General features: G+C 36.3%; 4 protein-coding genes across 4 annotated transcripts; 1 reads left to right on the top strand and 3 right to left on the bottom strand.

The window, feature by feature from the left end:
- Nucleotides 1-10806: 10806 nt before the first annotated feature.
- Nucleotides 10807-12829, bottom strand: LOC125201560 (chloroplast envelope quinone oxidoreductase homolog). Its single transcript, XM_048099725.2, has 4 exons — nt 12681-12829; nt 12145-12286; nt 11929-12020; nt 10807-11763 (listed from the first exon to the last, which is right to left on the bottom strand). Exons 1-4 carry the CDS (start codon nt 12744-12746, stop codon nt 11074-11076), a joined length of 990 nt encoding a protein of 329 aa, XP_047955682.2. The 5' UTR covers nt 12747-12829; the 3' UTR covers nt 10807-11073.
- A 22446-nt stretch (nt 12830-35275) lies between these two features.
- On the bottom strand, nt 35276-37735 carry LOC148932429 (chloroplast envelope quinone oxidoreductase homolog). The gene is made up of 4 exons (XM_089063834.1): nt 37553-37735; nt 36630-36771; nt 36373-36464; nt 35276-36171 (listed from the first exon to the last, which is right to left on the bottom strand). The coding sequence occupies exons 1-4, from the start codon at nt 37616-37618 to the stop codon at nt 35482-35484; spliced, it is 990 nt and encodes a 329-aa protein (XP_088919960.1). The 5' UTR covers nt 37619-37735; the 3' UTR covers nt 35276-35481.
- A 1519-nt stretch (nt 37736-39254) lies between these two features.
- On the top strand, nt 39255-40559 carry LOC148932428 (uncharacterized). The gene is made up of 2 exons (XM_089065097.1): nt 39255-39553; nt 40067-40559. Exons 1-2 carry the CDS (start codon nt 39255-39257, stop codon nt 40557-40559), a joined length of 792 nt encoding a protein of 263 aa, XP_088921223.1.
- A 686-nt stretch (nt 40560-41245) lies between these two features.
- Nucleotides 41246-42553, bottom strand: LOC125220308 (uncharacterized). The gene is made up of 3 exons (XM_089065096.1): nt 42458-42553; nt 41999-42127; nt 41246-41743 (listed from the first exon to the last, which is right to left on the bottom strand). The coding sequence occupies exons 1-3, from the start codon at nt 42551-42553 to the stop codon at nt 41246-41248; spliced, it is 723 nt and encodes a 240-aa protein (XP_088921222.1).
- Nucleotides 42554-72089: the final 29536 nt, after the last annotated feature.

Genomic DNA, 72089 nt, shown 5'->3' with positions numbered 1-72089 from the left:
AACAAAAATTAAATAATACTATATGTCTACAGTTAGTGCTGACAATTTTTGGCAAGACACGATAACACGACACGAACCCACACGAAATTAATGGGTATGTGTCAAAGCTTATTGGGTTCGTATCCTTATCGCGTCGACACGATAAGGACACGAAAACTTCGTGTAGTGTCGTGTCGTGTTCGTGTTACACGTTAAGAAATAATATTAATATATTATAATATTATAATAATTTTATTTATTTTAAAATTTTAAAATTTAAAATTTAATGTTTAAAATTTAATATTAGAAATAATATTTATTTATTATATTATTATTATTATTATTATTATTATTATTATTATTATTATTATTATTATTATTATTATAGTGTCGTGTCGTGTCATATAAATGTTGTTAGCGTGTCGTGTCATATATGTGTTGTTATCGTGTCGTGTTGACCCGAAGTGGTTTGTGTCGTTAATGTGTTCGTGTCGTGTTCGTGTTTGAGGATAGCGGGTCGTGTTCGTGTTCGTGTTTGGAGTTTTCTTAACGGGTCGTGTTCGTGCTTGTTGTTATCGTGTCGTGTCGTTATCGTGTCGACACGATAACGACACAACATGCACGATTTGCCACCCCTACTGCAGGAGTACATTATGATGACCTCATAGTTAAAATGACAATCTTGATAAGCAATCTGTAATACATGGGTAAACAACTTGGCATATGACTCCAAACAATCCGAGATACAAAATCAGAACACTATGGTGACACCATAGTTAAAATGACAATCTAGGCAATCAAACTGGTATACCAAACAACTCGGCATATGTTTTCAAGCAATCCGCGTTACGAAATCAGAGATAATCAAGCAATCTGCGATATATAGGCAAACAAGCATGTCACATGGCAGGTTAAGATTAAATCTGCTTTTAAATCTAAAAGTCTCTCATTAATGATGGATTGTCATTTTAGTATAATCCTATATATATACACATGCTTAGCATATTTGACACATTAGCTGAATCTTAAGTGATAAACTAATGTTTCAAAAATTCCTAATATCTTGTTTTCAGAACAAAACAAAGTTTGTCCTATGTTGATATTTGAAAATATTATAGTGTACATGTGACTTAATTTAGTACTCCCTCCGTCCCATAAAAGTTGAGACAAAACTTTTGAACACGAAGATAAGAATTTATATTAAATATGTAGGAGAGATTAAAAATAATAGGAAATATAAAAGAGAGTAAAGTAAATGATGGAATAAAATAATAGTGATAAGATATTTTGTCTTTTGTTAAAAAAGGAAATGACTCAATTTTATTGGAACGGACTAAAAATGAATACAACTCAACTTTTATGGGACGGAGGGAGTACTCCATATGATTGAGGGAATGCGAATCTAAAAGTAATGCTAGCTGTCGCTCTCTCAACCAGACAGCTGGGTATTCATAGCACAGAGATGTTTCTTTCTATTTAAGGTAGGGTGCTTGCCTACTCTGCGGTCATAATTTGTCTTTTAGCTGAAAATTAAATGAGTTCAATTATTAATTAATTCGTCTTAAAAGTATCAAAACTCTTAAGACAACTCTACCCTCTCCCTTAGTTTATAATGTAAGTGTTTTTATTATTTTTAGAAGACATTTTTGCTTTTTATTCAAATTTTTATTTAAAATAATATTACTCGACATCTACTATAATCTTCAGAAATATTTTATCATTACTATTATTATTTTTATTTTTATAAATCAAGTATGACAGAAAAGTTATCATAAATTAATAATTTAGTTATAACTTAATATTAAGTTTCAATACTATGTTGTCGTAATTTTTCATAATCAAATAATCGTATATCATAGTACAGTATAATATATTATTATTAGATTATAATGCACCTTAGTGTTTAATTAATACATAAATTATTAACTTGTGTATTATGATATAGTGGAGAATATATAATCCTAATTAGTATGTAGACTACACTAATTATTACTACTATATATACACGAAGTATGTCACAGTAAACTTATTAATTACTAGTATATGTTTTAATGTGTCACGATTATTAGTATTACATTCAGTTGAGTAATCGGGGTTGCCAATTAATTTTCCATTTAATTATGTAACAAAAATTTATAAATCGAATAACAATTTGCTTTAATAAATCAGTGAAATAATTGAATAAAATAAACCTACGTTATATTAATATACACTATTCACTTCGTGTCCTAAAAATAGAAATTCTTTTCCTTTTAGTTCGTTACCTAAAAATAAAAACTTTTAATTTTAGGAAATGGACCTCACAATCCACTAACACTAGAACGCATAATTATATCAGTTCGCAATTACATTAATATTTGTTGGCATCACAAAACATATCAATCATAACTCAATACCAATTCGCTGATTCATGAATATTCGTTTTATCTTGACTCAATATCAGTTACTGACTACATATCATATATTAATATGTTTTATGATGCCAACCGATATTATTGTATCAAATAACTGTTATGATTTTCAGTTTTTAAAGTTTTTATTTTTAAAAAGTTCTCACTAAAACCGCTTTCTATGGTACTCCCTCCGTTTTCTAAAATAAACTTTTGCACTATCGTTATGATTTTTAAATTAATCTATGATCAATTGGAAGTTGGAACTATGTAATGGCTATGTATATTGATAAAATCTTATGAAATTTACTTATTTATACTTCCTCCATTTCCTAAAAATAGGAACTTTTTGAAACGGTATGAGTTTTAATGTAAAATTAGTAAAATAAAAGAGAGATAGAAACAAAAGTATGTTAGTAAAAATGGGTCCCACTTTATCAGAGAGAAATAAATTTCCATAAATAGAAAGTTTCTATTGTAAGGGGATGGTTCAAAGGAAAAGGAGTTTCTATTTTTAGAGAATGAGAAGTATTATATATGAACACAAATATATGTAACAAAATGCTATGCTATAAATTGATACAAATGTAATGAACTTAATATCAGTTGGTACAATCAGAAAGACCTAAACCGTCCAAGTGATATCTAAAATAAGTTAATATATTCAATTAATTGGTCAATTTGATAAAATACTGAATATAAAATAAATTGAAACAATCATTTTTAATTTATCAATCAAATTTGAATGTAAACTTAATTGAGAATTCTAACTATTCCACTGAATCTCAATCAAATTTTATATTTAGTTATATTAAATTTTTTTATTGAATTCCAATATTTTAATCAACTATAAAATCAATGGATAACTCTAATTATTGCATTATATCTATAATCAATTAAAATTTCTAATTAATAGTATAAGATAAATCGGCATGTCATGACGTATTATGTTATTAGTATAAAAACTAGTGTGCTAATAAAATCAATTACTATAAGATTATAATTGAAAATTGAAAAATTATTAAATATACATTATATAGTGTACATAAAAATAAGTTGAATATTACTATTAAGTAAGCATATTATAGTGTACATAAAAATAAAAATAAATGACTCGAAAATCACGATATCAAAATCGACGAGATTGAGACGGTGTAGGAGAATTTTTGTTTGACAAAGTGGGTGAAGGCATGAACCTCGGTATATTCCTTTTTTTTCCTTAATTAATTTGATTTCATGTTATCAATTTTTATTAATATATGAATTAAATTCAAACTTAAAAATAATACTCCCATCTTTATAACAAATAGCAAAGGGTAATAGTGTAAACAAACTGAATCATTAAATAGCATAATTAAGTAGTTATTGTTTTAATGCTATATATTGACCTAAATACCCCTTACGACTAGCCATAATGCTATATATTGACCTAAATACCCTTTTTGTGGCTAGTCATAACGTGACCACATAGCATTATCCTTAAAAAATTACTGAAATACAGACCTTTCATTATCATGGGTTGTTTTAATTTTTAGTTTGGGAACACTTTTTATTAAATATTGTAAACCACTATCAAATTACTCTTGTAACATACTACAAATTATAAGCATTTTTTATTGGTGATTTAATACCCTTAACTAAATACCCTTAACTAAAATTGTAGATGTTAATTATTAAGTTAGGACACAATTAGGTTTTCTATTCCCCATTAAAAATGAAATCATATTTATATATGTTTGATATTATATTTTCGGAAAAAAATATTTTATCGAAGACTATATAATGATAGTTTTATAATAAAAATATGATTGGAAATGAATTAGTGGAATGTGGAGACTACTAAAAAAATGGTAAAAATAAAAAATGACAAATTTTTAAGGATAGACAAAAATAAAAATAAATTATTAATTTTCAGGGACGGAGAGAGTGCTATAATTTCTGTGCCCATCGTTTAATAGGAGTAGTATTTTTTACTATTTGTTAAATCATCATTCTTTGAATACTAAAAGCCATTCTTTTTTAATGATTTCTATATCATAATTAAAATCTATTACTATTGTGTGTTACAGTACATTTTATTATCTCATTTATACCTACGGCATAGAAGAGATGAGGGAAGAAGAGTTGTGCAGACTGCAGATCTGGAAGAAGATACCAATTGTATTGAACTAAATTAGCGATTAAGCACATGCAATAAAATCCATAATTCTTCCACACAACAAGCAATTAAGTAAATCGCGTAATGCAGGTAACGGCGGCGACGGAACCCGGCTGGGGTCCCAAATTAGCCACTAACCAAAACATCAATCAGTACTCCCTCCGCGAGTTTGCGGTAGTTGAGTCATTTCATTTTCTGCACTCGTTTTAGAAAAAATGATAATAAATATTTTAAGTTGAGAAAAAGTAAAGCAAGAGAAAATAATGTAGATAAGACTTTTATCTAGCTTATTCTATCATTTATTTTACACGTTCATAGGAGTGCGTCTATGTTTTTGCTTTACGAATATGATATTTTTTGGGCATTTCTAATAATATCAAGTCTTACCTATTTTAGCATTTTTTATTTCTGGGATTTTAGCCCCGATTAGGAAAGCGCCGGAGAAACTTTCTAGTTATGAATCGGGTATAGAACCAATGGGCAACGCTTGGTTACAATTTAACGAAGAGAGTATTATTCAACATACAAGAATCAGAAACTTAGCATCTCGGGTAACAGGTCGGCGGAGGTGGTTTTGATGGAGGCTCACTTTCTACAACATATGCCGATAGTGATGGTAAGCGGCTGGCAGCCAACATGTCGATGGGGATGTAGCCCAATGACCTCTTGTGAAGCATGAAACGGCTGGATACGGCGTTTCCTCCCGGGGATCTGGCGATGGGGTGGTTGTTGCCCAATGACCCCCTGGGCAGCATGAGGCCGTCGTTGCCCAATGACCGCCTGGGGAGCATGAGGCCGTCTCCACCGGGGATGTAGTTGCGGCTGGAGACAGCGTTTTCTCCCGGGGATCGGATGAAGCTGCTGCTGGCGGTGGAGTCGCCGATCCTGGGGATGTATACGGGATTGTTCATGGGGGGCGAGGAATGGATGCGGCCATTTAGAATGGGACGCACTGCAGCCGCCTTGGTGAATAGGGATGAGACGAGGATGATGAGAGAGAGGAGGAAGAAGAAGGATGAGGAAGAGGAAGAGGATGAGGAAGAGGAAGAGGATGAGGAGCTACTACAACTCATTCTCACCGATTTTAGAGTAGCGGCTTGAGTACAATGAGTACACAGATATGGCCTCTTTATATGATACAATAACCACCCACACCAGATTAATATCCTTTGCCACATGTCACTTTTCTTTTCCCGGAACAATTTAATGAATTTCATTTCATTTATTTTATCTCTCATTTTTTAATCGCAAGTGTTTTTGCTAAATGACCACCCAGAGAGCAGTACTCCTCGTCGCTTTTTTTTTCTTCTTCTTTTTTTTGTCTTTAAGCTTCTTGCCGTTTCTCTATGAGTCTGTTCCAAAAAAAAAAAAACTAAATTTATTACACTCTAATTTAATTACCCACATGAACTACACTAAATCACAATATGATAATCAAATCGTCTTATGATGAAAAATTATACATAAATTATACTAGTACACGCTACTTTTTTATAATAATTTAAGAAAAGATTAACTGTTCAAATTAAATATCTATAAATTATAGAAAAATATATTTTTTTATTAAACATTATATGACTATTTCCAACTGATCATGTGTGGATATTTTAATAACAATTTCATATCATTCGTTCCTATTTTTTTTTATAAAATACTAATATAGTTAAAAATTAAACTAATTTATACTATTAATTATAAATAATTCAAGTTAATGTTTAATGGAATTATCCTTGACTAAAGAGGCCATCTGTGTACTCAAATTGGAGACTTGAGTATCAAAAGTACTCATCTCAGTCTCCAGAGCAACTATTAAAGTACTAGTAAGATCGTGAATTACTAAAAATTAATGAAAATAGAAAGTTATTGAATATTAATTCTCAATTTCAAATTAAAAAAAAAAAATCAAGTCCTATTGCGATTTTCAAAATTTAAGTTATATTTACAATTACTTAAGAACTCAAGCTAGCATATTACTCCCTCTATGCCACTGAATATGACTCACTTTTCTTTTTTATTTGTCCATACCAAGATGACTTATTACTAAAAATGGAAACACATTTATATCTACTTTATTTCTTCTCTCTTACTTTACTCTCTCCATTTAACATACAAAATAAAATTGTATAAAATCTCGTGCCGCCCAAGGAAAGAGTCATCTTCCTTGGGACTGAGGATTATTAATCAGTACTCCTATGGAGTTCTAATTGGATTGTACCAATTTCTCTTAGGCTCTCTTTGGGAACATGGAATTCTGCCATGCTTAATTTGATTCCAGAAAATGAGTTGTCTACGTTATTGGTGATTTGAAATTAGAACTACACAATATAATTTAGTACTCCGTAGAATACATTCTTTTACAGTAAAAAAAAAACTAAACTCAATTTAGAGTCATGCTATTAGGTATTCTGTATCCCCATAAATGAATATGAGTATTTTGGGGGTAGGAGGTTAGGAACTTTGGACTCCTAGAATACAGACAATGGGCCATTTTCCTCTCTTCTTGGAGTAGCAGCTGGACTGTTAATTGGTTTTCATGGGATGCAACTTTATTTAATTAATTTGTTCACAGTGACAGCCAATGTTGGCATTGGAAAAATATCATATACATTAATTTTGAATTAATTATATAAAAATCAGTTATAAAATTAATTTATTAATTAAACTAATAATCCATCCGTCCACCATTTAAAGAGTTATTTTGTTATTTTGAATTATCCACGATATAAAAAACCATTTCCTTTTTTCCACTATTGGTATGTGGATCCATCCACTAATTTTTACACTGACAATTTATTACTATAAATCTAATATTAAAAGTGGGTCTCATGTTCCACTTACTTTCTCTATTTATTTTTCTTTATGAAATTGAACAATTTCTCAAAATCCAAACCAAGATGACTTTTTAAATGATGGACAAAGAGAATACATTTAGATGCTACGTAGTGAAGTATTTAAAGGGTAGTGTGTATAGTCCAAGAAATAGGCCATACAAATTTGAATAAAAGTAGTTTATCACTTGATTGTATTAGGAGTAAAGAAAAGTATAGTGTGGAATTCTCCTATTTCCTCTATTCATTTTTGCTAATTCGGTATACAAAGTACTGGTCAATTTTTATTTCTAAGCAATATACTTTATTACCTTTAAGCACTATATTAACGGTGATCGTTACCTAATTCATCTCCTAATACATACATGTATGAGTGATGGACCCACCATTATTTATTATATATGTGTGTATGTATTAGGAGATAGATTAGGATTTGCCGTAGGTGATCCTCTCCAATAAGCGGAATAGGAGAATCAAATTAATCATGCGGTGGACCCTTCCTTTTCACTCTTATCACCCGAAATTGTTGACCCGTCACTTTCAGTTGCTCACCTTTACAAGTCACAACAAAACAAAACTTGTCGAAGAAACAACATTTACTATTAACGTTTTTACGTCTAACTTTTTATATTTTGTGGTTATTACAATACTTGAATGTATATTTATTTGTTACTGTATATTTACAATTTTATTTTGCAAAATATTTAGTTCCTTGATAATATTACTATTACTTCTCTCTCACATAAAAATAGAGATTTTAAAATTACACAAATTTTAATACTTATTGAATTAATAAAATAGAAGAAAAATAGAAATAAAAGATAATTAAAATATTATTAATAGATGATGAGGCATATATCAAAGAAAAACTTATTAAAAATAGAAGTGGAGTATTTTTTTAAAGCGGATCAAAATGGGAAGAGAAGATTATATATTTTATAAGAAGTGAGAAGTATAATTAATTTTTTAGATTATTTAGTCCAAATATTAATATTTATCAATGCCAAAATGTATCACTTTAATATTTACAAATTTACTGGTACTACAACATGAAAAAGTCTTGGTTTTGAACTTTGACTATCAATATCAAGTCTTGAAATCTAAATAATACTTCTACCATCCGATAAAATTTACAAATTTACTAGTACTGCAAACATGAAAAAGTACAGGTTTTGAACTTTGAATATCAATATCAAGTCTTGAAATCTAAATCTTACTTCTACCATCCGAAAATTAATGTCACATATTGGTTATTCTTCCTAAATTCAAAATAAATAATTACTGTCTCTAATTTTGTATCCAATAATTGTTTTAGTGTCTTTCTGTTTTAGATACTTTTAAGTCACTTAAAACGATTATAAACTCTACCAAGTGACACAATTTAATCTCATCAAAACATTATGATCAATATTAAAATTTAATTTAATTAAGCCATCAATTTGTGATAAATAACAGATAATATTTCCCATAAGTTTGTGATTTATATGTATTCCATTTTCATTTGCATTATTGATTCATATCTGTATCAAGCAATACATTAGTCAACATTATGAATGAAGTTTTGAACAATTCGTAAAAAACAGGCTAGTTAATCTTAGTTATATTACAATAAAAAGGAGAGCAGTTGCACAAATTATCCTTTTAATTTTATGCGTACCATATGATTTTAAATTTATAATTGTTCCATCTTTTTTTCGTTGATCGATAGGGAGGAGGAGGAGGAGGAGGAGGAGGAGGAGGAGGAGGAGGAGGAGGAGGAGGAGGAGGAGGAAGAAGAAGAAGAAGAAGAAGAAGAAGATTAATTGTCTATATATGCACGAAATTTGTTCAAATTAATTTTGATTTATTGTATAATTTTTAAAAAAATGAATAGTAAATTAGAGTTTAAGAAAATCTCAATTGTCTCATTTCATCAAATTTATGCTACTATGTTTCATTTTTAAGTTCAAAATCACTTCATTTAGTTGTCTACATCATCAATACACATTTACGTCACAATTCATTAACAATATCAAAATTTTGCACGCGTGCACTAATTTATCATCGAATTCTCTGCAAAAAAGTAATCATGGAATAATTGAGAAATTTTTAAAACTTGGTGATGTACCATTTAAATTTTGAAAAGTGTGGGACAACTAAAATTCTACCAAACTTCGCGATTCGCGATTTTGTAGGCAATTAACACCTTTTCGTATAAATTTGTGGTTATTTAATTTTCCATATTAAAATTTAAAATGAAGTTATTTCTCATTTTACATCAAATTACATATGTATACTACTTTTCTATTTTATTTTCTTTACTCACAAAAAAATTAACCTATAGATAGATTTGTATAAATTCCCATTAATTTGGATATTACATGGTAAAAGAATCGATCATGATGTATTTCAAAATGAAATTTAGTCAAAAGATTTCTTCCACCTAAGTCGTAAATAACACGAACTAAATCCGGTACCATCATTTATATGATCACAAAAATAGCATTGTGAGAGCCCTTTTGATAAATCCTTTATCTTCCCCTTTAATCCTTTTGTTATTTTTGTTTGTGTGTGGGGTTAATTTAGGAGTGGGTAAAAATAACGCATTTATTGTATCAAAAAAATATATAAAAATTACTTAATTTTTGATATACCATAATTTTCAGTATGGTATATATCGTACCGTATGAATATTCTTATACCACGTGTACCAAAATATACATAACATACGGTAGATACCGATTTGTTCGATCATATTAGTATATACAATTACGTTTGGTATCGATGTACCACAATATATACCGATATCAATACAGGGGAGTGTTATATTGCTAACTCAATGCTTAATTGTTAAATACAACTCAATAATAGTCATTAGATATTCAAATTAAAGGCCTAGATTATCAACCACGAAATGTCAATACGATCAACAAAAAACGTCAATAAGACCATATGATTAATTCCAAAAAATATCAATAGGGGGGTATTAATGTCAAGTTAGTTATAACTAACTTTTAAAAGAAATCTCAAAACTTTAAATTCATATAACATATATCAAATTAAAGATAATTTTATAAGGATTCCAACGATATACTACATGCATATGTTCCGACGTCAAAATTTGAAAAAAAAAATCTAGAATTTTCGTATTTTTCGTACATAGGTTAATGTCAATGCAACTAAGATAATATGTCAATATAAAGCATATACAATGTCAATCCTAAATTGTGTTGGCATTCTCAAAGCATTGTGTTAATATTTTCGAAACACTATATTGACATTTTCATCCAAAACCCTGATTTGGAGTTTTTTTTTTATCTTTTTCGATTTAATTAATAAAAACGAAAATTACATGTGGCAAATTGTAGACCACACGTTTTCTAAAATCATATGGCCTTAAATTAGTTGTAGTTAACAATTAAATGATAAATTAGCAATTGATCACTTCCCTATCATTAATATACACTATATATGACGATTTTAATTGATATTTTTGATATACATGTATAAGAAACAGTACAATAGAACGATATATCTTACCAAAATTCAGTACACAAGTATATCGAATTTTGGTACAATATATCATAAAATCAGTATGGTAACAATATTTGGTACGATAACAATATGATATTTTCTCATACCGATATTTTCGGACTGTATGACACTTTTGGTATGAGATCAACAAGCTAAAATAAGTGTACACATTTGTCAAATACACAGATCCTTTGTAATTTTACTTCTATGGTTCTACAACGATTTTCCCGGTGGCGTGGCCATCGATGCTCTTCGTCCACGCATCTCCGGCTTTGCTAAGCGGGGTTTTCGAGTCGACGATGGTCTTGAGCTTCCGTTGTCTAACTAAATCAACAAGAAATTGCAGGTTCTCTCCTTTGGGGTTGAGGAGTATCGGTACCAGCTGCTTCTTAGAGAATGTGAGTTTCTTCATAGCAAAAGTGAGCACTGAACTAAGTCCCGGGGTGACGTCGATCACCTTTCCATTCGAGCTCAGGTTTGGCTCGAATACGGACCAAGGAATGGACGTTGCGCAGTGGACCACTGCATCGTACTTCTTCCCCGAGGGGCTAGTGAGAGCAGCCCCCTCCGGAGTCTTGTAGTCAAGAACCTCGTCTGCTCCGAGGCTCTTCACTAGGTCAATGTTACGGGCACCACAGGTGGCTGTTACGTGCGCGTTCCCCAGCTTCGCAAGCTGGATGGCGTAATGACCAACTCCGCCTGAGGCGGCTGTGACGAGAATGTTCTTCTGGGACCCACTTCCATCGAGTTTAAGCCCGGCCGACTGTGTGAGAGCCTGGTGAGCAGTGAGGCCTGCTATGGGAAGGCCTGCACCTTCAGCAGCTGATACTTCGGGAGGCCTCTGAACCGTCAGGTTTTCCTTAGCCACTCCATATTCGGCCAGACCGCCTGCATCCTGTTTCATTGAGATTTATGACTAGATCATGAAAGTAAATCATACAAGAGATACGAAACACGGACTCGAGACGCCTCTATTGACGTTTTAGACATCCACTGTTTTCAGTAAAGAGCAGTTAATCGTTTATTTTCACTATATCTCCGATATCAGCAACAAACTTACAAAGAAATTCAGCAACGCGACAACTTTGTCACCCGGTTTGAAGTTTGTCACTCCGGGTCCAACCTCTATTACCTCTCCAGCAACATCAGTGGCTGCTCAGTAAAACAGAAATAGGTTAAGAAAACTATCACTACTGAAAGTAATTAACGATGTGTTTCCAGCTTCGTAAAATCACTATCCACAAGATCTCAAGAATTCATAACTACGGAGGCCTACCGGGAATGTGAGGGAACTTCGGAGGAAGAAAAGGCCGAAGCATGCCTTTCTGAGTTTTCCAATCAGCAGGATTTAAGGTTATAGCTTCAAACTTTAGCAGTACTTCACCCTTGCTCGGAGTGGGAATCGGAACTTCAACATGCTGCAAGGAGGTAAACTATATCTATGAGTGGATGAATTATAACTAAAATCCAACCTCAAACTACACTTCAACAAACAACATTGTGTGTTATGCACAAATAGCTATCAACAGGCATGCTCGAGAACAAGTCCAAGGTACCACGAAACTAAAAATTGCTTCATGTTAATTTCTATCTCTAACAAGGATTTGCTTCAATCGCATTCCAAGCTGTAACGATGCAGAGCTAATTTATTTCTCCAAGCATGAAATCACGCACAAATGATTACAGAAAGAAGAGTATAGATTGGCAGTTTAACGGAGGTAAAGCTCTTTTCTCAAAATTCGAATTCCAATTGAGTAATCATGAATCCAAGGCACCACAAAAGTAAAAAAGTAAGCAGGGAGTGAAATTCACCTTTAAACCGGCTGCTCCACCGCCATAGCTTTCGAACTGAACCGCATGCATTACCTTCCCAGCCATTACCAAATCACACAACTGCTATTGTTCCTTTACTGTTGGGAAAGAGAGATGGAGGCCTAAACCCTTTTATAGAGCGAAAGGTGAGAAAATGGTGAGACTTTCTTTTCTTTTCTTTATCTAAAATGAAGAATATCATTTGTTTGTTAAAGTTTATATTACCAATACATTACTTTTTAAAAGATAAAAATTATAAATAATAAATTTAGTTTTCGCGCGATTATAAGAAATAAGAGTACACTTAATTAATTTATAATTATAAAAAAAATTAAGTTATAATTTAAATTATGTTCTTTTGAATTAACTCAGTTATTTATTTCAATTAAGACTATTTAAAAAAAGAAATTTAAATTATATAGACACACAATCAAAGCTATACCCAACAAATTTATGATTGAAGTAAAATAATATATTCGGTCAAATATTATACCCATTTCTTCCGTTATTAATTATCACACTTTGATTTAGCACAAATTTTAAAAATCTAATTTGATTTGAGTTGAAAAAATTAGTAGAATACGAGTTCTTAATTAAAACATAATCCCTTAATTAGACGAAGGGGGCCGAGCCGCCCATGCTAAGAAAAGGGATACGGACAGAATTCCCTCATAATTATCACAATAAAATTACATAACATAACTATCACTAATTATTCAAACATGATCCATTAAACATGAATTAAGCTATATAATAACACTCATAATTAGACTAAGGGGGCCGGACCTCCATGCTAATTTAGGAGCCGATCCCAAGAACCTCTTAAGTATAATTTATTAATTAAATTTACCAAACTAACTTAAATAACACTCTTTAATTAGAGCTAAGGTGGTCAAGCCAACCATGCTAAGAAAGTAGTGGGGTGCTAAAGCCCCACCCAACAAAATATGGGTATTGAGCTATTTATAGGCAACTTCAATTATTCTAGAAATTCCATTTTTCTTAATTCTTTATTAATCTCTAGAATACTCTAGTCTTATATGTACATAATAAAATAATTACTCACATGTTTGTAAATTTTCGTACCATGTTTCTTCTAGAAGGAATATTTTAATTTTATTTATAAGGTATGGCTAATTTGTCCTTCTACTTATTAATATTTACAAAATTGTCATAATCCATCTTATACGATTTTATTTCTAATCTTCATATATAATATTATTGTATTACCAACATGTTTTACATTCTAGTTAAATTACTTTCAAAAGCAATACTTATCGTTTATTCAATCGTTTTTCTAACTCGTTCTATTTAATTACTAAAAATTCTTTTTATAATTCATATTTATTTTAACTCTCATTTTATTTTATTTATTTATTTTTATTTTTTAACTCCATGATCTTATAAAATCATATTAAATCATACTAATTAAATTCATGCAATATTCCCAATAATTTCGCCTAAATCGCTGAATTTCGTGTCGGAAAATAATTTCCGACTAAGCCCAATTTTGGGATGTTACATTCTTCCCTCCTTGAAAGAAATTTCGTCCCGAAATTTTCAACAGATAGGTTTAATCACAGACATTCTTATCTTTTATATTTAGTCAGTGTTTCATAATCTTATATGTTACCTCATGCTATACATTTTACTTACTTGATCTAATCCAGAACCGCCTAAATCCGACATTACAAGTAATCCGGGTTTCACTTATTTATATTATTTATTTCCCACGCTTAAAATATAAATGTCCATTAATTAATTGAAGTCTGCAATGGACTTAATTAATTAACATCTTATTAATTCAAAGAGTGGAATCAGCAAGAAACACTTATTTATTATTCATTGAATAATTAAATTCCAACTAGCCAGTTTTCCGAATAATAAAACCTTGTTCGAGCTCCTCTTGAGGACATTATCAAACGAGACTCACCTCCCGCGCGATTCAACATAATATCAATCCTAGCACCGCTAGATATTAATCACCACAACCCAATATATCAGGATTATTTGGTTGCGAAAATCCCGCACCATTTGATAAGTCAAAGTAGTGCATAATCAATACCGCATGCTCAATGCTAACGTATGTAGATTAAGAAATAGTATTTTATCAAGACCTAGTCTTTCAGTAGATAGCATAAAGACACGTCATGCTGTTAGATCCATTCAGTGCTATACCACACCAACGTCATCTTATTTCAGAAAGGCTTAGAAATAATCGGACTGACATTGCAACCTTTCATGATATGTGGCCAAAGCCTATCTAGGTTGTGAAATTCTTCTTTCTCCTAAGGTAAACACATATTCAGAGAATGACTTCCTCGATCACTGATTAGTCATAGAACTAAGTCAGTGTAACCCCAAGGACATTACATGAATGACTGGTAAACTAGAATATAGCAATTAGTCTTTCTCAAGCACTATTGTATACTCTTTACCTCAATCAAAGTCCTTTGTCATGGTTAATATGATATACGCTTGTCATGCATAAGCACAACTAATATCAAACTTAGTACACATTATAGCATACATGAGACAACTATCTTCGAAACTAGTCTCATAATTCTTGATCTCTCTAAGCGTCAAACGACACTTAACTAGAGACAAGACAATTCCATCTTGAAAGGTATAAACCTTTTCATGGAATTTCTAATGCTAAAATGTTCCAAGCAATGTGTAGATATAGGATTCCTAAGAGAATCTCAACATTCTTTCTAGCATCTTAAAAGGATTTAGATGCTAAGAATGTAATTAGTTTATCTTAAATCCTTTATCTTAAACTGGGCAGACAACCAGTTTCCTACGCCAGATGCCAATCTTAGTTGTTTGCAACTTTTGTAGATTTCATTGTCTAGCCATTTGAGATCCACATTTACACTTGCAAAGATACTTTCTCCCACTAACTGACACAACCTGTAGGTTGTATGGAAAGTCTTGTAAAATATGTTATCTTTCTTAGATTGTAATATGGAATCTATCACCTTTTCAAAGATGATTATCCAAATTAACCAATACTACATTGTAGTTAAAAGGATTATGTTCAAGTTAATCTAAGATTGAGTCTTACAACACTCTTAGACCCTTGAACTTGTTGTGTTCCACATGAACGCTCTCACTACGACATGATTCTTTTACAATCTTATGTACTGAAGTTGATTTTATTAGTGCAATAGTTTCTAATGGTATGACTTCTTGGTAATGTGGAAAATCCGATATCTCTCTCTTTATTTTGAGAGTTATCACGTTGTTAGGCTTGTAGTTCCTCTCTTGATCTTCATACAAGAATTCTATCTTTGAAGGTTACAGAACTTATAACCTTACATCATTTGGGACAACCTTAAAACATGCCTCAGTACTCAACTCCAATTTCTTGGACACTTTTCCAACACGTGTTGGAACAACATTACACCTTGAGATGTTCTTGAAGGGGTTGGCAGCGGAAGCGCACTCATATATCGATTACATAATAATCATGATCTATTTAGCAGATTATTTAGACAAATTCTATTAGCACAATTATCACATGTATCATGCTCATAACTCAAATAAATCATGCTTTAAATTAATTAAAACCTAAAACATGCTTTTCTACGGTTTAGCTATTTTACCTTAATGATTCTTCAAAGAATCGAAAATAGCTAGCGCTTTCTCCACGTGAAGATCTTCAGTACTAAACCACGGATCTTCTGTCTGGTTCCCGGACTGTAAACTGATATCAGGGTGGGATGATCTCACCAGTATACTAGGACTTAAATAAAGAAGACGGAAAACCTATCCCTCGGAGGAGAGAAAATCGCCCCTTGTCTTTGTAGAGAGGGGGACGAAAATTATGAAGAAAAACAAGTGTGTTTTATGTCTCCTTTATTCTCCTATTTATATTAAGTCACAAATTGGGCCAAGACAGGGATCTGTGGGAGGTTTTGGATATGGGCTCCTCCAATTAGCTTTTTACTAATTAAATTAAACCCAATTTAATATAAGCTTATAATTGGAATATTACGAGTAGCCACTACAGAAGTACTATTGCACTCCCCATCCAAATTCGAAATTATAAGTACTCTAGGTTTCTATTGCTTGATATTTACTTCCCGCGCTTAAGATAGAAGCATCCATTAATTAATTATTGTCTGTTATGGACTTAATTAATTAATTTCCTATTTATTCCAAGAGTGGACTCAACAAAAAAATCTTATTTATTATTCATAGAGTAATCAAACTCCAACTAGCTAGGTTCCGAATAATAAAACATTATTTCAAGCTCCTCTTGAGGATATTATCAAACGAGACTCACCTCGTGCACGATTCAACATAATAGCAATCCTAGCACCGCTAGATATTAATCACAACTACCCAATAATCCAGGCTTATTGGGGTATGAAAAACCCGCAACATTTGGTAAGTCAAAGTAGTTCATAATCAATACCGTATGCTCAATGCTAACGTACATTGATTAAGAAACAATAATTTACAAGACCTCGTCTTTCAGTAGATAGCATAAATATATGTCTCGCTGTTAGATCCAATTCAGTGCTATATCACACCAACGATATCTTATTTCAGTAAGACTTAGAAATAATCGGACTGAGATTGCAACCTTTCACGATAGGTAGTCTAAGCCTATCTAGGTTGCGAAATTCTTCTTTTTCTTTGTTCAGAACTGACTGTGTTACCTTAAAGTGAACGACTCCCACAACCGGTATACTAAAATAAAGACTTAGACTTTGTTAAGTTACTTATACATTTAAACATGTAATAAACATCCGTTAAATGTAAAACATAACAACATTATGACAAAAATAATCTGTTTATTCCTTTGGAAAATAAAATAAGAGTTTTAACAGGATTCAATCACTTGAAAGGTGATTTCTAGTATACAACTCTAACAATCTCCTACTTATACTCAAAACAGCTTTCGAGCGAGTTGAGGTCTCGAGCGAGTCGAACTCCCATTCCTTCAACATGGCGCTCGAACGGTTTCACCGCCAATGCCTTTGTAAAGGGATCTATCAGGTTGTTTTCTGACGCAATCTTGACCACTTGTATGTCTCCTCTCTACACTATATCTCTAATGATATGATACTTCATCTCTATGTGTTTGCTCGCTTTGTGAGCTCTTGGTTCCTTCGAATTCGCCACAGCACCAGAATTGTCACAATAAATGGTGATGCTCTTGGGCAGATTCGTGACCACACCTAAGTCCATAAGAAAGTTCTTGAGCCATACAGCCTCCTTTGCAGCCTCCGAAGCGGCCACATATTCGGCTTCCATGGTAGAGTATGCAATGCATTTCTGCTTTACACTCTTCCAAATTACGGCTCCACCTCCTAAGGTAAACACATAACCAGAAGTAGATTTCCCCGAGTCTTGATCAGCTTGAAAGTCTGAATCATTATATCCCAAAGGACAAAGCTCGCCTGCTTTGTAAACTAGAACATAGTCCTTAGTCCGTTTAAAGTACTTGAGTATGTTCTTTACTGCAGTCCAATGTCCTTGGCCCGGATTCGTCTAATATCTTGCTACCATGCCAACAGCAAAGCAAATATCAGGCCTTGTACAAAGCATAGCATACATGAGACTACCAACTGCCGAAGCATATGGTATCTTTCTCATCTCTGCTATCTCAGATGCTGTCTTAGGACACATATCTTGAGATAAATGGATGCCATGTCTAAAAGGTAAGAAACCTTTCTTGGCATCTTGCATTTTAAAACAACTAAGTACAGTGTCGATGTAAGGTTCTTGAGATAAGCACAACATCCTTTTCTCATGGTCCCTTAGGACCTTGATACCTAGAATGTGTCTCGCGTCTCCCATATCCTTCATCTCAAACTAGTTTGACAACCACGTTCGTACTGATGACATCTTTTTATTGTTTCCAATTAGAAGAATGTCATCTACATATAAAACTAAGAACACCACATTCCCTTTCTCAACCTTCTTGTACACGCAGCTCTCGTTAGGGCACTTTTCGAATCCAAACTTATGAACAGTTTGATCGAAGCACTGATTCCATGATCTAGATGCTTGCTTGAGGCCATAAATGGCCTTCTTAAGCTTCCATACCATGTGCTCTTTGCCCTTAATGGCATAACCCTCGGGTTGTTCCATGTAGATGGTCTCCTCAAGACTACCGTTCAAGAACGCATTCTTAACGTCCATCTGCCACACACCCCAATCCATGTAAGTTGCTATAGACAATAGAATCCGGATCGATTTGAGCATGGCCACCGGGGAGAAGGTCTCGTCGTAATCGACACCTTCCTTTTGGGTGTACCCCTTAGCCACTAGTCTTGCCTTAAAGACTTTCACTCGTCCATCGGGTCCACGTTTACGTTTGTATATCCACTTGCTCCCAATGGCAGTACAGTCTTCGGGTAGGAAAGATAAATCGTAGACGTCTTTGTCTATCATAGATTGTAGTTTCGAATCCATTGCACTTACCCATTGGCAATGATCGACATCCGCCTGCGCCGCTGTAAAATTCCAGGGATCTAATATTGTTGTCCGAGGAGTGATCCATAGATTCTCCCAAATCAATGTAACTATCGGGCTCCTGGAGACCCTACCACTGCGGCGCGACACTACAACATTAGGTGTAGAAGTTGAAGGTTCGGGAATTGGTTGTACAGTTGGTACTTGTTATTGGTTAATGGAACTTGTGACTGAAGTGAGCTCTTCTAGAGCCACCTCACTGCTGGGTTTATGATTCATAACAAAGTCTTCCTCTAAGAATGTCGCGTGAGTGCTCACAATGACTTTCTTGTCTCGGAGACTATAGAATTCATAAGCTTTCGAACCTCTGGGGTAACCTATAAACAAACATACCTCTGTCCTTGACTCCAGCTTAGTTGGATCATTTTCCATAACGTGAGCTGGACACCCCCATATCTTGAGATGTTCCAGATAGGGCTTGCGCACATCCCATAACTCATATGGAGTGGCAGGAACAGATTTTGACGGTAAATTGTCTAAAATATGGCTCGCGGAAAGCAAGGCATGTCCCCAAAACGAAATAGGCAGTCGTGCATAACTCATCATCGATTGAACCATGTTTAACAATATGTTATGTTCATTCTTTCAACTACGCCATTCTGCTGGGGTGTGCCCGGCGCAGTCAGTTGGGATTCAATTCCCTCTACCGATAAGTAGTCCAAAAACTCGGCACTAAGGTATTTGCCTCTGCGATCAGATCGCAGGCTTTTGATACGTTTTCCATGACGCGTCTCCGCATAAGCCTTAAACTCTTTGAACTTGTTAAAAGATTCAGACTTAAAGCGCATCAAATAAACACATCCAACTTTCGAGTAATCATCAATAAAGGTGATGAAATAGCGAAAGTCGCCTCTTTCCTCGGTTGACATTGGTCCACATACATCAGTATGAACGAGTTCTAGTACTTCCTTGGCCCTATTTTCTTTCACCCTAAAAGGTCTCTTAGTCATCTTGCCTTCCAAGCAGGATTCACATGTGGAAAACGACTCAGTGTCTAGACCTTTAAGAAGGTCTTGGTCCACTAGAGTTTGAATCCTTGTTTGGTTGGCATGACCAAGTCTAAGGTGCCATAAGTACGTTTCGTTCATTGAACTTGAAGGTTCCTTTCTTTTCTTTGAAATTTTCGATGCATTATTGAGTTCTAATTTGCGATTGTTATATTGTGTAGATATGATTGTGTACATATTATTTTCCATGATACCACGGCAGATATAAGAACCATCTTTCTTAATAACACAATTGTCATTAAAAGAAATCGAATATCCATCAAAAACCAATTTAGAAACTGAAATTAAATTTCTTCTAAAAGAAGGTATCAACAAAACATTCTTCAAAACCAAAAATCTATCACTACTAAAATGCAAATAAACGTCTCCCACTGCTACGGCCGCCACTTTAGTAGGGTCGCCCAGCTGTACTTCGATCTCTCCATCATATAGCCGTCTTGTCACCTGCATTAAGTCATGATCAAAACAAATATGATTAGTAGCTCCAGTGTCTATAACTCAAGTATGAGATGAAGCCGAGGCCAAACATGACTCGACAACTAGAGCTTGATGCATACCTGTAGCCTTACCCTTTTTAGGGCAGTCTGGCTTCTAATGCCCCTTCTCTTCACACCTGAAACACTTTCCTGTTTGCTTCTTTCCCGACCTCCTCTTTTTCTTTCCCTTAGCTTCCTTAGGTGCGCGCTGGTTTGTCACTTTCTTCTTTCCTGCTCCAGGCCTAGGGCCAGAGGAACGATGTGACGAACTAAACATCGCAGCCTTAGCTTGGTTCATGAGATCCTCTGCCGACTGAAGTTAAGTCAACAACTCAGCCAAGGTGTAGTTTCTTTTGTTTTATCTCAAAGTTGAGCTTGAACTGCTGAAAGCTAGGGGCAGACTCTGAAGGATGATAGTAACTTGGGACTCGGCATCAATGATGCCTCCCAAAACCTCAATTTGATTGAGGTGGCTCATCATCTCGAGGACATGGTCCCGCACAGATGAACCTTCCTTCATAGTCTTGCACATGATACTTCGAAAGGCTTAAGACTTAACCGTTCGATTCTGAGTACCAAAGAGATTCGTGGGATTTTGCATAACTCGGTGGCAGTCGCCATGACGGCATGCTGATGTCTAAGCACCGTTGACATGGAGGCCAACATATAACACTTAGCCATCTCACTCGCCTTATGCCACCGCTTATGTGCATCTCGCACTGCCTGCGCGGCATTAGCCGCTGGCCTGGAGGCCGTGGAATAGTGAGCACGAACTTGTACTTATCAGCCGTGAGAACGATGTCCAAAATTTTTTTCCATTCTATGTAATTTTGGCCCTCGAGTTTGTTTTCTTTAAGAATTGCAGAAAGAGGATTGAGTGACATGATGACGATTTAGTTTGCACTGCAAAACAGAATATATACTATTTGTCATAAACTTATGTGATGAAATTGAGGAAGTTAACCATAAAACTTTTCAAATTCTCACAACTGTAAAAATTAAAATTTTGTACCCACAAGCAGAGGTCAATATGGATTAAAATTTTAACATTTTTACTGGTCACAACATCGACGAATAGTCCAGAGACCGCAGCACGACATGGCCACCAAATGTTTCCTAAGCACGACCATCAGATTTAGCATTACAGAATCTTGTTTCTACAACACACTCCCATAACAATGTTCATGAGCTGATAACAAGACCAAACTATCTCATAAATTCTGTTTGGACTTCTGAAACTTGTAATTTCTTAGGATTATTGTCCCCACAGCATGGGTGGCGATAATATTGGAAACTACTTTCTAGTCCATACTATTTACATATGAGAAGTCCACGTATATATGAACTCGCTATTTCTTAGGATTACTGTCCCCACAGCATGGGTGGCGATAAGATTCAAAAAGTAGCTTCATAAGTTGTGGATCAATCGATGGAGACCATATACAAACTTAGTTCGTAATTATCGCTTAAATATTTGAGTTATGGTTTTTCATTAGTTATCCTTAGCCTTAGTGCAGATTAAAGGCTTAATAAAATTCTGTTGGCATTTAATTGACTGGATAATGAAATCTTTTATAATCTTTTAAACATCTTATTAAAGGATAATGTATTAATTACTAGAGTTTAATCCGTATTCATGTCTTCTATAAGATTTATCTAAAATAATTAATTATTTATATCTTGGACTGACATGAATAAATAAACTTAAATTAATTCATTATTAAGATTAGGAAGAGCATAATTTTATATTATTTAATGAAATCATATATATCTATCCATATAAGGATTCTAGATACATAATATAATTAGGAAACTATTAAATTATTTTTGTCCATATCATCTAGGAATAAAATAAATATATTCATTTCCATAGTCAATAATCTAAATATTCCTAAAATCTAGGGAAATCTTCCCAAAATATTTTATTTGTATTAAATACTAATATTTTAATAATATCTTTTAATTTATGAATCAAATAATCATTAAAATAATATTTCATCGTTATCTCATCGTACGAGGTTGGCACGCACGACGAACGACGAAAATCTGCTGGGACATTCTCGCCGGAACAGCGGATTCGCCGCCCAGCAGTCATCGGCAGCCCGCGCAATGCGCGGCTGCTTCCTTCTCCCTCTTCGTCGTGTGAAGAACGCCGACTACACCCTTCATCGTCGTCAGCCTCTGCGCGCCGGCCGACGCGCTTCTCCGGTGACCTCCCTTTCCCACCGTTCAATCTCGCATGAACTAGCCGCCGCCGCATGCGGCATTGCCAATTCTCGGTTCAGCGTCGATCGGCCAGGGTTCCGGCTAGGGTTAGGTTTAGGGTTAGGGTTCTTCGCGGCGGATAAGACAGTCGCTGCTCTCGGACGAGCAGCGAGCTCCATCTCATTCCACTGCCGTCGACCGCCGTCAGATTAGGGAAGAAGGCCACCGCGGTCTTGCCTACGGCGTGGACGAGTTCGTTTTCACGTCGCAGAGCAATCGCACACTTACTCCCACTTTCTAGGCGCGATTTCTTGGAGATCGCCGGTTCCGGTGGTCACACCGGCGGCGCGCACGAGTCCACCCTCGTTCACGCGTCATAAGTCGATCGCCATCCCTACTCTCACTTGCTCGACAACCATACTCCGAACGCATGTAGCGCGATTCGTTTCGGCGCAAGCGCCGACGAATCGCACGTCTCGTGCGCTCGAAATATTTGAGTTCTTTGTTTCGATTGTTCTTGAGTTCATCATGCATATTACAATAACAACTAAAAACAAGAACATGCTTTGAAAAAAAAAGCATGCATACATCAATTTCGCGAAATATAAATCCAAATAATAATCGTGATCTATTTAGCAGCGGAAGCGCACTCATAAATCGATTACATAATAATCCTGATCTATTTAGCAGATTATTTAGACAAATTTTATTCGCACAATTATCACATGTATCATGCTCATAACTCAAATAAATCATGCTTTAAATTAATTAAAACCTAAAACATGCTTTTCTACGGTTTAGCTATTTTACCTTCTGATTCTCCAAAGAATCGAAGATAGCTAGCGCCTTCTCCACATGAAGATCTTCAGTACTAAACCACGAATCTTCTGTCTGGTTCCCGGACTGTAAACTGATATTAGGGTGGGCTGATCTCACCAGTATACTAGGACTTAAATAAAGAAAACGGAAAACCTATCCCTCGGAGTAGAGAAAATCGCCCCTTCTCTTTTTAGAGAGGGGGACGAAAATTATGAAGAAAAACAAGTGTGTTTTATGTCTCCTTTATTCTCCTATTTATATTAAGTCACAAATTTGGCCCAGACAGGGATCTGTGGAAGGTTTTGGATATGGGCTCCTCCAATTATCTTTTTACTAATTAATGTAAACCCAATTTAATATAAGCTTATAATTGGAATATTACGAGCAGCCACTACAGAAGTAATATTGCGCTCCTCATCCAAATCTGAAATTATAAGTACTCCGGGTTTCCATTGCTTGATATTTATTTCCCGCGCTTAAGATAGATACATCAATTAATTAATTATTGTCTGCTATGGACTTAATTAATTAATATCTTATTTTTTCCAAGAGTGGAATCAGCGAAAAAATCTTATTTATTATTCATAGAGTAATCAAACTCCAACTAGCTAGGTTCCGAATAATAAAACCTTATTTCAAGCTCCTCTTGAGGATGTTATCAAACGAGACTCACCTCGCGCACGATTCAACATAATAGCAATCCTTGCACCGCTAGATATTAATCACCACTACCCAATATACCAGGCTTATTGGGTTGTGAAAACCCACACCATTTGGTAAGTCAAAGTAGTGCATAATCAATACCGTATGCTCAATGCTAACGTACATTGATTAAGAAACAATAATTTATAAGACCTCGTCTTTCAGTAGATAGCATAAAGACATGTCTCGTTGTTAGATCCAATTCAGTGCTATACCACACCAACGTCATTTTATTTCAGTAAGGCTTAAAAATAATCGGACTGACATTGCAACCTTTCACGATAGGTAGTCTAAGCCTATCTAGGTTGTGAAATTCTTCTTTTTCTTTGTTCAGAACTGACCGTGTTACCTTAAAGTGAACGACGCCCACAACTGGTCTAGTAAAACAAAGATTTAGACTTTGTTAAGTTACTTATACATTTAAACATGTAATAAACATCCATTGAATGTAAAACATAACAATATTATGACAAAAATAATTTGTTTATTCCTTTGAAAAATGAAATAATTTTAGGTACTGAAGTTGATTTTATTAGTGCAAAAGTTTCTAATGGTATGACTTCTTGGTAATGTGGAAAATCCGATATCTCTCTCTTTATTTTGAGAGTTATCACGCTGTTAGGCTTGTAGTTCCTCTCTTGATCTTCATACAAGAATTATATCTTTGAAGAGTACATAACTTATAACCTTACATCATTTGGGACAACCTTAAAACATGCCTCAGTACTCAAGTCCAATTTCTTGGACACTTTTCCAACACATGTTGGAACAACCTTACACCTTGAGATGTTCTAGACTAGAGACACTCTAGTCCACAACTCATGTTTTGTAGAAGGTGCTGATGTTGGTAGTTTCTTAGACGTTATCCCATTAATGACAAGATTTTAATGAGTACAACTCATCACTTAATCAAACTTGTCTTAAAAAGACTTCAATTCCTTCTTACATAACCTGATCTTGTAAACCCAAACTCCAACGATAACCAGATTCCTTATATAAGTAGTATTGAGTCTCTAAAGAGCAAAACCATGTCAGAGGCTCCGAAGAGCAAACCACATCAGAGGCCCAAGAGGACAATTATCATATTGATTTCCCCCGCGTGGGGACCGATCGACATATCATATTTTATTTCCGCCGCGTGCAAACCTATCAAAATATTATGGTGCACCAATATACATATCATATTGATCGAATATCAGATATCATTTCCCCCGCGCGGTGACCGTTCGGACCCAAGTACAATCTTAGGCTTGTACCATGGTACACGAATATTTCCACCGCGTGTGGACCGATCGGACTCTAGCATAAGACTCGAGCCTGCATCATGATGCAGTACCTATTTCTCCCGCGTGAAGACCGATCGGGTCCGAGTAGAACTCACCCTACATCATGGTGTACAATCATCCTATTTGCTGGGGTTTGGTGCATCTTGCACAGCGGAAGACTTGTACAAAACAAATAAATCAGACACGGATCTATTTGACCAATTATGCGATTAATCAATTCACATGTTAAACAAGTAATTGCAGCTAGAACGCAAATAATCCATGCTCATAGAAAGTAAATCCTATACATGAATACTACAGTTTAGAGTTACCGATTTGATTCTCCAAAGAATCGTCGATTGCTTGCGCCTTCTCCACGTGATGATCTTCAATACTAGACCACGGATCTTCTGAATGGTTCCCGAACTGTATTTCGATATCAGGGTGGGCTGATCTTATCAAAATACTAGGACTCGAATAAAGAAGACATAAATATTCTTCACGGAGGAAAAGCTGAAAATCTCACAGAGGAGAATTATCTTGAAAAAAAATCGTCCTCTCTACTTAATTGTAGTAGACGTGATTTTCACTATTCTGCAATCTTAAATTCTGTCTTATTTATTCTCCTACTTATATTAAGTTCATATAGGGCTCAGTCAGGGATCTACGCAAGGCTTTTGGATATGGGCTCCCCCAATTAGCTTTTTATTAATTAAATTGAACCTACAATTTAATACAAGCTTATATTGGAATATTACGAGCAGTCACTATAGAGGTAATATTGCACTCCCCATCCAAATCCGACATTACAAGTAATCCGGGTTTCAGTTATTTATATTATTTATTTCCCACGCTTAAGATATATAAATGTCCATTAATTGATTGAAGTCTGCTATGGACTTAATTAATTAACATCTTATTAATTCCAAGAGTGGAATCAGTAAGAAACACTTATTTATTATTCATGGAATAATTAAATTCCAACTAGCCAGTTTTCTGAATAATAAAACCTTGTTCGAGTTCCTCTTGAGGACATTATCAAACGAGACTCACCTCTTGCGCGATTCAACATAATATCAATCCTAGCACCGCTAGATATTAATCACCACTACCCAATATATCAGGATTATTGGGTTGCGAAAATGCCGCACCATTTGATAAGTCAAAGTAGTGCATAATCAATACCGCATGCTCAATGCTAACGTATGTAGATTAAGAAATAGTATTTTATCAAGACCTAGTCCTTCAGTAGATAGCATAAAGACACGTCTTGTTGTTAGATCCATTCAGTGCTATACCACACCAACGTCATCTTATTTCAAAATGGCATAGAAATAATCGGATTGACATTGCAACCTTTCATGATAGGTAGCCAAAGCCTATCTAGGTTGTGAAATTCTTCTTTCTCTTTTGCAAAGCATTGCATAGAACTGACCGTGTTACCTTAAAGTGGACGTCGCCCACAACCGGTCTACTAAGCAAAAGAATTAGGCTTTGTTTGCTTCTTATGCATTTAAATGTTTGTAAAACATCTTATAAATGCACAAGCAAACACAATGTAGTAATAATAGTGATTCTATTCGTGCGAGACTGCTCGAATAATACTGAATCGGGTTAAAAGTGGATTGCAGAGTTTTACGTATACAAGCAAGATTCTATTCGAGTGAAACTTGCTCGAAACATGCTTTTCAGTATACCAAACCTAACAATCTCCCACTTATACTCAAAACATGCTTTCGAGTATACCCACTGCCAAAAACTCTCCCACTTATACACAAAGCAGGTCTTGGTACTAGATATATCGAATCACCATTCATTTCACATCATGTTTGAACATGTTGCCACAAAGGCATTTTATGTGAAAAATCTCCTTGGTTGTTCTCTGATCATATCTTTTCCACCATAATGCCTTTGCTGCGTACTTGATCTTTAATTAATTTCATCTCTCTATGTGATTGCTTAGCTTTATTATCTCGTGTGTCCCTTGAGTTACCCTTCACTAGAGTCATATTCCAAATGTAATACTCATAGGCATACTCAATCTTACGACTAAAGCTATTAGGAAGATACTCCTAAGGTAAACACATATTCAGAGGATGACTTACTCGATCACTGATTAGTCATAGAATTAAGTTAGTGTAACCACAAGGACATTACATGAATGACTGGTAAACTAGAATATAGCAATTAGTCTTTCTCAAGCACTATGGTATACTCTTTACCTCAATCAAAGTCCTTTGCCATGGTTAATATGATATACGCTTGCCATGCATAAGCACAACTAATACCAAACTTAGTACACATTATAGCATACATGAGACAACTATCTTCGAAACTAGTCTCATAATTCTTGATCTCACTAAGCGTGAAACGACACTTGACTAGAGATAAGACAATTCCATCTTGAAAGGTATAAACCTTTTCATGGAATTTCTAATGCTAAAATGTTCCAAGCAATGTGTAGATATAGGATTCCTAAGAGAATCTCAACATTCTTTCTAGCAATCTTAAAAGGACTTAGATGCTAAGAATGTAATTAGTTTCTCTTAAATCCTTTATCTTAAACTGGGCAGACAACCAGTTTCCTACGCCAGATGCCAATCTTAGTTGTTTGCAACTTTTGTAGATTTCATCATCGTAGAGTACCAATAAAACCATATATAATGCACTTTCAATTTCCTTGTGCTTACAGCACTGTTAAGGACACAAGTCAAATTCCAAATATTTGACAATTTTGATAAAACACATATACTCTGATTTAGATGGTTGCCTAAAACCACGAAGGTCTTTCTAAGCTTCCAATCATGCGTTTCTAGCCCTTAACTACATATCCATTAGGATGTTCTAGTAGATGATTTCCTCAAGACTTCTATTTATAGAAGGCTGTCTTGACAATCAAGATACATACATTCTAATTTATATAAGTTCTAATAGACAATATGATCGAATAAATCCTGGCACAACGATAGCGAGAAGATAATTCTCTTTGGGCATAACCCATTGTCATTGTCTAGCCGTTTGAGATCCACATTTACACTTGCGAAGATACTTGCTCCCACTGACTGACACAGTCTGTAGGTAGTATTGCAAGTCTTGTAAAATATGTTATCGTTCTTAGATTGTAATATGGAATCTATCACCTTTTCAAAGATTATTATCCAAATTAACCAATACTACATTGTAGTTAAAGGGATTATGTTCAAGTTAATCTAAGACTGAGTCTTACGACACTCTTAGACCCTTGAACTTGTTGTGTTCCACATGAACGCTCTCACTACGACATGGTTCTTACAATCTTAGGTACTGAAATTGATTTTATTAGTGCAAAAGTTTCTAATGGTATGACTTCTTGGTAATGTGGAAAACCCGATATCTCTCTCTTTATTTTGAGAGTTATCACGCTGTTAGGCTTGTAGTTCCTCTCTTGATCTTCATACAAGAATTCTATCTTTGAAGATTACAGAACTTATAACCTTACATCATTTGGGACAACCTTAAAACATGCCTCAGTACTCAACTCCAATTTCTTGGACACTTTTCCAACACGTGTTGGAACAACATTACACCTTGAGATGTTCTTGAACGGGTTGGCAGCGGAAGCGCACTCATACATCGATTACATAATAATCCTGATCTATTTAGCAGATTATTTAGACAAATTCTATTTGCACAATTATCACATGTATCATGCTCATAACTCAAATAAATCATGCTTTAAGTTAATTAAAACCTAAAACATGCTTTTCTACGGTTTAGCTATTTTACCTTAATGATTCTCCAAAGAATCGAAGATAGCTAGCGTCTTCTCCACGTGAAGATCTTCAGTACTAAACCACGGATCTTCTGTCTGGTTCCCGGACTGTAAACTGATATCAGGGTGGGCTGATCTCACAAGTATACTAGGACTTAAATAAAGAAGACGGAAAACCTATCCCTCGGAGTAGAGAAAATCACCCCTTCTCTTTGTAGGGAGGGGGACGAAAATTGTGAAGAAAAACAAGTGTGTTTTCTGTCTCCTTTATTCTCCTATTTATATTAAGTCACAAATTTGGCCCAGACAGGGATCTGTGGAAGGTTCTGGATATGGGCTTCTCCAATTAGGTTTTTACTAATTAAAGTAAACCAATTTAATATAAGCTTATAATTGGAATATTACGAGCAGCCACTACAGAAGTAATATTGCACTCCCCATCCAAATCTGAAATTATTAGTACTCCGGGTTTCCATTGCTTGATATTTATTTCCCGCGCTTAAGATAGAAACATCCATTAATTAATTATTGTCTGCTATGGACTTAATTAATTAATATCTTATTTTTTCCAAGAGTGGACTCAGCGAGAAAATCTTATTTATTATTCATAGAGTAATCAAACTCCAACTAGCTAGGTTTCGAATAATAAAACCTTATTTCAAGCTCCTCTTGAGGATGTTATCAAACGAGACTCACCTCGCGCACGATTCAACATAATAGCAATCCTAGCACCGCTAGATATTAATCACCACTTCCCAATATACCAGGCTTATTGGGTTGTGAAAACCCACACCATTTGGTAAGTCAAAGTAGAGCATAATCAATACCGTATGCACAATGCTAACGTACATTGAATAAGAAACAATAATTTACAAGACCTCGTCTTTCAGTAGATAGCATAAAGACATGTCTCGCTGTTAGATCCAATTCAGTGCTATACCACACCAACGTCATTTTATTTCAGTAAGGCTTAAAAATAATCGGACTGACATTGCAACCTTTCACGATAGGTAGTCTAAGCCTATCTAGGTTGTGAAATTCTTCTTTTTCTTTGTTCAGAACTGACCGTGTTACCTTAAAGTGAACGACGCCCACAACTGGTCTAGTAAAACAAAGATTTAGACTTTGTCAAGTTACTTATACATTTAAACATGTAATAAACATCCATTGAATGTAAAACATAACAATATTATGACAAAAATAATTTGTTTATTCCTTTGGAAATTGAAATAATTTGTTTATCAAAACCTAGTCTTTCTGTAGATAGCATAAAGACACGTCTTGCTGTTAGATCCATTCAGTGCTATACCACACTCACGTCATCTTATTTCAGAAAGGCTTAGAAATAATCGGATTGACATTGCAACCTTTCACGATTGGTAGCCAAAGTCTATCTAGGTTGTGAAATTCTTCTTTCTCTTTTTGCAAAGCATTGCATAGAACTGACCGTGTTACCTTAAAGTGGACGTCGCCCACAAACGGTCTACTAAGCAAAAGACTTAGGCTTTGTTTACTTCTTATGCTCTTAAATGTTTGTAAAACATCTTATAAATGCACAAGCAAACACAATGTAATAATAATAGTGATTCTATTCGTGCAAGACTGCTCGAATAATACTGAATCGGGTTAAAAATGGATTGTAGAGTTTTACGTATACAAACAAGATTCTATTCGAGCGAAACTTGCTCGAAACATGCTTTTCAGTATACCAAACCTAACACTATTTGGCCTGCCATCCGTACTTACTAACCTTCTCATTACCCCTCCTTATACATTTACTTTAACTTCTTTAATCCATATACTACTTCCAATTGTCATGTACTACTTATATCATATATGTCTTATTTCTCATGTATCGTCTTGTACCAAATATTCATATTCCACATAATTACTATTTTTATTATCCTTATTACACATCTTTTTCTTATCATCTTCATAATTATTGTCACTTCCCACATCTATTCAATATTACTACTATTCACAACATACATAATCTCAATATCATAACCAAAAGACTACCAACTTAATATTATACGACTTTCCATCGTTAATTCCCTCAATTACTATTGACTTCTTCTATCTAAACTCACTTTAATAGAAAATATCCGTAATTAATTCCAAGATTAATTATGTTAATCCCATGAATCCTTATTTCATTATCACTCCAAGATTTTGTTAATTAAATCACATTAGTAATTTAAGATACCAATATAATTAAAACATAATCCCTTAATTAGATGAAGGGGGCCGAGCCGCCATGCTAAGAAAAGGGATGGGATTCGAAGTCCCTCATAACTATCACAATAAAACGACATAACATAATTATCACTAATTATTCAAACATAATCTATTAAACATGAATTAAACTATATAATAACACTCATAATTAGATGAAGGGGGCCAGGCCTTCCATGCTAATTTAGGAGTCGAACCCTAGAACCTCTTTAAATATCATATTAAAATTCTAGCACAAGATTAACCTCTTAATTATAATTTATTAATTAAATTAACCAAACCAACTTAAATAACACTCCTTAATTAGAGCTAAGGTGGCCAAGCCAACCATGCTAAGAAAGTAGTGGGGTGCTAAAGCCCCACCCAAAAAAATGTGGGTATTGAGCTATTTATAGGTAACTCCAATTATTCTAGAAAATTCCATTTTTCTTATTCTTTATTAATCTCTAGAATACTCTAGTCTTATATGTACATAATAAAATAATTAGAGAACAAAAATTATATCACATGTTTAGTAAATTTTCGTACCATGTTTCTTCTAGAAGGAATATTTTAATTTTATTTGTATGGTATAGCTAATTTGTCCTTCTACTTATTAATATTTACAAAATTGTCATAATCCATCTTATACGATTTTATTTCTAATCTTCATATATAATAATATTGTATACCAACATGTTTTACATTCTAGTTAAATTACTTTCAAAAGCAATACTTATCGTTTATTCAATCGTTTTTCTAACTCGTTCTATTTAATTACTAAAAATTCTTTTTATAATTCATATTTATTTTAACTCTCATTTTATTTTATTTTATTATTTATTTATTTTATTTTTTAACTCCATGATCTTATAAAATCATATTAAATCATACTAATTAAATTCATGCAATATTCCCAATAATTTCGCCTAAATCGTCGAATTTCATGTCGGAAAATAACTTCCGACTAAGCCCAATTTTAGGATGTTACAGTTTATGGTTCGATTTCACGTTTGAGAAATATTGAAATATGTTCGTTCGATTTCATGTAAAAATCGTTTTCAATTTACTTGTAATTACAGGAAAAAAAAATTGTACTCCTAGTTTTTTTAATAATACTGTTAATTGCAATAGTAAAATTTGAAAATGAATGTAGCTCATTTCTTAGGTCAGATTATGACAAGGGCAGTAAAATATACTGCCGGCCAACTTATGATCAGACAAAATAAAATTCAAATTTGATTAGGTCGTCCCATTACTCGTATTTTATCGCATTCATGCTCAAGTAAATTTTTTTACAACTTTAATTACTTTATTTGTATATATTCCAACTTCTAACAATTGAAGAGTCCTTCAAAAAAATAAGATAAATATAATAATTTAACTTGATAAAATCCTCGTCCTTAGATCCAACCAAATAACTGAACACTAACATATTACTACTATCAACAAATATTGAATACTCTCCTCCGTAACAATATGGAGCATGAAAATAGACAACTAATAAGATAAGAGAGTAAAATAAAAAAATATTATTAAAATAAAGTTAATGAATTTATATTATTAATAATGTTTAGTTGTGTTGTGGGTGAGTTGGTCAAGTTAGAAAGTTAATGCATAAGATAAAAATTTAGACTTTTTTATTGCGTGATCTTTAAATTTATATTCACCGATATCTCGTGCGATGCACGAACTAAGATATTTCAAAACATTGATTTGAAGTTATAAACTAATAATGTATATTGGACTCTGTGTTTTAAAATCAATGTCCCGAATTGATTTTTAAAATCAAAATATGGCAAGAGGAATCCTTCCATGATTTCTACGTTGATTGATGAAGCTATGATAGTTGTAAATCACTAAAGAAGGTTTATTCCATTTCACATGGTTTCAATTTTCTTCCTCTGGTAAAAGCAGAAACAACATATATAAATAACATAATAATCACACGAAAAAAGTGTGTAAAGTATATGAATATAAAAAGGTATAGCAAGAATCATACTACTAAAATCAAAATTTTCTTTTAGCATAAAATTAAGTTGAGTAAGTGAATTAGAAGTTAGCAATTGATATATATTTATAGCCATAGATAGGCATGTCAAAATGGATATAGGGTATGGATACCCGCTATCCAAACCCGAAAAAGTCGGATTATTGAATACCTGAAACCCAATTTTTCGGGTATTGGATCGGGATTGGGTAGTGAGAATTCTAGATTATCGAGTATCGGGTTACCCGATATCCGATCGGGTATACTCAAATTATCCGATTTGTTTTATAAAAATTAATAAATTATGTTTTTATTATAATTAAGTGTAATTTAATTTCTTAAATACATTTTAATTAATACTTAATAGTTAGCTTTGAAGAGTACATTTTAATTTCATTGACTTGTGATATTTTGAATTTTGAATCTTTGATTATGTTATTGTTAGATTGATTCTTATGAATTATTGAATTGTGATGTTTATAAGGGATGGATATTTAAACTTATGAATCTTGATGTTTATTGACTGGATGGATGAAAGATGTTAATATGTTCTCTATAACTTATGAATTTTGTATTTTTAAAATTTGTATCTTTTTTCTTTTAAATTCTAGATACTATATTGTATTCTAAAAGTTTGTAGTTATTTTATCTTAAATTTGAACTACTACAAGAATTTTGTATTTCTAAAAGTTTGTAGTTATTTTCTGTTGAATGCTACTTCAATTTTGTATTAAATTTGAATTAAAGAATATTAAATAAATTCTAAAAGCTTGTAGTAAATTTCCAAAAATTAAAAAATAAAAAAAAATCAAAATCACAATCGGGACTGGATACCCGACTCGGGTACCCGAAATCAAATTCGGGTCGGGTATCGGGTAATGGATTTTGGGAATTTCGGGATCGGGTATCCGTAGGTAGGGATGTCAATGTAGCCCGCAACCCGTGGGCTGACCCGAATAGCCCACCAAATTTATAGGATTAGGGTTGAACTTTTATAACGCGAAAGAAATCACAACCCGACTAGCCCGCACCCAATTAACCCGCAACCCGATGGGTTGGCCCGAAAATCCGATAAAATTTTTATAATTCCAATTTTTACTCCTAATTCGACACTTCATTGATTGATTATATAATTATAGATAACTAAAAAAAGTAACTTTCAATTTTATATTAAATATATAAATTATATATTGAATTTTTATTAATATAATAATTAATATATAAACTAAAAACTTTAAATTCACTAAAAAATTATTTAATTTTCTAAAATATACATTAAAATTTTACGAAATATCTCAAATATTAGTATTTGATTATGTTTATGATTGAGTTTAAGCATATATCTCAAATTTATCATTATTAAATATTTTACATTTAATGAATATAACTATTTTTCATCATTATTTATGGGATTGATCGCATGTTAATCCTATCGGTAGCAACCAGATTAACCCGCTGAGCTAGCCCGAAACCCGAGCTTTTAGGGTTAGGGTTGATTATAACCTGAAAGAAATCAAAACCCGACTAGTCTGCACCCGATTAACTCGCAACCCGATAGGGTTGGCCCGAAACCCGATGGGCCGACCCGATTGACATCCCTATCCGCAGGTAACTAATTTGATAGGCCTATAAGAAACAATACAATAAAACGATATAGCTTACCGAAATCAAGTATACCAGTACATCAATTTCGGTACAATATATCATAAAACCAGTATGATAAAAATATTCAGTAAAATAACAATATGATATTTTCTCATACCGATATCTTCGGTACAGCACTGGCACACTGTACGACACTTTCGGTACAGTATTATGTGATCAACAAGCTAAAACAAGTGTACACATTTGTCAAACACAGATCCTTTGTAATTTTACTTCTATGGCTCAACAACGATTTTCCCAGTGGCGTGGCCATCGATGCTCTTCATCCACGCCTCTCCAGCCTTGCTAAGCGGGGTTTTCGAGTCGACGACAGTCTTGAGCTTCCCTTGTCTAACTAAATCAACAAGAAATTGCAGGTTCTCTCCCTTGGGGATGAGGAGTATCGGCACCAGCTGCTTCTTAGAAAATGTGAGTTTCTTCATAGCAAAAGTGAGCATTGAAGTTAGGCCGGGGGTGATGTCAATCACCTTTCCATTCGAGCTCAGGTTTGGCTCAAAGACAGACCAAGGAATGGGCGTCGCGCAGTGGACCACTGCGTCATACTTCTTGCCCGAGGGGCTCGTGAGAGCAGCCCCCTCCGGGGTCTTGTAGTCGAGAACCTCGTCTGCTCCGAGGCTCTTCACTAGGTCAATGTTACGGGCACCACAGGTGGCTGTTACATGCGCATTCCCCAGTTTCGCAAGTTGGATGGCATAATGACCAACACCACCTGAGGCAGCTGTAACGAGAATGTTCTTCTGGGACCCACTTCCATCGAGTTTAAGCCCTGCCGACTGTGTGAGAGCCTGATGAGCAGTGAGGCCTGCTACAGGAAGGCCTGCACCTTCAGCAGCTGATACTTCAGGAGGCCTCTGAACCGTCAGGTTTTCCTTAGCCACCCCATATTCGGCCAGACCACCCCCAGCCTGTTTCATCGAGATTCATGACTATAATCATGAAAGTAAATCATACAAGAGACTGAAGACGCCTATATTGAAGTTTAAGACATCCCACTGTTTTCAGTAAGAACAGTTAATCGTTGATTTTCACTATATCTCGGACACCAGCAACAAACTATGTCCGACATCAGCAACAGACTTGCATGCAAAATAATACAACAAACTTACGAGGTGATTCAGCAACGCGACAACTTTATCACCCGGTTTAAAGTTTGTCACTCCAGGTCCAACCTCTGTTACCTCTCCAGCAACATCCGTGGCTGCTCAGTAAAACAAAAATAGGTTAACAAAACGATCACATCTGAAAGGAATTAATGATGTGTTTCCAGCTTCGCAAAATCACTATCCACTGTCCTATGCCTCACAGTAAATACTATACTATAAGCCAAACAAGATTTCAAGAATTCACAACTAGGGAGGCCTACCGGGAATGTGAGGGAATTTCCGAGGAAGAAAAGGCCGAACCATGCCTTTCTGAATTTTCCAATCAACAGGATTTAAGGTTATAGCTTCAAACTTTAGCTGTACTTCACCCTTGCTCGGAGTGGGAATCGGAACTTCACCATGCTGCAAGGAGGTAACTATTTCTATGAGTGGATGAATAACTAGAATCCAAGCTCAAACTACAGTCAACAAACAACACTGTGTGTTATACACAAATTGCTCTCAACAGCAACTAAATGTATAAAGAAAACCTACAACACAACCAAACATTCTTAACTCGGCAAATCAGAATGAAGAATATAAGTAAAATAAGATAATTCATCCATAATGAATATCAAAAGCAGTTGTCATTAGCTCCGACAAATGAATTCGCCAATTAAGTGCCAAGTACCAACTGAACTTGATGATGCACATATATTCATTTAAAAGCACTTCAACAACGTGTTTCCGAGACAGGAAATAGATCTAGTTCTGCTCTTCTACGAAAATCTTCAGAGGTTTTATTTAATATTTTTATAAAAATTCACCCAATGCTACGAAAATCCTTGTTATCATACGATCTAATCAATTCTCCGCCGAATGAACTGCATCTTCGGTCATAAATTACACTCAATAATATGACTCCAAAATTGAAAGCACTAACATCAATTTTCAGTAAAAAATTACTTCATGTTCATTTCAATCTCTAACAAGGATTTGTTTCAATCGCATTCCAAGCTGTAACGATGCAGAGCTAATTTATTTCTCCAAGCATGAAATCACTCACAAATGATTACAGAAAGAAGAGTATAGATTGGCAGTTTAATGGAGGTAAAGCTCTTTTCTCAAAATTCGAATTCCAATTGAGTAATCATGAATCCAAGGCACCACAAAAGTAAAAAAGTAAGCAGGGAGTGAAATTCACCTTTAAACCGGCTGCTCCACCGCCATAGCTTTCGAACTGAACCGCATGCATTACCTTCCCAGCCATTACCAAATCACACAACTGCTATTGTTCCTGTACTGTTGGGAAAGAGAGATGGAGGCCAAAACCCTTTTATAGAGCGAATGAGAGGTAGCGACGCTTACGATGTGGCGGAAAATGGTGAGACTTTCTTTTCTTTTTCTTTTGGCAATTTACAAATATTCGTACTTTAAATTTAATCTAAAATGAAGAATACCACTTTTTTTTTTATCTTATTTTGTTCATAAAGCTATAAAGTTTATAGTAGTACTTAGTTAACATTTTTTTTTATCTTATTTTGTTCATAAAGATATAAAGATAAAAATTATAAGTAACAAATTTGGATTTTGATTATAAAAAATAAGTTTACACTTATTAATTTATAATTATAAAAATTAATTAAGTTATAATTTGAATTATGTTCTTTTGAAACTCAGTTATTTATTTCAATTAAGGCTATTTTTCAAAAACAAATACTATAAATCAAGTTATATTCGATTAATTACAACTTGATACATTTATATAGACACGCAATCAAAGCTATGCTCAATTTTGATGAAAGTAAAATAGTTAGTGTATATTTTAGTCAAATATTATACTCATTTCGTTCTGTATTAATAGTGACATATTAATTTGGCACGGATTTAAAAAATGTAATGTGAATTTGATTGAAAAAAATAATGGAATATGCATCTTATTTTATAAATTAATAATACGGAAATATAAGTATAAATGAGTTAGTGAAAATATGGAATGTAGAATTTATTACTAATAAGAATTAGTATCAAGTGTACGTATTGGCTTATGGATAAAAACAAAATTAGCAACAAATAATAGCGGAAGGATGGAGTAATAAAGTTTAAAATATACTCCGTATATATTTATTTCAATTTACTTGAGATGACACAAATTAGAGTCCGGCATTTATTTTGTCCTTTTCTCTTTCTGTGCTATTTTTCAACCTTTTTGTGTCGATGAACAGAAGTTTATGGTTCGATTTCACGTTTGAGAAATAATGAAATAAGTTCATTCGATTTAATATAAAAATCATTTTCAATTTACTTGTAACTACGGAAAATAAAATTGTACTCCTACTAGTGTTTTTAATAATACTGTTATAATTGCAATAGTAAAATTTAAAAATGAATGTAGCTCTTTTCTTAGGTCAGATTATGACAAGGGCCGTAATATAAACTATAGGCCAACTATGATCAAACAAAATAAAATTCAAATTTGAATAGGTCATCCCATTACTCGTATTTTATCTCATTCATGCTCAAGTTAAATTTTTTTTACAACTTTCATTACTTTATTTCTGTATGTTCCAACTTCCAACAATTGAAGAGTCCTTTAGAGCATCCACAGTGGGGGAGTCGCGGCTCTCGGCCCGGGCTTGGGCAGCCCACGGCCCCCCACTACTGAGGCGAGCCATGCCCGCGGCTCGGGGGGGTGGACGAGAGAGAGCCGAGCGCTCGGCCAGGCCGAGGCTCTTGGGCAGGCGGCTCGGCCCGCCACTGCAAGGGCCGAGAGCCGCGGCCCTGCCCACCGAATTTTTTTTTTTTTTTTTCCAAAATTTTTAATATATTCATCCCTTCTCCCCCAATTTTTTTACCCCAAACCAAACTCTACTCTTTCCACTTGATTTCAATTTAAGATTCAAAACATGGATTCCGACGACGAAAATTTTCAGCGCTTGGTCGATGAGGAGTTCGAAGAACTCGTTGCAGCGGTGCAAGATGAAGCCGACGAGGAGGAGGCGGCTTTGGCGGTGGCGGCGGCCATCCCTCGGCCGAGATACCGTCGCCGGTTTATCAACCGTGACCATGTCGGAGCCGACCAGCGGTTGATGGAAGACTACTTCGGCGACAACCCCCGTTATCCGCCGGAGATTTTTCGTCGGCGATTCAGAATGTCGCAACGACTCTTCATCCACATTGCGGATTGTTTGTCTCAGCGATACAGGTGCTTCACCTTGCGGAGTGATGCCACCGGTCGACCCGGATTGTCGACATATCAGAAGTGCACGGCCGCAATTAGGCAGCTTGCCTATGCCGGGCCTGCTGACATGTTCGACGAATATCTACAGATGGGCGAAACGACTGCCCTCAAGACGCTGAGGCAGTTTTGCAAGGGTATCAAAGAACTCTTCAAAGGGGAGTACCTACGGAAACCGACGGCCGAGGAATGCCAGAGACTGATAAATATGCACGGGACAGTGCATCATTTTCCGGGCATGATGGGCAGCATCGATTGCATGCACTGGGAGTGGAAGAACTGCCCGGTGGCTTGGAAGGGGCAGTTCACTTCTGGTTTCAAAGGGCGACATCCCACGATGATTCTTGAAGCCGTTGCTGACTACCGCTTGCGAATCTGGCATGCGTATTTTGGTGTTGCTGGGTCGAACAACGACATCAACGTTCTACAATCATCGCATCTCTTCAATGACGAGTCCCGGGGTGAGGGTCCGCAGATCAGCTTCGTGGCCAATGGCACGCAGTACAACAGGGCATACTATTTGGCCGATGGAATATACCCACGCTGGCCCGTGTTTGTCAAGACGATCCGACAACCTGTTGGGCCGAAGCAGACCTATTTTGCAAAAAAACAAGAGGGTGCTAGGAAGGATGTTGAGCGGGCTTTCGGAGTCCTCCAATCGCGATGGGCCATTTTACGGTGTCCGGTTCGACAATGGCACGAAGATGATGTCGCGGACATCATGACTGCGTGTATCATACTGCACAATATGATAATAGAAGACGAAGGCTTTAGTGCAGAGCGTTGGGCACCGGAAGATGGTGCTAGCACAAGTCACGGTATTGCAACCCCTCCTCTGCAGATGGGTGTACCACGCAGTAATGAATACTTGATTCAGCGCTTCACCAATATGCGGAGTGAAATATCACATTCAACACTGCAGGCTGATTTGGTTGAAGAGGTCTGGAACCGTAGAGGAGGGGGCGCAGCGTGATAAGGGTTCTATTTATTGTTCGCGTTGTATCGAAAATTTTCGTTGTGTAATTTTCCCTTTTATTATAATACAACGAAAATTTTGTTATAATTTAGTTTAGTTTAATTATTTCTATGTAATTTAATAATTATATGCAAATAATTTTTATTTTAGCTAAATTAAAATATATCAAAAAAGTTAAGAAAATAATTTTAATTGGTGGCCCGGAGGGCCACCATTGTGGTGGCCAAGTTTTGAGGGCAAGGGCCAAGTTTCTTGGGCATGCCCAAGAAATGGTGGCTTGGGCATGCCCAAGAGGGCCACCATTGTGGATGCCCTAAGGAGGAGGATTTTATCATGTTAAATTATCATATTTATCTTATTTTCTAAGGGCATCCACAATGGTGGCCCTCTTGGGCATGCCCAAGCCACCATTTCTTGGGCATGCCCAAGAAACTTGGCCCTTGCCCTCAAAACTTGGCCACCACAATGGTGGCCCTCCGGGCCACCAATTAAAATTATTTTCTTAACTTTTTTGATATATTTTAATTTAGCTAAAATAAAAATTATTTGCATATAATTATTAAATTACATAGAAATAATTAAACTAAACTAAATTATAACAAAGTTTTCGTTGTATTATAATAAAAGGGAAAATTACACAACGAAAATTTTCGATACAACGCGAACAATAAAGAGAACCCCTATCACGCTGCGCCCCCTCCTCTACGGTTCCAGACCTCTTCAACCAAATCAGCCTGCAGTGTTGAATGTGATATTTCACTCCGCATATTGGTGAAGCGCTGAATCAAGTATTCATTACTGCGTGGTACACCCATCTGCAGAGGAGGGGTTGCAATACCGTGACTTGTGCTAGCACCATCTTCCGGTGCCCAACGCTCTGCACTAAAGCCTTCGTCTTCTATTATCATATTGTGCAGTATGATACACGCAGTCATGATGTCCGCGACATCATCTTCGTGCCATTGTCGAACCGGACACCGTAAAATGGCCCATCGCGATTGGAGGACTCCGAAAGCCCGCTCAACATCCTTCCTAGCACCCTCTTGTTTTTTTGCAAAATAGGTCTGCTTCGGCCCAACAGGTTGTCGGATCGTCTTGACAAACACGGGCCAGCGTGGGTATATTCCATCGGCCAAATAGTATGCCCTGTTGTACTGCGTGCCATTGGCCACGAAGCTGATCTGCGGACCCTCACCCCGGGACTCGTCATTGAAGAGATGCGATGATTGTAGAACGTTGATGTCGTTGTTCGACCCAGCGACACCAAAATACGCATGCCAGATTCGCAAGCGGTAGTCAGCAACGGCTTCAAGAATCATCGTGGGATGTCGCCCTTTGAAACCAGAAGTGAACTGCCCCTTCCAAGCCACCGGGCAGTTCTTCCACTCCCAGTGCATGCAATCGATGCTGCCCATCATGCCCGGAAAATGATGCACTGTCCCGTGCATATTTATCAGTCTCTGGCATTCCTCGGCCGTCGATTTCCGTAGGTACTCCCCTTTGAAGAGTTCTTTGATACCCTTGGAAAACTGCCTCAGCGTCTTGAGGGCAGTCGTTTCGCCCATCTGTAGATATTCGTCGAACATGTCAGCAGGCCCGGCATAGGCAAGCTGCCTAATTGCGGCCGTGCACTTCTGATATGTCGACAATTCGGTTCGACCGGTGGCATCACTCCGCAAGGTGAAGCACCTGTATCGCTGAGACAAACAATCCGCAATGTGGATGAAGAGTCGTTGCGACATTCTGAATCGCCGACGAAAAATCTCCGGCGGATAACGGGGGTTGTCGCCGAAGTAGTCTTCCATCAACCGCTGGTCGGCTCCGACATGGTCACGGTTGATAAACCGGCGACGGTATCTCGGCCGAGGGATGGCCGCCGCCGCCGCCAAAGCCACCTCCTCCTCGTCGGCTTCATCTTGCACCGCCGCTGCAACGAGTTCTTCGAACTCCTCATCGACCAAGCGCTGAAAATTTTCGTCGTCGGAATCCATGTTTTGAATCTTAAATTGAAATCAAGTGGAAAGAGTAGAGTTTGGTTTGGGGTAAAAAAATTGGGGGAGAAGGGATGAATATATTAAAAATTTTGGAAAAAATAAAAAATAAAAAATAATTTCGGTGGGCAGGGCCGCGGCTCTCGGCCCTTGCAGTGGCGGGCCGAGCCGCCTGCCCAAGAGCCTCGGCCTGGCCGAGCGCTCGGCTCTCTCTCGTCCACCCCCCCGAGCCGCGGGCATGGCTCGCCTCAGTAGTGGGGGGCCGCGGGCTGCCCAAGCCCGGGCCGAGAGCCGCGGCTCCCCCACTGTGGATGCTCTTAGATCTAACCAAATAACTGAACACTAACTATTACTATCAACAAAGATTGAATACTCTTCCTCCATAAAAATATGAAGCATGAATTTTAATACGCAACTAATAAGACAAGAGAGAGAAATAAAAAAATAATATTGAAATAAAGTTAATGGATCTATATTATTAATAGTGTTTAGTTATGTCGTGTGTGAATTGGTCAAACTAGAAAGGTAATGCATAAGATAAAAAATTTCAATTCGAGTTCTTTGTTATGTGATCTTTAAATTTATATTTATTTATGCATAAAAAAATATAACTAATGTTTAGTTGTGTTCGTTTACATAACACAATTTCTTTAATTAGGTCATAGAGTCAATGACTACAATTAAATTCGCTAATGCTTTGGTAAATCAACCAAATTAATAACGCAATGGATTGCTTTAAATGAGTATGGGAAATCGTTTAGTATGAAAAATTATTTAATTACCAAATTAATAACGGTGATTAATGCGGTAGTTAGTGTTGTAAATGGTTTGAATCATTTATTGCATTATTAGCTTTAAATCAGTATGGAAAATTGTTTATTTAAATTTTAACGTATGCATACATATTTTTTAAGTTGAAAATTATGAAAGCTAGTGTCACACCCGTGCAATGCACGACTCAATTGGTTTTCTATATGCATTATTTTGAAACTGTGATTTCACATTTATGAAATGTAAACAATATAATTATATGAAGTTCTAAAAATTTAAAAAAAAAAGAACATACAATAACAATTTATTTAAAACACCTTTTCACCTCTACTACAAAAATTTCAACCACGAGACATGTTGAATATACTTTATTATTTAATTAAAGAAAACAAAAAATTATAGATATATGCGATGGAACATGATTGACATGTGCAAAACCAAGTTAAAATATGATAAATTGCATGTTTCAACTGATTTTGTATATTTCACAACAAATTTGATTAAATTAGTGAATTCAATTACAACAATGGTGGGACATTTAAACTCAAAATATGATCTCGACATATGTTGAATTTTAGTATTTTCACAAATACTAAAAAAAACTTTTTTTAATATTTTAAAATTTTATTCAAATCAAAATAAGATTTTTCTTACATATATACTCATTAACAGTACATCTCTAAAATCTAAAATTGACGGTTGGGATTGGTGAATTTAGTCTAATGTATGACAATAATTACAACACTAATATGCCCTATTAATATTTTGAGAATTTTGTATTCATGTTTATAATGATAGATAGAAATTAAAGTTTAGGAAAAAAAAATTGAATCTTTATTTCATTACGATTGAAAATCTATTTGGAGATTTTGTTTATAAGACCAATTATTACTTGTCTAGACAGCCAAAAATAATCAATTGATACCTTCATTTTGGCCCTTCCATAATCATTAACCAGGACTATGTGACAAAATTCTGAATAAATGTCATCAAAAAATTCTATAAATGGAGTATTAAAAGATACCTAAAAATCAACATCATCATCAACAACAAATATAATATGATAACATGCTAACCAAAATATAAAATTGCATAGGGTTATGGACGAACTACCAATAGCAAAAAATAATGAACAAATCAAGAAACCAATTATTATTACTATTGATCTGAACACTAAAAAAATTATTAATAAGAAATACCTTTATTTTGCCCTTCCATAACCATTAGCAACGATTCTGTGATGAGACATCGAATATATATCATCAAAATATTCTATAAAATATTTAAAAAAATACCAAAAAATTTAAAATCATCATCAACAATAAATATAATATAATAACATAATAATCAAAATATAAAAATGCATAAAATGATACGGAAATTAAGAATAGCAAAAAAATACATATTGAATATATAAATAGATAATACCTTCAAAATGAAGGTCTTGGCCAAAAATGCAACAATACAATACTATATTTTTCTTTGTTTGGTGCCTTTTCTTCAAACCTCCCGAGGCTTACACACACATATATAAAAGGTGAGTTTTGGCCTTGATTTGAATATCTTGAATTCTGAATATGAATTTAAATATTTATATATTTTAATCTCACTATATAATTCAAACATAATAAGCATATAATTCAAACATAATAGTTACCACCGTTACAAATTGTATTTAATACATATTAAAACTAATAACAATTCATAGTGGAGTAGTAATAAACTGACACCAATATTAACAATTTTATAGTAATAAATTTTCAATTTTTAATGCATGAGAAAGTGGGATGGCAAATTCATCATGATGAAAATATAATGATAATAATGGAAAATAGAATGCACCCTCCTCCACTGCTTGTAACAGCCAAAAAATGTAAATTTTTATTCTCACAATCATGAATTTGCCGAGAAAAAATTCATAGACCTAACATACCACCATGGAATGCTTATGTGGTATGTCCTACCAATAAGATTTTGACAACTAGATATATACATGGCTCACAAATCCATCTATAAGGGCATCCGCAATGAGGCGAACGATGCGACGGACGATGCATCGTCCGCCACTGCAGCATCGCGGACGATGCGCGGAGGATACTCATCGTCCGTCGCATTTTCCGCCACTGTGGACGACGCGGACGATGGGTCACGGACGATGGACACGCGTTTCCTTTTTTTTTTTTTGAATTTTTTCAAAAAAATTTTCTTATTTAAACACTACTATTCACTGCCATTTCACACACTCCAATTTCACATCTCTTCAATTTCTCTTCAATTATTCCCTCTCATCGACTCAAAAATGAATCCCGACGACTACGATTTGAGTACATCGGATGGCTGCAAACGGGCCTTGACTCGAGCCTTGTTCGATGCCGTTAATGAAGCCAAGGCGGAATGCTTGGCACAAATGCAGCGGGAGCAGGCGGCGGCGGCGGCGGTGGAGGCGCGGGTCCCTCGCCCGATACGACGTCGGACGTTTGTCCCCCGCGAGCACGACGTAGCACACGAACGTCTGTTCGCAGATTATTTTGCCGAGAATCCAAGGTGGGGCCCGAATGTTTTTCACCGCCGTTTTAGAATGAGCCGAGTGTTGGGGATAATCGCAGCGGAAATTGCAAAACAAATAAATCCACATAAGAATCTATTTAGGTGATTATGTGGGTCGATTCAATTTCATGCTTGAACATGTAGAAACATATAATTGTGCAATTAATCACATAATTTAAATTAAATTCTGTTATTGAATACTTACAACAATGATTCTCCAAAGAATCGAAGTGGCTTGCAACTTCTCCACGTGTAGATCTTGAAGCTTGATTGTGAATGCAAGACCAAAGATCTTCTAACCTATGACCCTTAACTCTATAAATCTAAGTTCCTTGTGGGAGGAATCTCTTAGAAATTATAAGAATCTTGAAGGAGAAGACAAGAAAGCCAAGTGTGGAGGCTAGGGTTTGTGATAACATTTTTGTCTCCTCTCCTTACATTCTTATTTATAGAGTTTATGATGGGCTAGGTTAGGGATCTATGGGGCTTGGATTGGGCCTCCCCCATTGGACCTTCTTTACTAATTAAATTATAACCCATAATTTAATATAAGACCAATGGAATATTTCTTGTGCCACTATAGAAGAAATATTGACCGCCCATCCAATCCGTGATTACAAGCAATCCGGGTTAACCTCTTTAATATATTATTTCCCGTGTCTAAGACTTTCTATATCCATTAATTAATTTGTAGTCTGCTATAGACTTAAAATTAATTAATACTCCCTCCGTCCAGCAATAGCAGTCCCATTTCTAAAGGGCACGAGTTTTAAGAACGAGTTAAAATATTTGGCTTTATCTTGCATTTCAAAGATGCTGGCAACTTATGATTTTTTCTAATGTTGCTACACAATCATACGGACATTTTTAGTTTCCAACTATTAAAAAAGTGAGAATGACATAAATTAAACACTGAAATTAAAAAGAATCTTCAAATATAAAAACTGTCTTCCAGATCTGGAGTTTCAAGGAACCGCCTCTTGACCGTCGGAGTTTCAGGAACCACCCATGGCATATCTTCCAGATCTGGACTTTCAAGGAATATAGAAGGCTGGGAATCGGTCCACGAAGGGCCTTCGACCATCGGAGTTTCAGGAACCACGGTGGAAGTTGAATATGGTTTCCGTTCGAATCTAACCCATAGATAGGGGGTTTCAGAGGGTAATTGATCCATTTAGGGTGGAGTAGGGAGGAGGAGGAGGAGGCGGCGGCTGGGAGGAGGCGGCGGCGGCGGTGATGAAGGGTTCCGAGATGGCGAGATAGAGAGATAGAGTGAGTGATAGAGTGAGATGGATAGAATGAGAGAGAGAGAGAGAGGGGGTGATTTTTTTATGGCAGATTTGTAATTAAGTGAGAAGGGGATGGGTAATTAGATTGTCCAAATATAGTAAGTAGAACCGGGACTCCTATTCCCGGACGTCCCAAAACGGAAAAACGGGACTTCTATTGCTGGACGGAGGGAGTATCTTTTATTTCCAAGAGTTTGTCTAGTACGAGATGTATATCAAAATATACTTTTCCTTTTCTATTTATTCTTGGATTAAATCCAAACCGGCCGGGTTTCTGAATAATAGAACTTCTCTCGAACACCTCTTGGGGATATAGTCAAACCACGCAGGCACACGATTCAATGTAATAATAAAACTGACACCATACTAGTTATTAATTACTACTACCCAAGATATCAGGAATATTGGGTTGCGAAAAACCCGCACCTATTGATAAGTCAAAGTAGCGTATGATTAAATAACGTATGTCCTATATTATTACAAAGATTAGGAAATATTAAATCTCCAAGACATCGTCTTACAGTAGATAGCAACAAAGACGTGTCTATACTTTAGATCCATTCAATGCTATACCACACCAGTGTCACTAGTCATTCTCAAGGTAAAGACGACTTTCGGATGGACACTGCAACCTTTCACGATAGGTAGCCAAAGCCTATCTAGGTTGTGAAAAAGTTTTACTTCTACAAGGTACCGGTTGGGCCACCTACTGTGATGACCTGTTCCACGACCCAACCTTCAATGTAGAAGACTTAGACTGATTTTACTTTCCGGCGTTTTAATTATATAATTTAATATATAATTAAATGCGGTCAATACCCATTAAAGTAAAATACACAGTATGAAGAAAACATTTATTATTCTCATTAAATGAAGAGTGTTTACAATATACAAGCAATTTATCAAATTCAAAAATAAACTCAAAAAATGCTTTTTAGTATATATGTTCCAACACCGAGATCTTTTTCTCCGCATTGTGCACACGTTGGAGGGCCGTGATGAGTACTTCCAGTATCGGGAAGACGGGATCGGCAGACCCGGACTTACGCCGTTGCAAAAGTGCACGGTTGCGATCCGCCAGTTGGCCTACGACACAACAGTGGATATGTTCGACGAGTACCTTCACGTCGGGGATACAACTGGCCGCGAATGTCTGAAGAAATTTTTATAAGTTAGTTGTGGAGGCTTTTGGCGACACATATTGATGGAACCGGCAGCGGAAGCGGGTGCATAAAACAAATCACATAATTATCAGATCTATTTAGCAGATTATTTAGACAAAAGCTATTCGCGCAAATTTCACATGTATCATGCTCATAACTTGAATCAATCATGTTTTAGAATATAGAAACCTAAAACATGCTTTTCTACGGAGCAGGAAAAATACCTTGTTTAATTCTCCAAAGAATTGAAGATGGCTAGCGACTTCTCCACGTGATGCTTTGAGTACTAGACCACAAATCTTCTCTCTGGTTCCCGAACTGTACTCTAATATCAGTGTGGGCTGATCTTACTAGAATACTAGGACTTAAATAAAGAAGACAGAAGAAATCCTTTTTGAAACAGGAGAGGAATTCGAAAATTCCTACAGCTTGTGAGAGCTGAAATTTTCGAAAATTTTAGCAAATAAAATTGTGTTATTTCTGTCTCCTTTATTCTCCTATTTATATTAAGTTCCTTTTGGGCCCAGACAGGGATCTATGGAAGGCTTTGGATATGGGCTCATCCAATTTACTTTTACTAATTAAATTGAACCCACAATTTAATATAAGTTATAATTGGAATATTACGAGCAGCCACTACAGAAGTAATATTGAACTCTCCCCATCCAAATCCGAAATTACAAGTAATCCGGGTTTCCGTTTATCTTTCATTTCCCGCGCTTAAGATTAAAATGTCCATTAATTAATTAATGTCTGCTATTGACTTAATTAATTAACTTCTTATTAATTCCAAGAGTGGACTCAGCATGAAACACTTATTTATTATTCATAGAGTAATCAAACTCCAACTAGCTAGGTTCCGAATAATAAAACCTTGTTTCGCGCTCCTCTTGAGGACATTATCAAACGAGACTCACCTCGTGCACGATTCAATATAATAGCAATCCTAGCACCGCTAGATATCGATCACCACTGCCCAATATATCAGGATAATTGGGCTACGAAAAACCCGCACCATTTGATAAGTCAAAGCAATGCATAATCAATACCGTATGCTCAATGCTAACCTACATTGATTAAGAAATAAATATTTATCAAGACCTCGCCTTTCAGTAGATAGCCCAAGGCAAGTCTTGCTGTTAGATCCGTTCAGTGCTATACCACACCAATGTCATCTTATTTCAGTAAGGCTTAGAAATATACGGACTGACATTGCAACCTTTCTCGATGGGTAGTCTAATTCCATCTAGGTTGTGAAATTCATATTTTTCTTTGTTTAGAACTGACCGTATTACCTTAAAGTGGACGACGCCCACAACCGGTCTACTAAAACAAAGACTTAGACTTTGTTAAGTTAACTTATACATTTAAACATGCATTAACATCCATTAAATGTAAAACATAACAACATTATGACAAAAATAATCTGTTTTATTCATTGGAAAATAAAATAAGAGTTTTACAGTATTCAATCACTCGAAACGTGATTTCTAGTATACAAACTCTAACAATCTCCCACTTATACTCAAAACACTTTCGAGTATACAAAATGTGCTAACGTCTAAATCTCCCACTTATACTGAAAGCGGATTGAGGTCTTGAATTAGTCGAACTCCCATTCCTTCAACATGGCTTTCATACGGCTTTACCGCTAACGCCTTCGTGAAAGGATCTGCCAGGTTGTTTTCTGACTCAATCTTGACCACTTGTATGTCTCCTCTCTGCACTATATCTCGAATGATATGATACTTCCTCTCTATGTGCTTGCTCGCCTTATGAGCCCGTGGTTCCCTCGAATTTGCCACAGCACCAGAGTTATCACAATAAACGGTGATGCGCTTGGGCATATTCGTAACCACACCTAAGTCCAGAAGGAAGTTCTTAAGCCATACAGCCTCCTTTGCAGCCTCCGAAGCGGCTACATACTCGGCTTCCATGGTAGAGTCTGCAATGCATTTCTGCTTTACACTCTTCCAAACTATAGCTCCACCTCCTAAGGTAAACACATATCCGGAAGTTGATTTTCTCGAATCCAGATCAGCCTGAAAGTCTGAATCTGTATATCCTAAAGGACAGAGCTCGGCTGCATTGTAAACTAGAACATAGTCCTTAGTCCGATTAAGGTACTTGAGTATGTTCTTTACGGCAGTCCAATGTCCTTGGCCGGGATTTGATTGATATCTTGCTACCATGCCAACAGCAAAGCAGATATCGGGTCTAGTACAAAGCATAGCATACATGAGACTACCAACTGCCGAGGCATATGGTATTCTTCTCATCTCTGCTATCTCAGATGCTGTCTTAGGACACATCTCTTGAGACAACTGGATGCCATGTCTAAAAGGTAGGAAACCTTTCTTGGCATCTTGCATGCTAAAGCGTCTAAGTACCGTTTCGATGTAAGATTCTTGGGATAAGCACAACATTTTCTTACCTCGGTTCCTAAGAACCTTGATACCGAGAATGTGTCCCGCATCACCCATATCTTTCATCTCGAACTGGCTGGACAACCAAGTTCGCACTGATGACAACATCTTTTTATTGTTTCCAATTAGAAGAATGTCATCTACATACAAAACTAAGAACACAACATTTCCTTTTTCAACCTTCTTATACACGCAGCTTTCATTAGGGCATTTTTCGAATCCAAACTTTTGAACAGTTTGATCGAAACACTGGTTCCATGATCTAGATGCTTGCTTGAGACCATAAATGGCCTTCTTAAGCTTCCAAACCATGTGTTCCTTGCCCTTCACTACATAGCCTTCGGGTTGTTCCATGTAGATGGTCTCCTCAAGACTCCCGTTTAGAAACGCAGTCTTAACGTCCATCTGCCATACTTCCCAATCCATGTAAGCTGCTATAGACAAAAGTATACGGATCGATTTGAGCATGGCCACTGGGGAGAAGGTCTCATCGTAATCGATACCTTCCTTTTGGGTATACCCCTTAGCCACTAGTCTTGCCTTGAAGACTTTAACTCGTCCATCGGGTCCACGTTTACGTTTGTATATCCACTTGCTCCCAATGGCAGTACAGCCTTCGGGTAGGACAGACAAATCGTAGACGTCTTTGTCTAACATAGATTGTAGTTCCGAATCCATTGCTTTCACCCATTCGCAATGATCGACATCAGCCTGCGCCTCTGCAAAATTCCAGGGATCCAGTACATTGCTGTCCGAGGAGTGATCCATACACTCACCCAAACCAATGTATCTATCGGGCTCATGAGAGACCCTCCCACTGCGGCGCGGCACTACAATATCTGGAGTATTAGTTGAAGTTTCTGGAATTGTTGTTACACTTGGTAATTGTTCTTGGTTAATGGAAGTTGAAACTTGAGTTAGCTCTTCTAGAGCAATCTCACTGCTGGACTTATGATTCATTACATAGTCTTCCTCTAAGAATGTGGCATGAGTGCTCACAATCACTTTCTGATCTCTGAGACTATAGAATTCATAAGCTTTCGTTCCTCTAGGGTATCCTATAAACACGCAAACCTCAGTCCTTGATTCCAGCTTAGTTGGATCCTTTTCCAATACATGAGCCGGACACCCCCATACTCTGAGATGTTCTAGATTGGGCTTACGCCCATTCCACAACTCATATGGGGTAGTAGGAACAGATTTAGAAGGTAAGACGTCTAAGAGATAGTTTGCAGAAAGCAAAGCATGACCCCAAAACGAAACAGGTAACCGTGCATAACTCATCATCGATCTGACCATATTTAATAAGGTCCTATTCCTTCTTTCAGCCACGCCATTCTGCTGGGGTGTGCCCGGCGCAGTCGTTTGGGATTCAATCCCAGCTACCGATAAATAGTCCAAAAACTCGGCACTTAGGTATTCGCCTCCGCGATCAGATCGCAGGCATTTGATACTCTTACCATGTTGCGTCTCTACTTTAGCCTTAAACTCCTTGAACTTGTCAAAAGTTTCAGACTTGTAGCGCATCAAATAGATGTATCCGATTTTCGAGTAGTCATCTGTAAAGGTGACGAAATATCGAAAACCGCCCTTTGCCTCGGTTGACATTGGTCCACACACATCAGTATGAATGAGCTCAAGTACTTCTTTGGCCCTATTCCCCTTTGATCTAAAAGATCTCTTAGTCATCTTGCCTTCGAGACAGGACTCACACTTCGAAAACGGTTCCTTCTCAAGACCTTTAATAAGATCTTGATCAACCATCGCATGAATCCTTCTTTCGTTGGCATGACCAAGTCTAAGGTGCCATAAGTACGTTTCATTCATTGAAGTTGAAGGTTCTTTTCTTTTCTTAGAAATTTTCGATGTAGCATTGAGTTCTGATTTACGTTGATTAAATTGTGTAGAAGTGATCGTGTACAGATTGTTTTCCATGATACCGCGACAGATATAAGAACCATCTTTCTTAATAACGCAATTGTCATTAAAAGAAATCGAATATCCATCATAAGACAATTTAGAAACTGAAATTAAATTTCTTCTAAAAGAGGGTATCAACAAAACATTCTTCAAAATCAAAAATCTATCACTAGAAAAACGTAAATAAACGTCTCCCACTGCAACGGCCGCCACTTTCGTAGCGTCGCCCAGCTGGACCTCTATCTCACGATCATGTAGCCGCCTTGTCACCTGTAGCCTTGCCCTTTTTAGGACAATCTGGCTTCCAATGACCTTTCTCTCCACACTTGAAGCATTTTCCAGTTTGCTTCTTGTCACCCCGCTGTTTCTTCTTTCCCTTAGCATTGTTGACTGCTACTTGGTTCGGTGCCTTTTTCTTTCCTCTTCTAGCCTTAGAGCCAGAGGAATTAGGCGCGATACTCATCATAGCTACTTTAGCTTGAACCATAAGGTCCTCCGCCGACTGAAGTTCAGTCAGCAACTCTGCTAAAGTATAATTCCGTTTGTTCATCTCAAAGTTGAGCTTGAACTGCTGGAAGCTAGGGGGAAGACTCTGAAGGATTATAGTAACCTGGGACTCGGGATCGATCGTCCCTCCCAATACCTCAATCTGGTTGAGGTGACTCATCATCTCGAGGACGTGTTGCCTCACAGACGAGCCTTCCTTCATAGACTTCGTCATGATACTCCGAAAGGCTTGAGACTTAGCCGTTCGATTCTGAGTACCAAAAAGATTTGCGAGATTTGTCATGATCTCGGCGGCAGTTTCCATGGCAGAATGCTGATGCTTGAGTACTGATGACATAGAAGCCAACATGTAGCACTTAGCCATCTCATTCGCCTTATGCCACCGTCTATGCGCATCTCGCAATGCTTGGCTGGCACTAGCAGCCGGGACAGCTGGGCGTGGAGTAGTGAGTACGAACTTGTACTCTTCTGCTGTGAGAACGATATCCAAGTTTTGTTTCCATTCGATGTAATTTTGGCCTTCGAGTTTGTTTTCTTTGAGAATGGCAGAAAGAGGATTAAAAGACATCTTGACGAATTTTATTGCACTGCAAACAGAAGATTTTACTATTTGTCATAAACTTATGTAAGGAAATTGAGTAGATTAACCATAAAACTTTTCAAAATCTTACAACAGCCAAATTAATAAATTGTACCCTCCTCTGGAGGTAAATACGCATTAAAATTTTGACAATTTTACTGGTCACAGCACCGACGCATCAATATCTTCCTCCTCTGGAGGTCAACACGCCTAATGTTGCCTAAGCATGACCATCAGATTTAGCATTACAGAATTTTATTTCTACAACACACTCCCATAACAATGTTTATGTGCTGATAATAAAACCAAGCTATCTCATAAATTCTGATTGAACCCTGAAACTTGTAATTCCTTAGGATTATTGTCCCTACTCTGTAGGTGGCGATAATATTAGGAATCACTTTCTAGTTCATTCTATTTATTATTTGAGAAGTCCGCCCTTATGAACTTACTGTTTTCGTAGGATTATTGTCCCTACTCTGTAGGTGGCGATAATATTAGAAAATCAGCTTCACAAAATTTGGCAGTCCAACCGATGGAGACCATATATAAACATTTAGTTCATAATTATCGCTTAGATATTTTAGTTATGGTTTTTCATTAATTATCCTTTAGCCTTAAGGCAGATTAAGACTAATTAAATTCTGTTGGCATTTAATTGACTGGATAATTAAATCTTTCATTATCTTTAGTATCTTAGTTTAGGAATTATTATTCTAGAATTTAATTCTTATTCATGTCATACTATAAGATATATCTAAAATAAAGTACATTATTTATAATCTTAATTAGACATGAAAAATTAAATTCATATAATTTCCAAGTTCAAGATTAGGAAGATGATTAATTATATTATTTAATGTAATCTTACATATATCTTATCTTATTATAGATTCAAGATATATTATATATTTAGGAAACTATTAAATTATTCTTATCTATATCATCTAGGATATAAAATATTCATAGATATAGAAAATAATCCAAATATTCCTAAAATCTAGGGAAATCTTCCCTAAATATTTTATTTCATTAAATAATATTATTTTTAATGATTTCTATTAATTTAGGAATTAAATAATCATTAAAATAATCTTTCGTCACTATCTTGCGTTTCGAGGTTGGCACGAATCTACACGACGAAGATTTTAAGATATCTGCCCGGAGACTCTCGCCGGGGCGGCGAATTCGCCGCCCGACAGCCGCCGGCCGTTTGCGCCGATCGGCGCAACGCTTCCTCTTCCGAATTTCTCCCCGGCGAAGTCATGCCGCGACTGATTCAGCCACGGCCTCGCCTCGACGCGGCTGCTCCGCATCACTCCGGCGATAACCCATCTCCACCGTCGACCTCGCTCGAACCAGCGACAGCCGCCAAGGGCGGTGCAGCTCCGGTTCGGCGTCGATAGCTTAGGGTTTGGCTAGGGTTTCGGTATTAGGGTTAGGGTTAGGGTTAGGTGGCGTCTCGGCAGCCCTCGGACGAGCCACCGCGCCGGTTGATCGCGCGACAGCAGATTCCGGCTCGGGTCGCGGTCTCGACTGGCGGCGCGCACGAGCCCATGCTCGCCAGCACGTCGCCGCGTGATCGTCGCTCCCGCGGCTCCTGCTTGATGTCGCGGCACGTCGAGTTCGATCGGGGCCGGCTAGGGTTAGATGGGTTCGGCTGGTGGCGCGCGCGAGTCCAATCTCGCCGGCGCGTCGCCCCTTGCCCATGACCCTCGGCTCCCACTCAATTCGACAACCCTCTTCGATCGATCATAGCGCGATTCGTCCCGGCGCAAGTGCCGACGAATCGCACATCTAGTTCGTTCGAATAATTCAAGTTCTATGATTCGAATGTTCTTGAGTTCAACATGCATAAAGATAAATAATAAAAACACAAGAACATGCTTCGTAATCAATTAAGACATGCATACATGAATTTCGCGAAATTTAAATCCAAATAATCAGAGCCAAAAACTGGCTCTGATACCAATTGATGGAACCGGCAGCGGAAGCGGGTGCATAAAACAAATCACATAATTATCAGATCTATTTAGCAGATTATTTAGACAAAAGCTATTCGCGCAAATTTCACATGTATCATGCTCATAACTTGAATCAATCATGTTTTAGAATATAGAAACCTAAAACATGCTTTTCTACGGAGCAGGAAAAATACCTTGTTTAATTCTCCAAAGAATTGAAGATGGCTAGCGACTTCTCCACGTGATGCTTTGAGTACTAGACCACAAATCTTCTCTCTGGTTCCCGAACTGTACTCTAATATCAGTGTGGGCTGATCTTACTAGAATACTAGGACTTAAATAAAGAAGACAGAAGAAATCCTTTTTGAAACAGGAGAGGAATTCGAAAATTCCTACAGCTTGTGAGAGCTGAAATTTTCGAAAATTTTAGCAAATAAAATTGTGTTATTTCTGTCTCCTTTATTCTCCTATTTATATTAAGTTCCTTTTGGGCCCAGACAGGGATCTATGGAAGGCTTTGGATATGGGCTCATCCAATTTACTTTTACTAATTAAATTGAACCCACAATTTAATATAAGTTATAATTGGAATATTACGAGCAGCCACTACAGAAGTAATATTGAACTCTCCCCATCCAAATCCGAAATTACAAGTAATCCGGGTTTCCGTTTATCTTTCATTTCCCGCGCTTAAGATTAAAATGTCCATTAATTAATTAATGTCTGCTATTGACTTAATTAATTAACTTCTTATTAATTCCAAGAGTGGACTCAGCATGAAACACTTATTTATTATTCATAGAGTAATCAAACTCCAACTAGCTAGGTTCCGAATAATAAAACCTTGTTTCGCGCTCCTCTTGAGGACATTATCAAACGAGACTCACCTCGTGCACGATTCAATATAATAGCAATCCTAGCACCGCTAGATATCGATCACCACTGCCCAATATATCAGGATAATTGGGCTACGAAAAACCCGCACCATTTGATAAGTCAAAGCAATGCATAATCAATACCGTATGCTCAATGCTAACCTACATTGATTAAGAAATAAATATTTATCAAGACCTCGCCTTTCAGTAGATAGCCCAAGGCAAGTCTTGCTGTTAGATCCGTTCAGTGCTATACCACACCAATGTCATCTTATTTCAGTAAGGCTTAGAAATATACGGACTGACATTGCAACCTTTCTCGATGGGTAGTCTAATTCCATCTAGGTTGTGAAATTCATATTTTTCTTTGTTTAGAACTGACCGTATTACCTTAAAGTGGACGACGCCCACAACCGGTCTACTAAAACAAAGACTTAGACTTTGTTAAGTTAACTTATACATTTAAACATGCATTAACATCCATTAAATGTAAAACATAACAACATTATGACAAAAATAATCTGTTTTATTCATTGGAAAATAAAATAAGAGTTTTACAGTATTCAATCACTCGAAACGTGATTTCTAGTATACAAACTCTAACACATATTTGCGACATCCGACTGCTGACGATTGCCAGAGCCTATTAGGGAGCATCGACTGTATGCACTGGCAGTGGAAGAACTGTCCGACGGCCTGGAGAGGCCAATTTACTAGCGGCTACAAGGATAGCCACCCGACGATGATCCTAGAAGCCGTCGCTGACCACCGCCTCTGGATCTGGCATGCCTACTTTGGTGTAGCCGGGTAGAACAACGACATCAACGTCCTCAACTGATGTGAGCCTCGTTACGGATCGAGGATCACGATCCAACAATCGGCCCGTTTCACAGTGAACTTCCAACCTCTCCTTCTGTCCTTGAACCACGCATAGACAAGGAGCCTCCGTCGTGATAGGTTTATGAGTGTTGGAACTCAATTCTGGCATTCGGTTGGGACGAACAGAGTCGCCTAAGCTTATGGCCCTAGTGAGGCCGACTTTGGCAATTCGTCGAACAGTTGGTATGCGCTCCTTCATTGAGCAGATTTCTACTTGTTTGGAATTCGGCATGGACGAATAGGGTATTAGGGGCGGAGTGTTGATGGAATGAATGGAGGGAATGAGTGACGCCACGTTCAAATGCGATAGTTTGAACGATAAGTCGATAAGCTATTTCGAATTCGAACACTTTGCTACAAGAAATCGAAATAGAGAAAGATTCAAGAGGAACTCTCAAGAACTTCAATTGACAAAATCATAAACTTCAAAAACTGATCATATTCGTACTAGACTTGGCCTTTTATAGGCTAATAAAACTAAAACAAATCTCTAAACCTAGATCTATCTACTAATTAAATAATAGTAAATTATTAATAAACTATTCCCTAAAGCTATCTAATGCAATGCATCATTATCTCCAAATCAGAACAATCCCTCGAGCAATGTTACTGGGTGGTATCATGCGTCTTCAATATACACACGGCTACAAACATTGTGGACCAGCCCATTAATGGCTTCCTTAAATCTTCGGGCTTGTTGACGCGTTACGGGCCCTGCCGGAGCTTGTATCTCGTCTGATGTGTCGATGGATCCCTCGATCGCATCATTCCCCTCCTCTTCAAAAGGATTTGTCCTCAAATCCGTAATACCATCAGCACCAGACGGGCTCAAATCCGAAACATTAAAGGTGTGACTAATCTTATACTCTTCCGGCAGCTCTAGTTTATAGGCATTGTCATTTATCCTTTCGATTACCCGAAATGGTCTATCTCCTCTTGGTAACAGCTTAGACTTCCGTTGTTGTGGAAATCTCTCTTTGCGCATATGGACCCACACCCAATCTCCGGGTTCGAACGTCACTAACCGTCGTCCTTTGTTTGCCTGCTCCACATATTGTGCCGTCCTCTTTTCAATATTCAGCCGAACCTTTTCATGGATCTTCTTGACATATTCAGCTCTTCGAAGGCCATCCAGATTGACTTGTTCTTTAAGAGGCAAGGGGGTTAAGTCTAACGGAGTTAGAGGATTGAACCCATATGCCCCCTCGAACGGCGAAAGCTTGGTGGCTGAATGTACTGCTCGATTGTAAGCAAACTCCACATGTGGTAAACATTCCCCCCATGATTTCAAATTCTTTCTCACTACTGCTCTCAACAAGGTAGCTAAGGTACGGTTCACCACTTCTGTTTGTCCATCTGTTTGGGGATGACATGTAGTGGAGAATAGCAATTTGGTTCCTATCTTTCCCCACAATGTTTTCCAAAAATAACTCAAGAATTTGACATCTCGATCAGATACTATGGTCTTTGGAACTCCATGGAGTCGGATCACTTCTCGAAAAAATAGCTCAGCAATATGAGACGCACCATCTGTCTTGTGGCAGGGAATGAAATGTGCCATTTTTGAGAATCGATCAACCACCACAAAAATTGAATCAAATCCACGTTTCGTTCGTGGGAATCCCAGTACAAAATCCATTGAAATATCCACCCAAGGAATAGTAGGAATAGGGAGTGGGGTATACAAACCTTGGGAACTTGCCTTGGATTTGGCATGCCTACAAGTGACACACCTTTCACATAGTCGTTCCACCGACCGTCTCATGTGTGGCCAAAAGAAGTGCTCTTGTAGTGCAGTGAGTGTTTTGGCCACTCCAAAATGCCCCATTAAACCTCCTCCGTGAGCTTCACGCAGTAGAAGTTCACGCATTGAACAACGAGGGATGCACAACTTATTCCTACGAAATAGGTAGCAATCTTGTTTCTGAAATTCCTCGGTGTGTCCTTCATCACAGGCTTTATAAACTTCCCCAAAATCTTCATCATTCTCATACAACTCTTTGATGTATGCAAAGCCCAATAACCTTGAGTCAAGAGTAGAAATTAATGCATACCTCCTGGAAAGTGCATCAGCTACTACATTTTCTTTCCCTTGTTTGTATTTAATGATGTAAGGAAAGCTTTCGATAAATTCCATCCAGCGAGCATGCCTTTTGTTTAGCTTATGTTGCACTCGCAGATGTTTCAATGATTCATGGTCCGTGTGAATTATAAATTCCTTCGCCCAAAGGTAATGTTGCCAAATCCTAAGAGCTCGAACCAATGAATAAATCTCTTTATCATAAGTGGGATAATTAAGGGTGGCCCCACTTAATTTTTCACTAAAATATGCAATAGGTCTTCCCTCTTGCATCAACACAGCTCCAATGCCTACTCCAGAGGCATCACACTCTATTTCAAAATTCTTTGAGAAATCTGGTAATGCAAGTACAGGGGCTCGTGTCAAGTGCTGCTTAAGTTGAGTGAACGCCTTTCCTTGCTCAGGTCCCCATCTAAATTCACCATGTTTTTTAATCACTTCAGTGAGGGGAGCAGCAATCGTGCTGAAGTTTGGCACAAATCGACGGTAGAACCCAGCTAACCCGTGGAAGCTGCGAATTTCTCCAATGCTTGTCGGTTGCGGCCATTCTTGAATGGCCTTTACCTTCTCATCGTCAACTTGTACACCCTCGCTACTTACTACAAATCCCAGAAATACTAACTTATTAGTACAGAAGGTGCACTTTTTAAAATTGGCATACAACTTTTCCTTGCGGAGAGCGTCCAATACGTTGCGTAAATGGTGTCCGTGATCAGCCAAGCTTTTACTGTAAATAAGGATGTCGTCGAAATAAACAACGACAAATCTTCCAATGTAGGATCTCAAGACGTGATTCATTAATCGCATGAACGTGCTAGGAGCGTTAGTTAATCCAAAGGGCATTAATAACCATTCATACAAGCCGGTCTTCGTCTTGAATGCAGTTTTCCACTCGTCTCCCTCCTTGATCCTTATTTGGTGATATCCACTACGCAGGTCGATTTTAGAGAAAACACTGGACCCATGTAATTCATCCAACATATCATCAAGTCGTGGAATGGGATGTCGATATTTTATGGTGATGTTGTTAATTGCACGACAGTCAACGCACATTCGCATTGACCCATCCTTCTTTGGCACTAGTAGTACGGGTACGGCGCACGGGCTTAAGCTCTCTCTAATGTGCCCTTTAACTTGGAGCTCTTCGATCTGTCGCTCCAACTCCTTCGTTTCTTCCGGATTGGCTCTGTAGGCCGGACGGTTAGGAAGCGTGGCTCTTGGAATTAGATCGATTTGGTTTCAATTCCTCGCACGGGAGGTAGTCCGGTGGGGGTGTCTTGAGGAAAGATGTCACCATATCCCTGCAAGAGTTTGACTATGGGCTCTGGAACTCCTTGGAGATTGGTGGGTTCCAGGTTTACTTCTTTGTGTAATAGCACAAACATGGGGACTTCTTCTTGTACAGCAGCCCTTATATCCTTGGAGCTGGCCAAGCATGTTTGCTACATCTCTACTTCCTTCTCCTTTTCTATTTGTTCGTATTCCCTTTGCAGTTGGAGTTGATCTTCGTGAACTTGTTGAGGGTTAAGGGGAGCGAGTATGAACTTCATTTGGTTATAGGTGAATAAGTACCTATTGGTGTACCCATCATGGGTAACTCGGCGATCAAACTGCCACGGCCTTCCGAGTAGCACGTGAGTGGCCTTCATTGGTACTACATCACACAATATTTCATCCTCATAATTTCCCATCTTAAATTGTACCTTCACTTGATAGTTCACTCTGGTGGAACCATCTTCACTCAACCACTGCAGCTTATATGGCTTTGGGTGCTCGATGAGCTGCAACCCTAGTTTTCTGACCATCGTGTTGCTAGCTAAATTTGTACAGCTGCCCCCATCTATAATAACGCTGCAGACTTTGTCCTTCACCTGGCAACGTGTATGGAAAATATTCTCTCGCTGCTCATCTTCTTTGCTTCTGTTTCGGGTATTTAGAGCTCTTCGTGTTACCATAGTTGATCGAATATGACAGCTCATGTTGGTAGGTTCGTTGTGGAAATCAGGACCTGCTCTGATACCACCTGATGTGAGCCTCGTTACGGATCGAGGATCACGATCCAGCAATCGGCCCGTTTCACAGTGAACTTCCAACCTCTCCTTCTGTCCTTGAACCACGCATAGACAAGGAGCCTCCGTCGTGATAGGTTTATGAGTGTTGGAACTCAATTCTGGCATTCGGTTGGGACGAACAGAGTCGCCTAAGCTTATGGCCCTAGTGAGGCCGACTTTGGCAATTCGTCGAACAGTTGGTATGCGCTCTTTCATTGAGCAGATTTCTACTTGTTTGGAATTCGACATGGACGAATAGGGTATTAGGGGCGGAGTGTTGATGGAATGAATGGAGGGAATGAGTGACGCCACGTTCAAATGCGATAGTTTGAACGATAAGTCGATAAGCTATTTCGAATTCGAACACTTTGCTACAAGAAATCGAAATAGAGAAAGATTCAAGAGGAACTCTCAAGAACTTCAATTGACAAAATCATAAACTTCAAAAACTGATCATATTCGTACTATACTTGGCCTTTTATAGGCTAATAAAACTAAAACAAATCTCTAAACCTAGATCTATCTACTAATTAAATAATAGTAAATTATTAATAAACTATTCCCTAAAGCTATCTAATGCAATGCATTCTTATCTCCAAATCAGAACAATCCCTCGAGCAATGTTACTGGGTGGTACCATGCGTCTTCAATATACACACGGCTACAAACATTGTGGACCAGCCCATTAATGGCTTCCTTAAATCTTCGGGCTTGTTGACGCGTTACGGGCCCTGCCGGAGCTTGTATCTCGTCTGATGTGTCGATGGATCCCTCGATCGCATCATCAACTCGTCCACCCTATTCGCCGATCAGTGCAGGCGTCGCGGTCCGGCCATTCAGTTCACTGCCAACGGCCGCACACATCATATGGGGTACTACTTGGCCGATGGCATATACCCTAGGTGGCCTGTTTTTTTGAAGACGATCAGGTGCCCAATTGGTGAGATGAGAGTCTTGTTTGCGGCAAAGCAGAAGTCCGCGCGGAAGGATGTGGAGCGGGCTTTTGGGGTGCTCCAATCGCGGTGGGCAATCGTGAAAGGTCCGGCGCGTTTCTGGTACAAGGACGCCATCGCCGACGTCATGTATACGTGCATCATCATGCATAACATGATAGTCGAACAAGAACGTGGTCATGTCACCAATTGGGTGGATGATGAAGCCGGATATAGCTCCAGCACGGCGACCTCGCCGGTCACTTGAGGATTACCGACTGGCTTCGGTGCAGTTCTACAGCGACAGGCCTCAATGCGCAACCAACAAGACCATACTCAGCTCATGACCGACATGATTGAAGAAGTTTGGACCCGCAGTCGCCGCCGTTGAGAAATTATAGTTTTTTTTAATTTCGTATTGTAATGTTTGAATTTTAATGAAATGAAGTTAGTTTTCCAAATTTTGAAGTATTTAAATATTCAAATAATAGAAAAATGCTTAGGGTGTCGCTTAGGGCGGGCTATAGTCCGCCCCACTGCAGGTGAAATAAGAGAAGGATAAAATGCTGACGTGGCGGTGCATAGGGCGTCGCTTAGGGCGTCCCATTGTGGATGCCCAAAGCATACAGTTGCGGAAATTTTGGTGTCGCATATATAACTCAAATATCTATACATACACGCATTAATTACCTATATTCAAAACATTTAAATCTCTCACATCAAATAAGGTTGTGGAGAAAAAATTACACAAGTATATATACATCACTAATTTATATAGCGGAAAGTAATTTTTATTACTATCATAAAACAGTTTCATAAATAAAATATTTAAAAAATATTAGTTCAAATTTAAAGTCATCACATACTCTTGAAACTATTTTATTTCGGAAATTGTTTTATGTACTAACTATAAAATACACCCTCCGTCCCACTTAAGATGACACATTTTCCTTTTCAGTTTGTCCCAACTAAGATGACACATTTCCCTTTTTGGAAACTCTCTCTCCCATTAATACACCCAACCACTTTTTCTCATTCCTATTAAAATATTCATCTTTCTTTCTTTCTCTATTTTAGTACTTACACCCACATTTTCTCTCTCCAATTATATACTTTAACTAACAACTCCTAAAACCCGTATCAGCCAAGATATGTGTCATCTTAGCCAGGACGGAGGGAGTAATTTTTAGTATATGATTAAACTTTATGGTTCATGATTAATTTGAGTATATTAGTTTATTTATTTATATTATATATTTAATTCCTATTACTATTATAACAATCGTTCACTCTACTCTATTTTGTTTATAGTGTATATGGTATATTGACAAAAATTTAATATATTAAAAATATTTTTCGGGTCAACTTAATTTTGTTAACTATTTATTTTATATTTTAACATAGAATATAAATATTATCAAATTAACGTTCCATGGAATAATAATATAAGAATTAGTACGATATTATTATTCATATAGATAATTTATTATGCAAAACACTAAGAAAATAAAACTCCCATTAAATATTACTATATGCAATGCTAGCAATAAAAAATAACTTTCCACCATGTAAATTGGTGAGGTCTTGTGAGCGACTGTGGCACCTGACAACATCACCATCCATTTTCTCTCTTCCCTTTCTAATTTCCTCTCTCCCCTCTCATACTCATTCTCTTTCCTCCTTTGATCTGCATCAACTCTCTCTTTCACTTTTCTCCTCTCTCATGCCATTCTCTCTTTTCTGTCTTGGTTCTTTCTTCCCCAAATCACCTCACTTCTCGTTCTCAATTCGTCACCCCGAAATTGGAACTGCCATAGCCTATTTCTTCTCTAGTCGCCGCATGTTCATCGCCGGCGCGAGATAGCCAACGCCCTTACATCGCTGCTCCGTCCTCTATCTCTTTCGTTCAACACAATACCTCTAAATCGAGGACTCGAGCCTCCCCTATGCGCGCAGCCATCGACAATCCTCCAACACCGGTGAGACGGGACCCTTGTTCCTCGCTCCTCTCTCTCTCGCCTACTGCCGGTGGTTACACATTGGTGCCGTTGGGTTCGACAACAGCCGCCTCATCACCAGTCAGTCCGCCGCCGTCTAAAGGTGTGCGTCGGTCATTGCCTCGGCTGTTAGTCATTTCCCAAATTTTACAGTCGAAATCAAGAATTTTCCGATAAAATTGTATCAATGAAGGAGAGGAAGGGAATGAAAGTATTAGAGAGAATGAAAGAGAATTAGATCGAAATAAATCATCGCATAGATCGAAATTTGCAGAATCAATTACGGATCGAAAAATATTTGAAAAATTAGGGGGGGAATAAGAATTTGAAGCGTCAATCACCACATTGCATGAGGCGACAATTATGATTCATCGTATTCAAAGGCCAAATAATTAAAATAAAATTGAGAAATTGAGAAACAAAATCGATGAATTTGCCAGCCCACTTTCTCATGCATTGAAGATTTAAAGTTTAATACTATAAAATTGTTAATATTGGTGTCAACTTATTACTACTCCACTATGAATTATTATTAGTTTTGATATGTATTAAATAAAATTTGTAACAGCAGTAACTATTATGTTTGAATTATATGCTTCTTATGTTTGAATTGTATAGTGATGTTAAAATTTATAAAAATTTAAATTCGTACTTATAAATTTACCGTTTTTGGCTGTTACAAGAAGTGGAGGAGGGTGCATTCTATTTTCCATTATTATCATTATATTTTCATAATGATGAATTTGCCACCCCACTTTCTCATGCATTGAAGATTGAAAATTTAATACTCATAAAATTGTTTATATTGGTGTCAACTTATTACTGCTCCACTATGAATTATTATTAGTTTTGATATGTGTTAAATAAAATTTGTAACATCAGTAAGTATTATGTCTGAATTATATGCTTATTATGTTTGAATGGTAAAGAAGGTTAAAATTTATAAATACTTAAATTTGTATCCAGAATTCATAGATATTCAAATCAAGGCAAAATTCGCCTTTTATATATGTACAAATAAATATAAATAAATAAATTAACGTGATTAATGCTTTGAATTAAAAGACTTGCGTTTAATTCTTTAAATGACTATGGGATATTCGATGAAATTTTTTCAGAATTAGGGCGGAGCGTTCTTGGCCAAAAATTCTTTCAGAATTAGGAACAATGAATAAAATCAATCTATGGTTTCGGTGGATTTGGGTTGGGCCGGTGGGGTTATGTGTGTGGGTTAATTTATTTAGTTGAGATTAATTAGTTCTTTAGGTGTCATTACTTGGGTTCATTAGTTCTTTGTCTAAAACTAGTCTATTTTTATGGGTTAGATTTGAAAATAAAATCAATTGATTAGGTTTATATTTTTTGATATTCAATATACTATATCACGCTCTAATATTATACTCCCTCCGTTCCACAGAAATAGAAGCGTTTCATTTTGCGCATTCATTTTGAAAAAATAATTATAAATAGCTAAGGTGGAGAAAAATTAAAGTAAGAGAGAGAATATTGTAAATAAGACCCTTTTCTATATTATTCTCTTTCTTACTTTACTCTCTTTTCACTTTAACTATTTAATATCATTTTTTCAAAACAAGTGCAGAAAATGAAATGCCTCTATTACTGTGGAACAAAGAGAGTAGAATTTTCAAAAAGTTAAGTTTTTTTCATTAACTTTAAAATTGACAAATAATATCACGAACTTTACCCGAGTTTATTATTTTCCACCAACAAAAAAAATTATGGCAAATAATATCATGATACGGATTTTTTTCCTAAGATCTCAACAACAGCTTCGAGAGCTTCAAGTTCTTCAATATTTGAAGACAGTTTTTCTTAAAGTACACAATCTAAAATTGTTCTTCAATCCATTAATATAGTCGAATTTTTTTCGTTGGTAGGAAATAACAAACTCGGATAAAGTTTGTGATATTATTTGCCTAATTTAAAGATCGGGGTAAAAATCCAATTTTTTGAAAGTTCCATAATATTATAGACCAATATCCCTATTTAGAAAGAAAACATAGAAGTGTAACGAAATATATAGGAAAAATAAAAACAAAAATATTACAAATACAAAAAAGTTAGATCTAAGTTAGATCTAATTCAATTCAAATTTGTAGGTGCTACTCCATTCGTCCCACAATATTTGTCACTCTTTTTCATTTCGGTCCGTCCCATAATAATTGTCACACTTCATTTTTACCATAAATGGTAAGTAGGTCTCACATTCCACTAACTCACTTCACTCACATTTTATTATAAAACTAATATAAAAAACTGGATCCCACGTTTCACTAACTTTTTAAACCAACTTTTCTTTACATTTCTTAAAACTTGTGCCCAAAATAAAAGTGATTATTGTTGTCCGGAGGGAGGATTATACTAGATCAACTATTCAATTCAAATTTGTAGGTGCTATTATACTTGGATCAACTAAACGAAACACCGCGGAGTTGGTGAAGCAGGGGAAGCTGAAGGTGGTGATCGACTGCAAGCACCCGTTTAGCGACGATGGAGCTGCGTGGGCAAAGAGCATCGATGGGCACGCTACCGGAAAGATCGTTGTTGAGCCATAGATAGAGGTGATCCTCAGTGTTGTGAAATAGATAGAGGTGAGCAGGAGAAAGTCTCTTTATAATCAATGCTATTTTTCTGAGTATAACCTTTTGGACCAAGTTTGGCTTTAAATCGTTTGACTAAACCATTCATGTCGAATTTGGTCTTGATGACCCATTTACACCCAATACACTTTTGTCTATTAGGTAATTCGACAAGGTCTCAAACTTTATTATAATCCATAGATTTTAATTCATCTATCATGTATCAATCCATTTATTAGAATTATTACACTTAATGGCTAGTGAATATGAAATTGGATCATTACGTATTCATATATCACATTCGGATTCTTGGAGATATGCCACATAGTCATTAGAGATGGCCACTTTCGTTCTCATTAAGAAAGCATCAATGGCACTTCTGGAGATGCTTCCTCCACACCCATGTTCAATGACTTTGGCATCATCATTAGTCATTAAAATGTTCCATATTGTTAGGCTGTTCAACAATATTTGGCATACTTAATTCTTAAGGAAATGAGGGAAGAGGAAAATCTACCCTTATTTCACTAATGACCGTATTATGAGTGTTAAAACTTCCACTGATCTCACAATTCTCAAAGAATCATATATTTCCAGTTTTCATAATTCTCATGTTATCATTAGGACAATAAAACCTATACCCTTTGGATTTTCCTGGTAACCTATAAAGTAACCACTAACTGTCTAATATCCAATTTCTTTTCTTGCGAAGAGTATACTCTAGTTTCCGCTGGACAGCCCCAAACATGAAGGTGCTGCAAACTGAGTTTTCTACCTGTCCAAAGTTCATAAGAGAGTCTTTGGTACAACCTTACTAGAAACCCGGTTTAATAAATAAATAGCGGCTCTAAGAGCATAAATTCACAACGATATAGGTAAGGTAGAATTGACATACTTCTAACCATTTCCATGAGAATTCGGTTTCGTCTCTCAGCAACATCATTCTGCTGAGGCGTACTTGACATAGTATATTAAGCATAAATGTCATGCTTTTCTAAGTATCTGGCAAAAGGTCCATGTAATTCACTTATTTTAGTGGTACGACCATAAAATTCACCACCTCTACCAGATCGAACAATGTTCACCTTTCTATTTAATTGTCTTTCAACCTCAGTCATAAAATGTTCAACTGCCTGAGATTTTTCTTGCAATAAATAATTCCATAACACGAAAAAATCGTCAATAAAAGGTGATAAAATATTTTTCTCCACCAAAAGTTGAGACATTAAAAGATCTGCAAATATATGTATGTATAATTTTAAGGAGCTCATTGGTTCTTTTGGCATTTTTAGTACTGTGTTTAGTTTGTTTACATTTAATACAATCCACACAAACGGTAATACTTGTAAAGTCTAAATTCAAATGAATATTATCCTTTATAAGCCTCTTAATTCTTTCACTAGAAATATGATCCAGTTTCTTTATGCCATAAGAATGATAAATTCGACTGAATATTATCCTTTAGACGCTCCTTTGCTTGCAATGTGAGCATGAGATGCACCTATTCCATACTTCTTCATCTTATGCTCCTCCTAGATCAATACGTTTCCCAATTCTTTAAGAGTCCACTAATCTTTTATAGTGAATCAATTTGGAATGGTCCATATTAAGGAGGTAAGGAAGTTAGGATAAATTGGACAATGAAATCCTCATCCACCTATAATCCTGATTTTTCCAACTTAGAAGGTATGTTATTTATGTCCATCACATGCTCGTACATAGTTCGAGAACCATCATATCGCATGCTCATGAGATCCTTCATAAGTTTTCCTGCAATAAACTTTATATGCAGTTGTGAAGCGATCCTCAACATTCTGCAAACATTCTTTTGCAATGTCAGTCGTTGAGAGACTTTATCTGCAACGAACATTCTAATGGTAAACTTAGTCCTGTTAGATTTTTCCTAAGCATTATGGGTAATCAGCCAACTACTTTGATCATAAAATAATTGGCTTATCATTCAACATTGTTAGGTTCAAGTCCATTACTTCAAGATTGAACTTAAGTTTCTCTTTCCATTCAAAGAAGTTAGTTCCATTAAGTTGGGTAACGTTTGAGGTAAATATTCTAGTAGCATAAAATATATGTTTTTACATTATAGGAGCAATTAAGAAATGAATGCTCACATATAAAAGTTTTGAATAATAACACGAACATTAATTTGAAAATCCATATCATGAGGCAATTATGAAAACTCCTTTGGGTAGTCTTCATACAATAATAAAAATCATTCTTTTAATATCCATATCTTAGTTCAATAATTGAGTAATAATAAATTGGCGTTACCTTTGGGTAATCAACACCAATTTAAATTATAACTCCATTAGTATTTATTATGTCGCAAAGATTATTTCCTTTGGGAATCTAGACCTTTTATGACAAACAAACTATTTAGATAATGAATAGCCACAACAAGCATGGTGATTAATTGCATACATAGATTTTCATATTAACTTGATTATAAACTCTTATTATTTTACATCAATTTGGAGATTGCAAAATAAACATAATATAATCAAGAGTGTATAGTGACTAATTGTTTAAGCAGATTTCACTTAATTTGATTATAAACTCTTATTATTTTACCTCACTTTGGTGATTGTAAAATAAACATAATATAATCAAGAACATATAGTGATTAATTGCTTAAATAAATTTTTGTATGAGTTTGATTATAGACTCTCCTTATTTTGCCTCACTTTAGTGATGGCAAAATAAACATAATATAATAAAAAAGACACAATAAAACATAAATTAAATTATGTAATCATTATTCCACCGTCTCGGAGATTCATAATCATAAAACATTTAATTGAAATTTTAGTTAACCAATACATGTTCAATTTATATACATACGAACTATTAATTCTTAAACACAAAAGAGGTGAATTGAATTGACTAATGAATTCTCAATTCAAAGTAGTCACTGTGCGCGTGATTCATAAACCAAACAAAGCAAAAATCAATTCACAAACATCCCAACATATTTTAATATGGAAACTATCTACGACTGTAATCAAATATCACCGAATCCACAAGCATACGTAATCAAGTCCAATATATATTATTTGGAAACAAACATTATATTTCAATTGTGGCACAGAGGGGAGATTTGAAATGTCAACTGAACGAGAAAAAGATTCTCACGAGATTTTGTAATTTTATATTCCAAGATTTTGAATTCAAAAAAGTAATTCATTAATGAAAAGGTTACTAGATTCATCAAACACAAGACAATAAATGCAGTTAATTGTCTCACAACACGCATAGATTTAAAACAAAAGACATAAATTATGGTTTCAATAATATGAAGAAAAAAAAAAAGAAAAACTAGTTCATATTACTTCAAAATAGAAAATGTCATTAATTTAAATAAAAAAAGGAAAACTACAACTTATTTCACAATCATCATGAAAAAAAAAAGGAAAACTAGTTCATATTACTTCAAAATAGAAAATGTCATTAACTTAAATAAAAAAATTACTTCACCTGTCTCAAGCAAGATGACCTCTTCCTTGAGCGTCACAAGATTTTATATAGTTTTATTTTGTGTTAGGCTGAAGGAACAAAGTAAGAGACATAGAGTAAATTAGAGATAATTGTGTTTCTAATTCTAATAATAAGTCCTCTTGTTTGAGACTAACAAAAAAAGAAAAGTAAGTCGATGGAATAGAAGTGCATTTTAGCTTCAATTTTTTCTCGAGCTCCTCGATCATTTTGATTAGGAGGAGGCGCTCAACCATTGACAAATGGAAAGTGTCTATTAGAATTAGAGAATAAAATGTAATTAGGTTTTAGTTTAGCATTTTATTTCCAGCCTATATATAAGGCATCTTATTGTAAATTGTAGTCAACAATTCCAAAATGTAGTCAATAAAGAAATTCTGCCTTTTCTCGTCTCCCTCACAATCAACGGTTTCTCTCATTGTTTCTTCTTCCTCCTTCCATTGAGGTTTCTTCACTCTATTCAATTCTCAATATTTTACATGGTATCAGAGACAAAAGCTTCCGCAATCTCTCTCTAATTTCTCTCATATCTCGATCTTCTCCAATCGATCTTCTCCTATCGCGATGAACAATCGCAATCGAGCATTATCTCCCGATCTATTTCTTTTTTTTTTGTTCATGATGAACAATCATGGTGATTTGTTGCCGGAGAGTTTTCCGATCGACTGACCGCTGTCGAAAAAGTGTTTGATCTCCTCTCAGTTTTCAGTTTTCTCTCTTCTCTCTCTGTTTTTCATTTCATTTTTTGAATCAGTTGATTTGAATCTCCGATCTGAATTTTTTTTTTCTCATTAAAAGTTCTCTGTTTTCACCGATCTAAATCGGTTCTCTCTGATTTCACCGATCTAAATCGGTTTTCTCTTTTCTCACATATTGAAATAGGATTCTATGAATCTGAAATATCAAATTTGTTTCTCAATTTTAATCTCCGATTGAATTCGGTTTTCTCTATTCTCAAATATTGAAATAGGATTCTATGAATCTGAAATATCAATCTCAATCTCTGTTCTCTCATTGAATCTCTCGCTTTCCTTTCTCATTGGATTTGTATGATCCAAGTTTGTATCCTTTGTTTCTGGATTTGTATGATCCAGTCTCCGAATGATTCTCTGTTTTTTTTTCTTTCTCTTGTTTTTTGGTGTTATGAGAAACTTTCTAGTCTCTGTTCTCAAGTTCAACTCTCTGTTCTCAAGACTGTCGTGTGGCATTTGTTGGATTGTGCTTCTGAAAATATTCTGATTGGATTGTGTTGTTTGTTGTTGATAAGAAAAATTGGTTGTTTCCATCACAGTGGAAACCGAGCTCTTGTTTGAAGTATGTTAGGAGGTGTGTTTTGACTATATGAGAAGCTTTCTCAATTAGTGTTTGGTTGAGCAGCCAATTGCGATGAGGATCAAGATGTTTTTCTCCTTAGAGAATAAAATGTAATTAGGTTTTAGTTTAACATT

Source organism: Salvia hispanica, chromosome 2 (genome assembly GCF_029641045.1).
Source record: "Salvia hispanica isolate PSC_SH4W2 chromosome 2, Shi_PSC_v1, whole genome shotgun sequence".
Lineage (NCBI taxonomy): Eukaryota > Viridiplantae > Streptophyta > Magnoliopsida > Lamiales > Lamiaceae > Salvia > Salvia hispanica.
This window is presented reverse-complemented; position numbering and strand designations above follow the sequence as displayed.

What these genes read in the sequence shown, in the direction of transcription:
- LOC148932428 (XM_089065097.1), top strand. Translation starts at nt 39,255, where the DNA reads ATGGATTCCGACGACGAAAATTTTCAGCGCTTGGTCGATGAGGAGTTC. An exon ending in TGTTTGTCTCAGCGATACAG is followed by an intron (nt 39,554 to 40,066) that starts GTGCTTCACCTT and finishes TCCGCAGATCAG; the next exon opens with CTTCGTGGCCAATGGCACGC.
- LOC148932429 (XM_089063834.1), bottom strand. Translation starts at nt 37,618, where the DNA reads ATGGCTGGGAAGGTAATGCATGCGGTTCAGTTCGAAAGCTATGGCGGT. An exon ending in GTGGAGCAGCCGGTTTAAAG is followed by an intron (nt 36,772 to 37,552) that starts GTGAATTTCACT and finishes ACCTCCTTGCAG; the next exon opens with CATGGTGAAGTTCCGATTCC. An exon ending in TCGCGTTGCTGAATCACCTC is followed by an intron (nt 36,172 to 36,372) that starts GTAAGTTTGTTG and finishes TCGATGAAACAG; the next exon opens with GCTGGGGGTGGTCTGGCCGA.
- LOC125201560 (XM_048099725.2), bottom strand. Translation starts at nt 12,746, where the DNA reads ATGGCTGGGAAGGTAATGCATGCGGTTCAGTTCGAAAGCTATGGCGGT. An exon ending in GAAGTTCCCTCACATTCCCG is followed by an intron (nt 12,021 to 12,144) that starts GTAGGCCTCCGT and finishes TTTACTGAGCAG; the next exon opens with CCACTGATGTTGCTGGAGAG. An exon ending in TCGCGTTGCTGAATTTCTTT is followed by an intron (nt 11,764 to 11,928) that starts GTAAGTTTGTTG and finishes TCAATGAAACAG; the next exon opens with GATGCAGGCGGTCTGGCCGA.
- LOC125220308 (XM_089065096.1), bottom strand. Translation starts at nt 42,553, where the DNA reads ATGGATTCCGACGACGAAAATTTTCAGCGCTTGGTCGATGAGGAGTTC. An exon ending in ATGAAGCCGACGAGGAGGAG is followed by an intron (nt 42,128 to 42,457) that starts GTGGCTTTGGCG and finishes GAATATCTACAG; the next exon opens with ATGGGCGAAACGACTGCCCT. An exon ending in TGATAAATATGCACGGGACA is followed by an intron (nt 41,744 to 41,998) that starts GTGCATCATTTT and finishes GAGGGTCCGCAG; the next exon opens with ATCAGCTTCGTGGCCAATGG.